At 41.6% G+C, this 67702-nt stretch overlaps 2 pseudogenes; both read right to left on the bottom strand.

Moving 5' to 3' along the window:
• Positions 1 to 37049: 37049 nt before the first annotated feature.
• On the bottom strand, positions 37050 to 66556 carry LOC138091134 (tyrosine-protein phosphatase non-receptor type substrate 1-like; annotated as a pseudogene).
• Positions 58133 to 58200, bottom strand: LOC138091939 (U2 spliceosomal RNA; annotated as a pseudogene).
• Positions 66557 to 67702: the final 1146 nt, after the last annotated feature.

Raw genomic sequence — 67702 nt, 5'->3', positions numbered from 1 at the left:
GGGGATGACAGAGGATAAAATGGATGGCATCACCAACTCAATGGATATGAGTTTGTGCAAGCTCTGGGAGTTGGTGATGGCCAGGGAAGCCTCGCATGCTGCAATCCATAGGGTTGGAGAGTTGGACATGACTTAGTGACTGAACTGACTGACTGACCCAAAGTAATCTATAGCGTTAACGCAATGTATTGCATTGTATATATGCAAGTGTATAGCGCAAGGAACTCTGGTCAATGTTATGTAGCAGTCTGGATGGGAGGAGAATTAGGGTGAAAGTGGATACAAATGTACATATGGTTAAGTCCCTATACTGTTACCTGAAACTATCATAGTATTGTTAATTGAGAATATTCCAATACAAAACAAAACATTTTAAAAAAAGAATCTGGGTGATTGATTATGATTGGACAGCAAGTTATGAGTTGAATAGCCAGGAGTCACCATTGGGCCAATTATTTCACTACAGGTTCAAGCTATCCACTTGATTTCACTGCCTCATTGACAATTCAGTTTCTGAAGATACAGAGAAACACAAACACAATCCCTCTTATCTGAAATGTTCTATTAAACAAGCATGGGTTTCATTCCAGGGATGTAAATAAGAGGAGCAGGCTGCTTGGCCCCCAAACAAACCCTGGGTTCTTTTCTGTTTCTTCCCTACTCCTTTGTAGTTCAACTTTGCCGAGTGTGAGCCGATAAGCCCCTGCACTCAGCACTACTTGTAACCAGTCACACCTCCCAAGGAGGGGACATACTATTACAGGGCAGGCCTTATGATATGCCAACAGCTTCAGAAGATTTAGACTGTTAAGTCTGGAGAGAAAAAGCGAGGTTGGGGAAGTTGAACTGCTTGGACAAAAATGGGAAGAAATGTGAGAGAACTTTGGAGGAAGAAATGGAGGGACAGGAAGAGGGAGAAGAGACTAGGGATCAGAGGGGTGAGAGCAGCCAGGAGATGGCAAAAATTCTGCCAACCGTATATCAGTAACTCTCCAATTACCTCTCTGGTCCAGGCATTTTCCCAGAACTCTTGTTCTGGAAAACAAGAGTCATACTTTTTGGACAGAAATAAACATCTCACAGTTAACACATCTAACACTGAGGTGAATTTCCCCCACACCCTTTATATTTCAGCTGAGCCACAGTTCTTCTTTCAGATGCCCAGTTATCAAAACCTTGAAGTTTTTCTCTCCCATCCCAAGTCCCATGCATCAGAAAATCCTGTTGCCTCCTCATTAGTGTGCATGCAGTATCTGACCTCTTTCTCTTATCTCTACTAGCTACTGTTCAGTGCAAGCCGTTTTTACTTTTTTTGAATGAGTGTTATGACTTCATATGTTTCACTTGCTTCTATGAAGATCCTGCGTAGTCTTTGCCGTGCTGTGCTGTGCTTCATCAGTGAGTTGTGTCCAGTTCTTTGCGACCCTATCGACTGTAGCCCGCCAAGTTCCTCTGTCCATGGGGATTCTCCAGGAAAGAATACTGGAGTGGGTTGCCATGCCATTCCAGGGGATCTCCCCAACCCAGGGCTCCCTCATTTCAGGTGGATTCTTTACCGTCTGAGCCAGCAGGGAAGCCTAAGAATACTGGAGTGGGTAGCTTATCCCTTCTCCAGGGGATCTTCTGTCCCAGGAATTGAACCAGAGTCTCTTGCATTGCAGGTGGATTCTTTACCAGCTGAGCTACTAGGGAAGCTCCCTGTGTCTATTCTCAATCAAATGCTCAAATAAATTCACACTCATGTCAGATCAAGTCTCTTCGAAACCGCAATGGCAATAAGTTCACTCAGAGCAAAAGCCCAAATCCTTCAACACAGGAGGATGATTCTACTCTCAGGGCCTCTGCACATGCTGCTCCCTGTCAGGAAGGCTCCTCCCCGAGACAACCACAATGCTCATCCCAGAACTTTCTTTCAAACTTCCCCATCTCTGTGATGCCCATGCAAGACTACCAGGTTTAAAATACATCCCACTCAACAAATTCTCCCAATTGAGTTATCCAATTGTTCTTTGTTTTGTTTTCTTTTTGATTTTGTATTTTGTATTGGGGTAAGCCAATTAAAAAACAATGCTGTAATACTTTCAGGTGAACAGCGAAGGGACTCAGCCGTACATATGCATATATCCATTCCCCTCCAACCTCCCTTCTCATACAGGCTGCCTCATAACATTGAGCAGAGTTCCATGTACTATACAGTTGATTTTATGTTTTAAGTACAGCAGACCGTACGTGTCCATCCCCAACTGTACAACTATCCCTTCCCCCCATTCTTCCCACAACCATAAGCTCATTCTTGAAGTCTGTGAGTATGTTTCTGTTTTGTAGTTCATTTGTATCATGTCTTTATAGAGTCCACATATAAGGGATGTCATGATATTTCTCCTTCTCTGACTTACTTCCTTCAGTATGATACTCTCTAGGTCCATCCATGTTGTTCCAAATGGCATTATTTCATTCTTTTTATGGCTGAGGACTATTTGACCATATATACATACCACATCTTTATCCATTCCTCTGCTGATGGATGTTTAGTTTGCTTCCATGTCTTGGCTATTATAAACAGTGCTGCAATGAACACTGGGGTGCATGTATCTTTTCAGATCATGCCCAGGACAGGGATGGCAGGGTCATATGGTAGCTCATACCCAGATATATGCCCAGGACTGGGATTGCAGGGTGGTAGCTCTATTTTTAGTTTTCTAAGGAACCTCCATACTGTTCTCTGGGGCTTCCCAGGTGGCGCAGCGGTAAAGGCCAATGCAAGAGACTCAAGAGACATGGGTTCAATCTCTGGGTCTGGAAGATCCCTTGAGTAGGGAATGGCAGCCAACTCCAGTATTCTTGCCTGAAAAATTCTGTGGACAGATGAGCCTGGTGGCTACAGTCCAAGAGTCACAAAGAGCCAGACATCACTGAGCAACTGAATGAATACTGTTCTCTATAGTAGCGGTACCAATTTATATTCCTACCAACAGTGTAGGAGGGTTCTCATCTCTCCACACTGGCTCCAGAATTTATAGTTTGTGGGTTTTTGATGAAAGCCATTCACCGGTATGAAGTGATATCTTACTTTAGTTTTGATTTGCATCTCTCTAATGATTAGATTGACATCTTTCCAGGTACCTATTGGCCAACTGTATATCTTCTCTGGAAAGATGTCTTCTTTGGAGAGATGTCTATTTAGGTCTTCTGCTAATTTTCTGAGTGGTTTTTTTGCTTTGATTCTATTAAGTGTCATGAGCTGCTTGTAAATTTTGGAGACTAGCCCATTTTCAGTCACATCATTTGCAAATACTTTCTCTCAGTCTGTGGGTTGTCCTTCATTTTGTTTGTTGTTTATTTATCATGCAAAAACGATTGCATTTAAATAGGTCTCATTCGTTTATTTTTGTTTTTATTTCCATTCTGGGAGATAGATCAAAAAAGGCATTGTTCTGATTTATGTCAAAGAGTGTTCCGTTTATATTTTTCTCTAGGAGCTTTAGAGTTTCAAGTCTCAAATTTAGGTCTTTAATGCATTTTGAGCTTATTTTTGTGTATGAAGTTAAAGAACAAACTAATTTCATTTTTTACAGGTCAGCTATTCTTTTCTAACATGTAGCATTTTCTAATATTCTGTATTATTTGCTGAATTATAAGTCTATTGTTTATTGTCATTTCTTTCACTAAGATAAACATCAATGAGGGCAATTAGTTTGTCTCTTTTATTCAACAATTCACTCCAATTTCCTTTCTGCCATATACTAAATATCAAAGTAATATATGTATGATATGTGAACTGCCCAGTGTGACATCTCCCCAAGACAATGAGCTCTATTTTAAGCAGTTAATCTCTGTAGAAATTATGTCAGATGTTGAGTTTCCCATGTAAATAACTTGGTGAAAAAAGGGAACTTGCTTGTATGAGGAAGCAGAAAGGAACTTGCTCGTATGAGGAAGCAAAAAAAAAGGGCCCAGGAGAAGAAAACCACAGACCCTCTACCCCACCCTTCCCTTTCATCAGACCCACTGGCTGAAGCCACAGAAATATCTTGGGATGGAAGGAGGGCCGTAGTATCGAGAAGAGCAGTGGTTAAACCCATGAGCTCTACTACCAGATGTCTTGAGTTCAAACCATATCAGGTAACACTGAGTGTTCTTGAACTCCTCCTTGCTCAGTTTTATTATCTGTAAGGTAGGGATGACAAGAGGATCTACTTTGGATATAATGATCACATGAGTTAGCAACCATGGGAATTTCCAACTCTGGCCCATGATGAATGTTTAAGAAAATGAATTGTTATTACTCATTCGATGTCCTGAGGAATGGAAGCTTCAACTAGCATTCAGTGATATAGATAAAGTTATAGACAGGGATGTGGTTATAATTACAGATATAGATATGGATATACAGATCATATAGGCAAGAGTCTCTGAGTCCTTTTTAGCCTCCGTTCCTCCTCACCCTTAACCAGCATGGAAGAGGGGATGCTAAGATAGCAATGCATAAAATTCTACTCATTTACCAAGAGAGAAGTTTTCTTACTTAAGTAACAGTTTGGGTGAGAGAGGTTTATAGAGAAGGAGAAAGCAGGTATATTGTTGAAAGACAGCAAAAACTTAACATTTTTTATATCGTTTCATATAGACAAAAATTAAAGAAGTCTTTTTGAAATCCCATGTATCTGGAAAGACTTCCTCATATTCACACACACACAAACACACACACACACACACACACAAATACATGCATCCACAAACATGTATTAGAGAATAGCCTAGCATTGTAGTATACAGATTGTTTTGAGGATCAAATGAAATTACAATACCTGTTAAAGATTTAGTGCAAACTTCAACACATGGGAACCATTCAACACATCATTGACCAAAACTTGGGAGTACACAGGGCAAGATTTGAATGAGTCTGTTCTCTGAGTAGCATGGTGGGTGAAGACTAATCTATTTATTTCTTAGTATCTTCTGATTTTACTGCCATTAGGATTCTCTGAGAAGCTGAGTTGCATGATATGATTAAAAGAATCAACTTGAGCTGGACAATCTAGATTTGAATCTCATGCTGCACTGCCTTAGGTCAGTTAATATTAGGCAAGTTACTCTCTGCCTTAATCTCCCCATCTGCAAATCAGGAGTAATGGTCATTTATCATATGGGATGTTGTGAGGATTATACAAGTTAATGCACATAAATTTGTCATTGCTGGTATTTGAAGCATCATCCATTTGGATACCTCTGCTAAGCAGCTGGAGGTGATGGATCCACAGAGGAAACACTCAAATCCCTGATTTCATGCTTTCAGATAATGCCCAGTCTTTGGCCTTCTGTGGCTGCCCTTGGTGGCTCACCCATGTTTACATAGAGACTCTAAAAGTGCAGGGCAGTGGGGAGGTCCACAGGGCAGGGAGAGGGGATTCTATCCCAAGAAATGCTCACCTATGAATCCCAGCAGTAGAATCATTAGCAGGCAAGGAGGAGGAGTGTATAATGAGGAGGCAAGGATGGGCATCGTGAAGGCCTGAGGAATCTGCTCTGTCCAAAGGTGTGAGCTGGGAGAACATGAACTCCTGTGCTCTGTGGAACGGAAAGAAGCCCCACCCACCATGATATAAGAGGAAGTGCCTATGATAGGGTCAAATGGCTATGAGATTACAATATATTTCTAGGTTCAAGACAGTTCCTGTTTCAGATGTGAAATAGAGATCAGGCAGAAAATGTAGCTAGTTAGTCATCTTACATTTTCAGAGACTGAACAGGCCTAGCAGAAATAAAACTCTCACCCCACCCAGGGCCTCTCTTTCCTCCACTGGGTTCCTCTCCACATTTATGGTTATCCCCAGATGGGAGCCCCAGGCAAACTCACAGACCCCAAGAAGGATCTGTGGCTGGGGGCTGAGTTCCAAAGTCCCAATTCTAGGACCCTAGGTTGTAGCTGGATTTCAGTCTCATTCTGTACCTGCCTCAGTGAAGACCTACTGACTGACCTGGATAAAGGAAGGGGGCTCACCAGGGCCTTCTCAACTTTGGGATGGAACCACATGTGTTCTTGAAATGATTGCTTATTCCAACATTTTATCAATGTAACTGGCAAAACTTAGCCCAAATGAACAGTGCAATGTGGACCTCACAACTATTCAGGCTATGGTCTGAATCCAAAAAAAAGGAATCATTTTCCACTTTACAGAGAGGAAGTAGATTGCATGACCCAGAAATTACACTCTAAGGCATTTATTCCAGAGAAATGAAAACAGTGTTCATACAAAACCTGTGTACAAATGTTGTAAAAGATTTACTTTGAAGCAGAAAAGTGGAAGAAATCAAAATATCTAAAAATAAGTGAACAACCTTTCTGTATGAGGATATACTACTCAGCAATCCAAAGGAATGAGCTATGTATGGTGTGGCAGTTATAAATCTCTTCAAGGCATTATGTTGAGTGAGCAAAACCAGTCTCAAAATATTAACTCTACTCATATAACATTCTCAAAATTATATATATAGAGAAAACAGAAAGGCATTCACAAGAGTTTTGGTTTGGTGGGGATATTTGTTATTTTAAGGGGCTAGCACATAGGAGACTTGGTGCTTATGGAATATTTTGCATCTGATCATGCTAATAGTTACACAAATATACACAAGACAGGATCAACATAAGCTAAAACTTGGAATGTAACAAACTCAGCTATAATATAAAAAACAATTTCATAGTCATAGCATACTCCTGCTGCTGCTGCTAAGTCACTTCAGTCATGTCCGACTCTGTGCGACCCCATAGACAGCAGCCCACCAGGCTGCCCCATCCCTGGGATTCTCCAGGCAAGAACACTGGAATGGGTTTCCATTTCCTTCTCCAATGTATGAAAGTGAAAAGTGAAAGTGAAGTCTCTCAGTCATGTCCAACTCTTCATGACTCCACGGACTGCAGCCTACCAGGCTCCTCCGTCCATGGGATTTCCCAGGCAAATGTACTGGAGTGGGGTGCCATTGCATAAACACGGTCTATTGACATATTCAAGATTATAATTATATTAGAGTGATAAAGAGTAAGATGTGCATGTGTGACATGAGGTCAGGAGTAACAGAATATTACCTCCCTGGCTTCCATACTGAGAGGTCTATGAATAATGCCTAACAGTGAGATTTCAAGACATAGCAATAAGCATGTTTTATGACAGGTGGCTAAAATAATTAGTTGAAAGAGTTGAAGTTGGCTTCCTCTCAGAAGTGGAAATGGCAGGAATTTAGAGACTCCAGTTTTCATATGTATAACTTCATAGGTAGAACTATTGTACTTGTAAACTGTTTGCATATGAGTCTTTGATAAAGATAAAACTATTTGGAAGTTTGGAGATTTAATTTTAAGAGAGTTACACATAAAAAGAATGCCCTTACTGTTAGCCAAGGTAAAAGTTCTGTAACATGGCTTGATCTAACATTCATGATCTACTTCAATTATAATCCTATACAGTAGTCAAAACTATTAAAAACAGTAATAATAATTTTTTAAAATTCTATGAATAAGAAAGTGTTAATAATAGCTGTAACTAGAGATGCATAAGATCATTCAGGGAAAAAGCAATTGCAAAATGGTGAATTTAAAATAATTTTAAAACAAATTAATAGAGATATATCAGATCATGAATGAGAAAACTGAATATTAGAAAAGATTTCAATTTCCTCAAATTTATATGTAAATTCAATATGATCAAAAAAATAATTCTAAAGCAATTTTTCATGAAATTTGAAAGCGTGATTCTAAAGCACATTTGGAGACTGAAACTGAGGGGATGACAATTACATTTTATACATATGGAATGCCAAGAAAAAAGGGATATCAATACTCATAAAAGACAAAGTAGACTTTAAAGCAAAGGCTAAAACAAAAGACCAAAAAGCATTATATAAGGATAAATCAGTCAATACAAGAAGAGGATATTAAACTCATTAACATATATTCACCTAATACAGAAGCACCTCTTTAGAAAGAGTAAGCATTTTGATAACCAAAAGGATATGGAAGTAGCAATCAATTACCGGGAAAAAAGTGGGAAAAGCACAAACATCTGGAGACAATGAAAATCAGAGGAAACCAGAAAATATCATGAGCAAAGGAAAACAAAAATGCAACTTTCCAAAATCTATGCGATGCAGCTAAAGTAGTTTGATACGGGAAGTTTATAGTAATACAGGCCCAGCTCAAGATATATGGAAAATATCACATAAACTACCTCATCTACCACTTGAAAGAACTGGAAAAGAGAAAAGAGACAAAGCCAAAGGTCAGCAGAAGGAAGGAAACAATAAAGATCAGGGAAGATATAACTAAAATAGAGACCAAAAAACAACAGAAAAGATAAATGAAATCTAAGACTCTGATGCTGGGAGGGATTGGGGGCAGGAGGAGAAGGGGATGACAGAGGATGAGATGGCTGGATGGCATCACCAACTCGATGGACGTGAGTCTGAGTGAACTCTGGGAGTTGGTGATGGACAGGGAGGCCTAGCGTGCTGCGATTCATAGGGTCGCAAAGAGCCGGACACAACTGAGCGACTGAACTGAACTGAACTGAGAACAGGTTTTTGGGCTTTCCAGGTGACATTAGTGGTAAAGAACCCAACAATGCAGGAGACATAAGAGATTCAGTTTTGATCCTTAGGACAGGAAGATCCCCTGGAGGAGGATGTGGCAGCCTACTCCAGTGTCCTTGCCTGGAGAATCCTGTGGTAAGAGGAGCCTGGTGAGCTATAGTCCATGGGGCCACAAATAGTCAGACACAACTGAAATGACTTAGCATGAATGACAGCATGAATGAACACACAGAGCTGGATTTTGGAAAAGGTAAACAAAATTGATAAACCTTTAGACAGGCTCATCAAGAAGACAAGGGAGTGGACTGAAACAAAATAAGAAACGACAAGGAGAAATAACAATTGATATCAGAGAAATGCAAAAAAGTCATGAGAGTATGATGACCAGTTATAGCAACAAGTTTGACAACCTAGAAGAAATGAACAAGTTTCTAAAAATATACTACCTTTCAAGACTGAATCAGGAAGAAATAGATAATCTGAACACTAGTCATGGATAGTGAAATTGGATTTTAAATTACCAGCACACCTAAAAGCTAGAACTTGATGGTTTCATAGGAAAATATTACCAGAAGTATATAGAAGAGATAATGCTATCCTTCTTAAACTATTTCAGAGATTGAAGAGGACAGAATATTTACAGATTCATTCTATGAGTTCACCATTACTGTGACATAAAAACTAGATACCACATGATAAAAAAAAGATCATAACAGCCCAACATCCCTGATGAGTATGAAAAATTCAATAGAATATCAACAAACTGATTCAACAATATATGAAAAAAATCATATACCACATGCAGGTGGAATTGATCCCAGGGAAGCAAGGATGGTTCAGTATTCACAGATCAATCAATGCAATACACCACATTAACAAAATTGAGGATAAAAATTACATGATCATCTCAACAAAACAGAAAAAAACTTTTTTTTTTGTTGAAACCAAATTCAACCTCCATTCATGATAAAAATTCTCATCAAAGTTCGTATAAAGGGAATATGTCTCAACAAAATAAAGGCCGTTTATGACAAACCCAGAGTTAGCATCATACTAAATGATGAAAAGCTGAAAGCCGTCCCACTGCATTCAGGAAAAGCCTTCCCACTACATTCAGGAACAAGACCAGGATGCCCACCCTTACCAATTCTAATAATATTAAGCATAGTATTGGAAGACTATCCAGAGCAATCAGACGAGAAAAGTATAAAAGGCATCAAAATTGGAAAGGGAAAAAGCACAACTGTCACTATTTTCAGATGATATGATGTTATCTAGACAAAATTCTGATGTTGAAGCTGAAACTCCAATACTCTGGCCACCCCATGTGAAGAGCTGACTCATTTGAAAAGACCCTGATGCTGGGAAAGATTGAAGGAGGGAGAAGAAGGGAATGACAGAGGATGAGATGGTTGGATGGCATTACTGACTCAATGGACATGAGTTTGAGTAAACTCTTGGAGTTGGTGATGGATAGGGAGGCCTGGCATGCTGTAGTCCATGGGGTCGCAAACAGTCAGACATGACTGAGCGACTGAACTGAACTGAGCTGAAGACAAAATCCTAATGTTGCCATAAAAAAATGCTATTAGAATTAAAATATGAACTCGGTAAAGTTTTAGAATAGAAGTTTAATGTACAGAAATCTGTTTACTTTCTAAACACAAAAATAACTGTAATGGATTAAAAAACTAAATGCAACATGGAAGCCATATAAATCCTAGATGTGAACATAAGCAGAACACTTTGACATAAATTGTAGCAATATTTTTGAGATCTGTCTTCTAACACAAAGCAAATATAAACAAGTGGGACCTAACTAAATATGAAAGCTTTTGCACATCAAAGGAATTCATTGACAAAGTGAAAACACAACCTAATGAATGGAGGAAAATATTTTGCATATAGTATGGCCAATATACAAAACATATATCCAAAATATATAAATATGTCTAAAATATAGAAATAGATCATAAAACTGAATATAAATAAAACCTGATAAAAGACCTGAGTAGACATTTTCCAAAGAAGACATATACATGGCCGATACTCACATGAGAAAATGCTCAGTATCGTTAATCATTAGAGAAATGCAAATTAAGGTGAGACATCACCTGACACCCGTCAAAATGACTATCATCAAAAATTCTACAAATAACAATACAGGTAAAAGTGTGGGGAAAGTCAAACACTCATACACTGTTGGTAGAATTGTAAGTTGGTGCAGCCATTGTGGAAAATGACACGGAGGTACCTCAAAAAGCTGAAAAGAGAGCGACCATATTTTCCAGCAATTCCACTCGATCCAAAGAAATCAGAAACATTAATCCAGAAAATTTACGCACTTCAATATTAATAACAGCTTTAGTTACAATAGCTGAGGAATGGAAGCAATCTATCAACAGATAAAGAAAATGTGGTCTACAATGGAATATTACTCAGGCATTAAAAAAAAAGAATGAAATTCTACCATTTGCAACAATGTGGATGATTCTGCAGGGTATTATACTCAGTGAAATAAGTCAGAAAGAGAAGGACAGATAATCTATGTTATCACTTATGCTATCAAAAAATAATGTAAATGCATATACGTAACAAAACAGAAACAGACTCAAATATAGAGAACAAACTAATAGTTTCCAGTGGGGAGAGAGAAGGGGGTAGGGTTATGGGAGGGTAGGGTTATGCAACTAAGAGATACAACTTGCTCTGTATAAACTAGCAACAAGGACATATTGTACAGCACAAGGAAATATAGCCATTATTTTGTAATAACTTTATTATTTTTTGATGTAGAACATAACACATTTAATAAACAATGTATGCCAATATAAAGGACAAAATGTTTAACCATGCAAAAATGCAAATATTTTTGCACCAACCTAATATTACAATTACAAACAAATAATAACCTATTCCTCTTTCATATTACTGAGCCTACCCTGTGTTATAACCAGAATAATAATACAGAAAAAGCATTTGACAGCACTAGTTTTCTTCCTAGAAAGAAACGACAAATGAGTTTCTGCTGGAACCTTCTCAACAGAGATTTCAATAAGGTATAAACAAAGTTTCTTAACTAGAAGGGGCTATATAACAAAATACATTTCACATATGAAGTTTCATATCATACTTCAGAGATTCCAGCATAGAAAGACAGAAGGTTTTTCCTTCAGCAACCCAGGGGATAAACAAGATCACCTCAAAAATCCTTCCTAGCTCTAGAGTTTGTGAAGATATCAGGCTATTTTGATAGATTTAAAAGGCTTCAGGTTACTAAGTAACCCTGCCTTTGCTCATTAATAGCATTAATAATGCATTTCCATGGCACCAGTATAAATTCATTTAAAACAATTAGAGTCTACAAGCAATAAATGCTGAAAAGGGTGTGGAGAAAAGGGAACCCTCTTACACTGTTGGTGGGAATGCAAACTAGTACAGCCACTATGGAGAGCAGTGTGGAGATTCCTTAAAAAACTGGAACTAGAACTGCTCTATGACCCAGGAATTCCACTGCTGGGCATACACACCGAGGAAACCAGAACTGAAAGAGACATGTGTACCCCAGTGTTTATTGCAGCACTGTTTATAATAGCCAGGACATCGAAGCAACCTAGATGTCCATCAGCAGATGAATGGATAAGAAAGCTGTGGTACATATACACAATGGAGTATTACTCAGCCATTAAAAAGAATACATTTGAATCAGTTCTAATGAGGTGGATGAAACTGGAGCATCTTATACAGAGTGAAGTAAGCCAGAAAGAAAAACACCAATACAGTATACTAATGCATATATATGGAATTTAGAAAGATGGTAACGATAACCCTGTATGTGAGACAGCAAAAGAGACACAGATCTATAGAACAGTCTTTTGGACTCTGTGGGAGAGGGAGAGGGTAGGATGATTTGGGACAATGGCACTGAAACATGTATAATATCATATGTGAAACGAATCACCAGACCAGGCTTAATGCATGATACTGGATGCTTGGGGCTGGTGCACTGGGATGATCCAGAGGAATGGTACAGGGAGGGAGGTGGGAGGGGGGTTCAGGATGGGGAACACATGTACACCGTGGTGGATTCATGTTGATGTATGGCAAAACCAATACTATATTGTAAAGTAATTAGCCTCCAATTAAAATAAATTTATATTAAAAAATAAAACACTTAGGAGACTCATCTTTATAAAAGGCAAAGGAGTGAAACACAAAGTACACATGGGAGTTCTGTTGCACCCCTAGCAGATGTGTGAAATCAGATCCAGTAAACTAATGGCCTTTCTGGGCTCAAGTTTTAAACTGAGTTCAGGGGTGTTGGAACTTACAAGTAGATTGATATGTGAATCGCACAGGCAGAACTCTTCTCATCACTACGATGAACAACTACAGTAACTAAGTATACCTGGAAGATTGAAAGCAGGCAGAAAAGGGGACCACAGAGGATGAGATGGTAGGATGGCCTCACCCACGCAATGGACATGAGTTTGAGCAAGCTCCAGGACTTGCTGATGGCCAGGGAAGCCTGGCGTGCTGCCTGCCGTCGGTGGGGCTGTGCTCTGTGCTTGCACTCTGGGTCCACACCAAGAAGCAGACATGACTGACCTACTATCAAAAGTCTGAAGTCAGTGTCTGTTCTTCGTCTGTGCTTGCACTCTGGATCCACACCGAGGCAATGTATGAGCTGTTGATCACGACCTCTGACTTTCTTATCCAACTGTGAACCATCAGAAGTGTGAAGTCAGTGCCTGCTCTTCATGTCTGTTTGTACTCTGGGACCACACCAAGGCTAAATGAGCTGTTGATCACACCTTTTGATTTTCTGACTGCACCTATCAGAAGTGTGAGGTCAGTGTCTGCTCTTCCTCTGTGCTTGCTCTCTGGGTCCACACCAAGATAATGTACGAGCTGTAGATCACATGCTTTGATTTTATTACCAAACTGGTTCCCAACAGCAACGCCCAGAGATGGCCAACGTCCCAGTTTCCCTCCTCATCCTCTCCTTCACTCTGCCTTCTCCATCAGAAGTGTGAAGTCAGTGTCTGCTCTTCCTCTGTGCTTGCACTCTGGGTCCACACCAAGGCAATGCATGAGCTATTGATCACGCCCGTTTATTATTTTAGCAAACCGTGACCTGTCAGAAGTGTGAAGTCAGTGTCTGCTCTTCCTCTGTGCTTGCACTCTGGGTCCACATGAAGGCAATGTTGATGATGCGCTTTATTATTTCTGCAACCTGTGACCTTGCACACAGGGTAGAGGCTGCTCAGATGTTAGAGGATGGGGAGGGTCCCTCTGGCCAGAAAGGCTGCTGGTCCCAGCCCCCGTCCCCACGTCGCCCCACGTTGCCCCAGGGAAAAGACACGAAGGAGGCTGAGGGGGCCAACATGGCTGAGGCCATGCTCCGGCGGGAAAGACCCGGTCCCCTCCTGTAGTAACTTTAAAATGGAATAAAACCTATAAAACTCTTGAATTGCTATGTATACCTGATTTTAACATAATACTGTAAATCAACTATACTTCATTTTTTAAAAAGCAGAAAACAAAGCAAAATGCATTTGGGGCAGAAATAGCCATGGCTGTTTTAAACAACAAGCAAAGGTGGGAAATTTTGCCCCACTGTGATATCAAAAATTATTATAATGTTAATCTAACTAAGATAGAGTAGTTTGGTCAGAGAGAGCCAACCAAGTAGCTTAAAAGAACAAAATCCTCATTAAAAGAACCAGAAATCTATGGAAATGATGTATGGCAAAGTGGCAGTGCCCATCCGTGAGTGCTGGATAATTAATCATTGTGGAAGAAAAAAAATAAGATCCCAACCTATATACTAGCACACACACACACACACACACACACACACACAAATAATGATATCAAAGACATAAATGGAAAGAATAAAACTCGATCAAGGTCAAAACCTTTTTTTTAATAACAGCTCTGCAAATGATACCAACAGTCCACTCTGTGGATCACACCAAAGGAAGAGGGACTCTCCCTTACGGGCCAAGGAAGAAAAGAGAAGAATATTTGTGTAAAATTTTACTAGCAAAACATTAGATAAAGCGTTTCAACCCATCACAAGAAGAATCAATACATTGTAGCATATTCTTAAAATAGAAACTATAGAGCAGTGGAATTTGAACATCAACATGAACAAAACCCACAAACTTTGTTAAGTATAAAAAATAAATGCTGTATACAGTGTAATAGAATTTATATGACATTTAAGAGATGCAAGTAGTATAAATTGCTTGAGGATTTATACAAATATTACAGAAGAATAAAATCAGGTTTGAAATTATAGACACCAAACGCAGGACAGTAGTTTTAAAAGGAACAGCAGGTTATAACAGAAAAATGTTAGCAGTTTGCAAAGATGGTATGGCAGATAGTTCCATGGAGATTTTTTACATTTTTTAATATTTCAGGATAGAAAATGCTTATTCAAACTTAGTGATTTTAAATATTTACATGTCAAAATGAAATCACATTTGCAAATGCTCTGGATGAAAGTAAATGTGCTCTGAAAAATTAAGGGTGTTCATGATCAGAGGCTCAGTGGAAACTTGTTTTTCTTGATCTATATGATTCTCTATGAGGTGGAGGAAAGGCCAGTTTCAAGCTCAGTGCCTCAGGGTCAGCGACATACCATGTGATAACTGACACACAACAGTTTATGGTGAGGTTCTTTGAAGTTTGAGTCTCAAAACTTTGACCTTTATCCCATCTCCATACCTTGAACCCTCACCTCTAGGGTCCTAAAAAACTTACTTGGAAAAACTTCAAATAATACTAAATAAGCCATGAGAATTAGAAACCTCTGAGAATTCCAAGACACATTTGGGATAAAAAAGGTGGTTCCCAACTCTCCCTTGAGGCTGGAGCATCATGTGACTTGTTTTTGTCCTGTATTCCTCTTGCCAGTCCAGGAAGGCTCCCATCTTCTTCATCTCTAAGACTAAGGCTCCCATCAACTCACCTGTTACAGCATCTGTGGAAGTAGATAACTATGAAAGTGATTATCAGCAGCACATTCAAGCCCCGGAGGAAAGCCTAAGTGACAATGGGCGGAGGAGATAGCAAATGGAACTCTGTGAGTTAATACCTCACTCCAGGTGAGCTTACCCGGGCTCCCAATGCGTTCTATGTGCTGTGGGCTGCTGTGGGCTGCTGTGGACAGTGTGAGGCTCTGTCTCATCCTGTGTCTTACAGGGGAGCACATGCTCAGACCCCCGGCCCTGAGGCATTCATAACTGCAAGCTTTCTAGGGTGCAGTTGTAATCGGTATTCTGCTTGGATGTGGGTTGCTCCGCTCCCTTGAATATATAGCAGTTCTCCAGCCAACTGAGATGCACAGCCTGTGGATAGAATCTCTGCCTGTGGTTGTTAACAGCCCCCAAAGAGGGTTAAAATTGTGACACAGTCACTGTAGGGGGTACTGACACAGCCAAGAGTAATAAGACAATTACTGTAGGAAGTTCACTGTGGGAACCTGCAGGCTTCTTAACGATGGAGTCAACTACCCAGGTCCTACCACAGAGGAGGAGTTAGACACTGGTTAACAGATGCATGCATAAGTAAAGGTGTGACCGAATGGGAATGCATGATGAATGCATGCTTGGATGGAAGCATGGAAAGATGAAATCATCTTAATCTTTATTTTCTTTTCTCTTGTGGAAATTCAATAGGAAAAGGTGAACCTGAATTCCATTTCAATTCAGTTCAGTTGCTCAGTCATGTCTGACTCTTTTCAACCCCATGGACTGCAGCATGCCATGCTTCCCTGTCCATCACCAGCTCCCAAAGATTGCTCAAATTCTTGTCCATTGAGTCAGTGATATCATCCAACTATCTCAACCTCTGTCATCCCCTTCTCCTACCTTCAATTTTTCCCAGCATCAGGGTCTTTTTCAAAGAGTTAGTTCTTTGCATCAGATGGCCAAATTATTGGAGCTCCAGCTTCCTTTAGGATTGACTGGTTTGATCTCCTTGCAATCCAAGGGACTCTCAAGAGTCTTCTCAAACACCACAGTTCAAAAGCATCAGTTCTCTGGTGCTCAGCTTTTTGTATAGTCCAACTCTCACATCCATACATGACTACTGGAAAAACCATAGCTTTGACTATATGGACCTTTGTTGGTAAGATAATGTCTCTGCTTTTTAATATGCTGTCTATTGGTTATACCTTTTCTTCCAAGGAGCAAGCGTCTTTTAATTTCATGGCTGCAGTCACCATCTGCAGTGATTTTTGGAGCCCAAGAAAATTAAGTCTCTTACTGTTTCCATTGTTTCCCCATCTATTTGCCATGAAGTGATTGGACCAGATACCATGATCTTAGTTTTTTGAATGTTGAGTTTTAAGCCAACTTTTGCACTCTTCTCTTTCACTTTCATCAAGAGGCTCTTTAGTTCCTCTTCACTTCCTGCCATGAGGGTGGTGTCATCTGCATATCTGAGTTTACTGATTTTTCTCCTGGCAATCTTCATTCCAGCTTGTGCGTCATCCAGTCTGGCATTTCAAATGATGTTAAATAAGCAAGGTGACAATATATAGCCATGATGTACCCCTTTCTCAATTTGGAACCAGTCTATTGTTCCATGTCCAGTACTAACTGTTGCTTCTTGACCTGCATACAAATTTCTCAGGAGGCAGGTCAGGTGGTCTGGTATTTCCATCTCTTTAAGCATTTTTCAGGTTGTTATGATCCACATAGTCGAAGGCTTTAGCATAGTCAATGAAGCAGAAGTAGATGTTTTTCTGGAATTCTCTTGCTTTTCCTATGATCCAATGGATGTTCCTTTCCTTTTCCAAATCCAACCTGAACATCTGGAAGTTCTCAGTTCACATACCGTTGAACCCTCTCTTAGATAATTTTGAGCATTGCTTTGCTAACATATGAGATGAGTGCAATTGTGCGGTAGTTTGAACATTCTTTGGCGTGGCCATTCTTTGGGATTGGGATGAAAAGAGACCTTTTCCAGTTTGTGGCCACTGCTGGGTTTGCTGGAGTCAAATTTGCTGGCATATTAAGTGCAACACTTTAACACTATCATCTTTTAGGATTTGTAATAGCCTCACTGGAATTTCATCACCTCCACTAGCTTTCTTCCTAGTGATGCTTCCTAAGGCCCACTTGACTTTGCACTCCAGGATGTCTGGCTCCAGGCGAGTGGTCACACCATCATGGTTATGTGGGTCATTAAGATCTTTTTTGTATAGTACTTCTATGTGTTTTTGCCACCTCTTCTTAATATCTTCTGCTTCTGTTAGGTCCATATGATTTCTGTCTTTTATTGTGCCCATCTTTGCATGAAATGTTCCCTTGGTATCTCTAATTTTGAAGAGATCCCTAGTCTTTCCCATTCTATTGTTTTCCTCTATTTCTTTGCATTGTTCTCTTAAGAAAACTTTCTTATCTCTCCTTGCTATTATTCTCAAGAACTCTGCATTCAATTGGGTACATATTTCCCTTTCTCCTTTGCCTTTCACTTCTCTTCTTTTCTCAGCGATTTGTAAGGCTTTCTCAGGCAACCATTTTGTCTTTTTGCATTTTTTTTTGTTTGGGAAGTTTTGATCACTGCCTCCTGTTCAATGTTATGAACCTCTGTCCATAGTTCTTCAGACGCTCTATCTATCAGATCTCTCCCTTGAATCTATTTGTTACTTCCACCAGACAATTGTATGGGGTTTGATTTAGGTCATACCTGAATGGTCTAGTGGTTTTCCCTACTTTCTTCAGTTTAAGTATGAATTTTGCAATAAGGAGTTCATGATCTGAGCCACTGTCAGCTCCTGGTCTTATTTTTATTGACTGTATAGAGCTTCTCCATCTTTGGCTGCAAAGAATATAATCAGTCTGATTTTGTTATTGACCATCTGGTAATGTCTATGTGTAGAGTCATATCTTGCATTGTTGGAAGTGAGTATTTGCTATGACCAGTGTGTTCTCTTGGTGAAACTCTGTTAGCCTTTGCCCTACTTCATTTTGTATTCTAAGGACAAACTTGCCTGTTACTCCAGGTACCTCAACTACCTTTTGCATTCCAGTCTCCTGTGATGAAAGGATATCTTTTTTGGTCTGCTGCAGCCAGGTCTGCTCCAGCCAGAGCCGCTGTCCCTGCAGTAGGCCACTGCTAACTGGTGCCTCTTCAGGAGACACTCAAACACTCAGAGACAGGTCTGGCTCAGTCTCTTCTGGGGTCCCTGGGTCCTGGTGCACAGAAGGTTTTGTTTGAGCCCTCCAAGTGTCTCTGGCAGGTATCAGGTTTGATTAAAACTTGATTTCACTCCTCCCTGTCTTGCTGGGGCTTCTCCTTTGCCCTTGGACATGGGGTACCTTTTTTTGGTGCAATCCAGCATTCTCTTGTTGATGGTGTTCAATGGTGAGTTACAATTTTTCAAATTCCATTTCGAACTTATGAATCAGTTGACTCACTCTAGGACTTGATGAAGACTCCTAGCCTCTAATCTTCATGACTGCAGGATACTAACACTAGACATATGAAGGAACTTAGGTTTGGAGAAGTATTTACCTAAGGAAACAAGTGGCAAAGCAGGGGTTATCCAGGTTAAGTATTTACCTAAATCCACAAGTGGCAAAACAGGGGTTATCTGAAGACCATATGTATTATCATTCGCTATTCTGACAGGCAAAATTTAAGACTACAAGAATATTTGATTGCAGGCTTCTGGAATTATGACCTAGCAACTTCTAGAATTTTTTCAACCATATTTTGCAGCTATGAAGTAGAATATGTGCATCCTCAAAATTTTGGGGGAAATTTTAAAATACAAAAATAATTAAGAGTTTCAGTACAATTCATAGGAACACACAGCATGGTGCAGTTCACACAGTAAACTAGGGGATGGAAGAACCAGATTCTGGTCCCTGTACTGACACAAAAGCCAAATACAAGACCTTGTGCAGATCACCTCCCCTCTGTTCCAAGTCTCTTACTACGAAATCGTCCAAGGTCAGATCAGCTCTTTCGGTTCTGGTTAAGACAGACTTCAGCTCTTGGTCTGAGGTAGAAGAAGTAACTCCTTTTATGTACTGCATTTTGAAAAAACTAACAGTATTTTTTCTCCAAATATAGTTTCTTTATTCTCAAGTCACCTTGATCTATATGGTTACATCAATGATGCTGCTCATGCGTAGGACCACGAAGCAAGACACCATCTCCAGAAGGTAACTATCTGTGCTCAGTCCTTCCTCTTCGGCACACAGGCAGGGATTCCTACCAAGTGAAGAGCAGCACCTGAGAAGGGATTGTGAAACCCTAGTAACTAGGTGGTACCCATAGAGAACAGACCAGGTTAAGGTACCACCAAACAAGTGCCAAGGGTTCCAGGAAGTGAAAAGGATCACTAAAAGGATGGAGGGTCTGAGATAGACCATTCCAGCCACCAGTGAGTTGTCTGGGCTGTAAGATATCCAGGAGAGTGTTGCGGGACAGAGACCAAGACACAGTCGATGATAATAACTACTCCCATACACCAAGAGCAATATTTGAGTTACTGTGCATGTGTTTTCTGAATTATTCTTCACAACCAAATGATAAAAACACAAAGAGCTACTCGGTGTCAGAAAAGACATCAAACAGTCTATAGAAGGGCCCCACACACTATGAGGCTCCAGTTTCAAAGAAACTCTCAAAGCAGAATTGCTTCAAATTTGAACTTGAAAAGTATTTCAATTATTAAAAAGTTTTATTTAATTTACATTTTAATTAGGCATAGTCTCTTATGACAACTATGCATCAACTCTTAGAAAGAACAATTTGGAGTGTAAGGACATTGGCATAATATATTTCCTAAAAATTTGTGCCAAATACCATCAAACCTTTCACTTCAAATTTCAATTCACAGTGCAAAAGATAATTTAAAAATTTATTTGACTTCCCGATGCTCTGCCTTGGGATTTCTCCACATCCATGAAATGCCACCCAGCCCTTGTGGACACATCCCAGCCTCCCCTCTGCATGGACGATCTTAAGGAACAGTCTACAGAGTTTCTCAGAGGGTCCTCAGCAGCATTTAGTCTCAGTCGTCCACAGGGGCACCCAATTCAGTAACTCACCCTTTTGGGCCATCCCTCATTCCGTCTCTCACTTTCCCTATGTTTATTCCCAAGTCCTCTGGATCCTCTTCCATCCACCTACAAGGTTAACGCAAGACCTTGTTTTAGGCTCTGCTTTCAGAAGAACCCCAATAAAGTCAACCACAGTATTATTTCTGTGACAGGAAATCCAACCTGAGATGCAGACAGTGTTGAGCAGGGGCTAACTTTATAAGTAATCAATTCATTTGTAAATATCTGTATTTTCTACAATATTTGCCTCTCCACACAATTCTCTAACACCATGGCATTTATTTAATAAATATTCATATAAAGCTGCTGCTGGTGCTGCTAAGTCACTTCAGTCGTGTGTGACTCTGCTACCCCATAGACAGCAGCCCACCAAGCTCCCCCATCCCTGGGATTCTCCAAGGAAGAACACTGGAGTGGGTTGCCATTTCTTTCTCCAATGCATGAAAGGGAAAAGTGAAAGTGAAGTCGCTCAGTTGTGTCCAACTCTTAGTGACCCCTTGGACTGCAGCCCACCAGGCTCCTCTGTTCATGGGATTCTCCAGGCAAGAGTACTGGAGTGGGTTGCCATTGCCTTCTCTTAAATTATAATTCTTCAACTTAACAATCAAATATACCAAGGCTGAGAGAACTTAAGTAAGAAGCAGACGGTCTCCTAGCTGGTCCCATATCTGAAGCCTGAATCCATGTCAGTGGTCTCTCATTCACTCACTTTACAATCTCAGGCAGCCTTCACTTCTTGAAATAAAATTCCTTCTGTAATTGACTGAGACAAATAGGCTAGGGCAGTTACACACACTGAATAAGTCAATCCATTCCAATGTGCTTTGCTGACACTGTGCTGTCCTCTTTTGCGATAAGGATACCATTATTTTTAACCAGGCATAATGATGTGATAATAACACACAAAGCAAAGGGGAAAATATTTTATAAACTTTAAAGTCTGATATGTGAAAGTGTGACAGTATTAGTTGCTCAGTCATGTCTCTCTGCGACTTCGTGCACTGCAGCCTTCCAGAATCCTCTGTCCATGGAACTGTTCATGCAAAAATACAGGAGTGGGTTGCCATTCCCTTCTCCAGGGGATCTTCTCAACCCAGAGATCAAATCCAGGTCTCCCACATTGCAGGTAGATTCTTTACTGTGTGAGCCATCGGTGAAGCCTAAAAGTCTGATATATATAGGTAATTAATTTTACTGCTGTGCAACTTTGGACCACTCTATTGCTTTCTCAGGACTTTCCAGTCGTAAACAAGGGATGATCAATAAGATTCTCTTTAGTCTTGATATTTATAACCACAAAGAATTTACATACCTGCTAACCCCTGACACAGGCCAAATTCAACAGAAAGCCAGAATAAAAATAAGGTCTTTAAGCAGGTATGATTAATTATCTAAAGACATCTTAGTCCTCAAAATTTAAAGTTCACAAGGACCTTTATCCCCTCTTCATACACATTAATTTAAAAATATTAATGATAATACTAAATTAGTGCAATGTTTTGTCTCCATTTTACAAATAAGGAAGGAAACTGAATTCTAAGAGATAAGGTAAATAGTTAACAAGAATGAATAATTACAATTGCAATGAGTAATAACAGGCTGCAATCTGCGTGGTTAACATGAGTACTTTATGTGTTGAGTACTGTATCCTTACCACAACCAAGTGAGGGATGTCCCATTTTTCAGATGAGGAAACTGAGGTCCAGAGACATTACAGCCTAACTCTGCACTAACTGTTCTAAGAAAATCTAGGCTAATAGTTTCTTGGGAAAGCAATCTGGACCTGTGCTTGACATAGCAAAGGACAAGGGAGCGCATACCATCAGCCTCCAGAACAAGCACACTGCTGGTTACACTGTAGGTGTCTCTAGTAGAGTGGATGCTGATCTTTAACACCCCTGGTCTTTTTTAATCCTGGTCACAGTAATGTGGTCTGTGAGGTATCTATGGGATATGAAGGTCAGTTGGATGTTTGCACCTAGCTCAGATCGCTGAAGGGGGCCCTTGCAAGGCTTAAAAGTAGCTGCCCCTGTCTATAGGGGAGACACTGCCTATAAGATGATGCAGAGGAGCCCAAATCCAATGTGAGCAAATCGTCAGCATCTCCATCGACAAGGCACATCGCCTCCTCTTCCACAGAGTTTGAAGATTACCTTCCGAAGTAAGCTTGATTATGAAGCTGATTTCAGAAGGAAGACAAGGAAGTTACAGGGTCCATGGGAGTTTGTAAGGAGGACTGACTCCCACCCACACCTCACGACCCTGCTTACTGACTATGAAACCTAAGCCATCGAGTTCTCATTGAACTCTAGCAGGGAGCTGCTCCTATTCTCATTTCATAGATGAGGATCCTGAGTCCAGAGCCTAAGTACCTTGTTCAAGCTCCACAGCTGGTCAGTAGAGTCAGGGTTCTTAGCCAGGAATTAAGGACCTAGGATCTGTGCTCGCTGACTAAGATCAGCTCTGTCTTCAGTCCCGGGACAGGGAAGGGTGTATTACTGCTCGAGGACAGGTCAGATGAAGGCAGGCAGTACAGAGAAGGGGTAGGAGCACAGGCTTTGGGGTCACACTCAGCCAAAGTTTGTACTTTCAGACCCTCCACTGCATGAGTTTGGATAACTCAGCTCTCTAAGCCTTAGTCTCCTCATCTGTAAAGTGGGAATGATCCTTAATTCTCAGAGTTATTTAGGAAATTCAGTAAAGTAACCCACCTAAAATACAGTACTCACTCTACAAGTTATAGCTATCATCATCATATATCCACTACAACCATCTGAGAAACCGTTTAAATCATATTTCTAAAGTTGACAGAAGAGAGGGATGACTTACCCAAAGGCCTCACAGCAAAAAGAACTCACATTCCAGCTCAGGAATTATGACTGTTACATCACAGCTGTCTCTATTTCTCCATAGTTGTCACCATTATAATCAATGACCTTCAGTATTTTCCTACTTTCACTTCAATTTTGGACTGGGAAGCATGGAAACTATATAGAGTCATCTAAGAGCACCCACCGTGGGCCCCACTGTCTGGATGCCAAGCAGGGGTCAAGGGAAGGGGTCCCCAGCTGATCCCCCTGAGGTGGACATAACACTGTTATTGCACAGTTGAGGAAACTAAGCTCAGGAGTACAGTTCTTTTTCTGGTGTCACAGATGGCTCAGGGCAGCCATGAGAGGTGGCACCGATCCATTCCACTCCAAAGACTGGCCACCTCCAAACGTAAGAGGCAGTGTCTGCTTGTCAGTTGTGAGGGTCTCAACAGAGAGGAGAGGCAGAAATGCATCAAATTCCCAGTCGGAAACTCTCGGGAGACCTGAAGTCTCGGTGCCAACTGTGAGAACTGAATGTGTACAGACACGACAATTCAGGATATTAAATATAGAGAACTGAAATGGAGATTTGAAATAAGGCTTCTATAACTTTAGGATTCGTATTCTTATGGAGAATGGAAGAAAAAAAAGTATAGAAAGCACACTGAATGTGTAAACAGACAACCCTGCCTCTAACCCCAGCTCTGTCGTTTGAGACCCTTAAGACCTGGTCTCTCTGATCCCTCTGCTGCCTGTCCCATCTCATACATCAGACAACATACATGGGGACACCTGGTACACAAAAAGTGCTGTACAGGGGTCAGCGAACATGACCAGAGGCGTAGAGGTGGGAGTGTGTAAGGGATGGGAGCTGAAGAAGGGGCTTAGGGTTAACCTGAGGAGGTGTTACTGCAAAGGCACAGTAAGTCCAAGCAGAAGGGGGCCTGATGCCAGAAAAGGAAGTTTCCCTTCCCCACTGCAGACCACAGCGCCCTCAATCAGCTGCACAGGGAGGTGGCAGAATCAAAGTGATGCTCTCAGGGGGCTAACCTTGCAGCAGCTGGACAGATACACTTGTGCAGGCAAAGAAGAAAAACAAGACAAAGAGGAAATATTCAGAGTGAAGAAGAAAGAAATATTATAACTTGATTCTGATCAGAAAGGACCAGTTTGGAGTTTTTCACACCGATCTGGAATCCTACTGGGTGAAAATTTTTCTTATTTTCTGCTGGATAAAAAAGAAGGCACACAGAAGTTGAAAGGTAGTGGGGTCATTCATTCTTTCTGACTATTCTTGGAGCAGGCAGAAAAGGCCAGTTCTTCCAGGGAGAGAATGAATGCAGGGTCAGTGCCCTTGTGGTAAATATGTGTGGTTTTCCAGCCCAGCATCCCTTCTACCTTTTATGCAGGTGGTTACTTGGGCTGTAATACAGGTTGCAGTCACAGAAGTTCCCATTGCTCATATGGAGCTTTTCCCGACTCTGGTTCATTCTTGCTTGGCCCAGAACTGGCTAATGCTAAACTTGACCTGAAATTTTTTCCACCTCTTCTCTCTCCACATTTCTGCCCTTCCGCTCAGTAGTTCTTTTGCCAAGCTGACTCATTCAGCAATGTTGGAGCACAAAAAAACCCCTCCCTTTGGGCTGAACTGCTTGCTGGCAGCTCCCTCTTGTGGAAAAAGACCTCTGAAGCTACGCAGGGTGAGATAAGGAGGGGGAGAAAAGATTAAGATGGAGCGGAAAGAGGGAGAAAGAACAAGAGTCTGTGAAGAGTCAGGGTGGGGAGGGGGAGTGGAGGATAAAGAATGATCAAAATTAATAGTAGGGAGAATGAGAATCTTGAACCCACATCCACCTGTTTCCCAGCTAAGCCAGTCAGGAAAGAATTCCGGCCTGTCTTTAAAGTTGACTTTGAATAACTTTCTGCTGAGCCAGTGTTGATTGAAGCCTTCCTGGAAGGGACTTCGGTGCATAGCTGAGCATAATGTCTACTGTTTCCTCCAGTCTAATTATTAATACAGAGAACATTCAACCTGAAGAGTACATGGAGTTGGGGACAGGAGTTTGACTCCTTCTTCTTTAGGAGGATGTAGAGGGTGGAGCGGAGAAGGCGATGGCACCCTACTCCAGCACTCTTGCCTGGAAAATCCCATGGACGGAGGAGCCTGGTAGGCTGCAGTTCATGGGGTCGCTAAGAGTCGGACACGACTGAGTGACTTCACTTTCACTTTTCACTTTCATGCATTGGAGAAGGAAATGGCAACCCACTCCAGTGTTCTTGCCTGGAGAATCCCAGGGACGGGGAGCCTGGTGGGCTGCCGTCTCTGGGGTCGCACAGAGTCAGACACGACTGAAGCGACTTAGCAGCAGCAGCAGCAGCAGCAGCAGGGGGTGGAGAAATGGAATGTGGGGATGGGTACTTGAGAGTTTTATCACCAGTCCAAGGTATCCTCCCTTTCTTCACCTTCATCCCTTTTTACCCTGAGTCCTTAGCTTACGACTGTCTGCACCCAAGGCAAATAGCGGGTGTTTTCGCATATGACCTTCCTGCCAGGCTGCCCAGAGGGGCTGGCAAGAGGCTTCATCCACCTTTTTCCAGCCTGGATTCCTGAGAAAGTCTCTTTTTCAGTATTTTATTTCAGTCCAGTTCTCCCTTCCGTCATTTCAATGTTTGCTTCTTATACTTAGAACTCTGACATTTGATGTACAAATATCAGTTATATTTTCCTGGTTGAATTGATACATAGTGACCTTTTGATCACTATGTAATCCTTTTGGTTTCTAGTATCAGGTTTTTACTTAAATACTATTTTATCTACTCTCAGTATAGTGACCCTTGCTGTTTGGTTACCATTTTAATGAACATGATTTCCTTTCTTTCAGTCTCAGTTTAAGTATGTTCATAGATCTAAAATGAGTCTCTTATAGATAGAATGTGCTTGGGTCCTAGTTGCCTTTTCTTATTTAGTCAATCTGTGTCTATTTATTGAGCAGTTGAATCCATTTACATTTAAAATAATTACTATTGGAGAAGTGCTTACTATTGCCATTTTGTGCATTGTTTTCTGTATATCGTATCTTTCCCTCCTTTCCTCTCATAATGCCTTCTTTTGATTTTGCATTGTTTTTATCTCTGCTCTAATCTGCCCTAATCTTCTCATTTTCTCCCTTCGGCTGGTTTTGTGTTCAAGAAGAACACAGTCATCTAAATGTATTTCACGATATTAATTCAGAGGATGGCAAGGGGGAGGAAACACACATTCCCAGAGAATAAGAGAAGGGCAGACCTTGGAGGAGAATTCTCAGGGCAGACCAAGGAAAGGTCAGGGGGCAGGAGAGTGAATCGACCCCTCCTGGAGAGCGTTTATAAACGTGACCTGTAAGTGGGTGACACTCGAGACCTCTCCTTCCAGTCTCATGATTCCCCAGAGCTACTCCTGGCCTTAGTAGGAGGACACATAGAATTCTCAGGGCAGACCAAGGAAAGGTCAGGGGGCAGGACAGTGAATCAACCCCTCCTGGAGAGCGTTTATAAACATGACCTGTAAGTGGGTGACACTCGAGACCTCTCCTTCCAGTCTCACATTTCCCCAGAGCTACTCCTGGCCTTAGTAGGAGGACACACTCATTCACTGACTTCCTATGTGGGGAATGAATGAAGTCCCTGACTAAACGGTGGTGATGCCTCAGGTACCTGCCACAGGCCCCATTCATATTCCAGTTGGAAATTGTTGCATGGAATTGTGAAGATGGGAAGAGATTCTGCTTGCTTAAGGAGTTCCTTGTTTTGGCTCAGTTGATATTGGGAATCTGGGGGCAAGTTTCACCGATGCTGAGATTTCATCCTGAGTCCAGAAGCTAGAAGGCAGCTACAAGTATCTGTTTCTGATATTCAAGGTCAAGAAATAGGTCATAAGAGACAAAACATACATTTTGGAGCCCAGATTTGTTCAAAAAGTTCAGAATGACTAATCAGCCTTCCAGGTCTCAGTTTCCAACTTTTTGGAAGTTGCTTTGCTCCTACCTCAAATATTTTTACTTTGGAATGTCCAGTGCCTTACGTTTGGGATATACCATATTTGGCCACCACAGAAGGGCTTGATTCAATATTGGACAAAGGACCCTAGTGTGAATAACCAGAAGGGCCATCAGCAGGATGCCAGTCTACAGGGTTGTTTGTGAATGAAGGGGAACAGAACCTAGTATGTGACAATGATCTACAGCATATTGCAGATTTTTAAAAATTTTACTTTTCCCAAGCAAGGGTATAGAATTATCAGATTATTAGCACCATTCATGGACACATAAGTGCCTGAACCAGATATAAGGCATGTCAGGATGTCCTTTCATTAACTTCACACAATAGAAAGTGAAAGTGAAAGTTGCTCGGTTGTGTCTGACTCTTTGCGACCCTATGGACCATACAGTCTGTGGAATTCTCCAGGCAAGAATACTGGAGTGGGTAGCCTATCCCTTCTCCAGTGGATCTTCCCAACCCAGGGACTGAACCTGGGTCTCCTGCATTGCAGGCAGATTCTTTACCATCTGAGCGACTAGGGAAGCCCTGCCTCACACAGCTAGGGTCCCACAGTTCCTGAGACACATCACTGATGAAGATGGGATCAACCTGTTTTGTTCCTTACTGTGTTTTCTACTTGGAATACTTGTGGGAAATGTCTTCTATTGAAACCATAGATTAGTTATCATTCTTTCCCAGTTGCAATTGAGCTGCTAGAAAGGACTTCCTGGGGACAAAGAAGACATGTTGTAGTCCTGGTTAAAGCATCTCCAGCCTTGACCGTCACAACTCTCAGGTTAGTTAACCCAGAACTCTTCACCTGAAGTTCCTGTAGGGAATGCCACTTCATTGCTCATGTTCCTTGTCTTGGCCCGAGATATTCTGACGTTCTCTTAAGATCGGGGTGAGATCTCATTACACATCCTTTTAGCCACATGTACTGGCACCAACTTATAAATGTGGTTGCCACATGAGTCAATAGGAGGGGGGCAATGCCCGGGAAGGAGGCTGGCATCTTCCTTCTGCATCAGGACATGAGGATGGCCCAGAGCATAGCAGACACAATTTAACACACTTACGATGAGGACAAATACATTTTAATTAAACAAATAGAATTTATGTTAGATGTTTCTTTATGTTCTAGGATCGGAGACAAGGCCCCAATCTAAGAATGTTTTGATAACCAGCATACAATGTTATAAGAGTTACCTGGAGAAAGAGGCATCTCCCATTTTCTGAAAGTTCACTTTCATGAAAATGAATGTTAAGACTTGCTTTCTCAATGAAACTGATATCTTTCCAAATGGATGAGAATTATCATGTGAAAAAATCTTAACTATCACTATGTTTCATAGTAATCAGTGCTCTACCTTACCCAACAGAATCTTATTCTTCAGTATTTGATATTCTTGCTATGTGTTCTTAGGTATCACACAACCATCGTTGTCACTGAGTTCATGGAAGATACACACAGAATGTATTTCAGATGAGTTCTACAAAACTATGGAGGACTTTTTCTAGACAGATTTCTCAAATTTATTGCATTTGTTTTCTATTGCTGAATAACATATTACTACAAATATAGTGGCTTAAAAGACACAAGTCCATTATTTCATAGTTTATGTGAATCAGGAATTCAGACACAACTTATCTTAGTGATCATTCACAAAAAGAAGATGGTGTTGTTGCCAAAACTTGGCCTCTGTTCACTGGTGCCAAATAGAAACACAGAGACAGAGTTTTGGGTGAATTAGAAGAGAGTAGATTTTATCGCTTTGCCAGGCATAAGGATCCACAATGGGCTAATGCTCTGAAGACCATGTGATCCACCCTGGAGAAGTTAGGGAGGAGTTTTATAGTGTTCATGGAGCAGAGCGTGATCAGCTCATGGACATTTCTTAGACTGGTTGGCATCACGGTGATGTTTCAAGCAGCATCAACCTTCTGATTTCAATCAGTCGAGGGTCTATGTTCTTGTGGCCAACAGTTTTCATCTGGATGGGGGTCTGCTTCCTGTAAAAACAACTTGGAATGTGTATCAGGCCTTTATCTATGTCTTTCAGGGAACTGGGAGTTCAGTGACTCTGTTCTGTGGCAGAATCCTAGTCTACATTTTTGCCAGTCCCCCAGCTCAACAACTATTCTTTGTTTCTACATCTTCACATTTCCCAGTCATTAACTCTCGAGTCAACATTTTACTTCAAGAGACAAGGACACAGGGGCTTGTACCTGGTTTCAGTGTGAAGACACAGGGGAATGCCATCTACAACCCAAGGAATATTTGAGGTACCAACTGGGAAGAGACCTGGAAAAGACTCTCCCTGAAGTTCATAGCAGCTTTATTTATACTTGCAAAAACTTGAAAACAACCCTGATGACCTTCAGTAGATGAATTGATAAAGAAATTGATAAACCCAAATAATCAAATATTATTCAGAACTAAAATAAAATGAGCTCTCAAGCCTTGACATAATGTGGAGGAATCTTAAACGCTATTAATAATTGAAAGCAAAAACCTACATGCTTCATGATTCCAACAATGTGACATTCTGGGAAAGGGCTCTACCTTCATGATCTAATTCTTTCCCAAAGACACACTGCTGAGCACCATCACCTCAGGGATCATATCTGAATATGTGAACTTTGAAGGGACACAAACATTCAGCCTATACCTGACTTCCTTAAGTTTTCCAGAAGTCCTTGTCCTTTCCAACATCCCATGCTGGAGACTGTACGCATTTACTTGTCATGTCTCCTTAGGTTATTCTCAGTTGTGACACCTCTGACTTTCCTTGTTTTTGAATGAATATTATTCAGATGTATTATCAGAAATTTCTCTAGTATTAGTACAATTTGTCCCATGCATTCCTCATAATTAAACTAGGGTTAAGGGCTTTAGGGAAGAAGATCCCAGAGGAACAGTGCCATTTTTTTAAATCAAATCTATATGATTTATGCCTATTGATATTGATTTTTGATTGGTGATGAACTCTTGATGACCTGGCTAACTTATTTTTGTTAGATTCCCTACCTGGAAGTTACCTTTTTACTCTTTTCTTTCTGTCCTCTTTGAAAGGGAGTTACCAAGTATAGCCCATACTTTTGGAGTGGTGAACTTGATTTTCCCTTATTTAGACTGAAGTATCTATTTGTACATAAATTTCTTGGGACTTTCCTGCACAGAAAACTTTTGGAGAGGGAGGTGGGGGGGGGGGTTCAGGATGATGGGGACACATGTATACTTGTGGCCGATTCATGTTGATGGGTGACAAAAAACATCACAACATTGTAATTAAATTTACAATTTAATTTTACAATTAAAATTCATTAATAAAATTTCTTCCATTTATTAATATATTAAATTATTTATTTATACCAACATGGGCTCATATATATTTCTTTTATAATTTGGGCTATAATCTGTCTTAGTCTATTTGAGCTGTTATTACAAAATGTCTCAAGGCTTCCCAGGTGATTCAGTGGTAAAGAATCCACCTACCAATGCAGGAGATGCAAAGGACTCAGGTTCGATCCCTGGTTCAGGAAGATCCCCTGGAGCGGGAAATGGCCACCTACTCCAGTATTCTTGCCTGTAAAATTCAATGGACAGAGGAGCCTTCTGAGCTATAAACCATGGGGTCAAAAAGAGTCAGACCTGACCGAGCACACACGCACAGAACGAAACATCTCAGACTGAACAGCTCACAGCGGAAATTTATTGCTCATAGTTATGGGGGCTCGAAGTACACGATCAGGGTGGCAGCATGATTGGGTGAGGGTCTTCCTGGATGTCAGATTTCTCATTGTATCTTCACATGGCAGAAGATGCTAAGATACTGGATGTCTTTTTCAGTGCCGGGAGCCAGCGTGAGGAATCCCACCGTGACAAGGTCATGAGGAAGGAAGCCTGGCAAAACGCAAGGACGTGATCAGGCTTCAGGGGTTCCCCCTGGAATTTCCTGAGCATCCATCCCCCAAGACCAGTCTGCTTTACTGTGTTATGTTTTCCATCTACTCTTCTGATATTAACAGGGGACTGTTCCCCCACCACCTTTTTCTGGAAAAGAAAAAAAAAATAATTTAGAGCTCTTAGATAATAAATCTCCTGGGCATAATGGGAGTGTTTCAATCCAAAAACCCCTCTGATGGCTTTCTAGCCTGCCTGTAGGACTCGTACAGCTGCGCATGTGATTGTTTGAGGCCTCCTGACTGCGGGAGGCATAGGAAGCTTAAAACATCCTAGGAATGTAGGGGCTTCCAAGGAGTAAAAATCATTAGAATAAGACTGATTAAAGGTTTCATTTGTTGAGCCAATGCTTGCTGCCAAATTTTCATATCCTTTATTTTTAGATATAGTTGGTATATAGAAAAACAGGTAGTAGACCTGGTATTAGCAACATTAGATCTTTGAGTTAAAGTACTTTCTTTGTTATAACCCACTACACCTTTGTTCTACAGGAATGAAACTTTATTTAGTACTTTGAGGGTGATGCAGAGTAAAGAAAAAACACTTCTAGGGAAAAGGAATTTTCTGGTTGATAGACAGTTATCCAGGAAGAGAGCCATAAAAACGTTATCAGGCCTCTTGGCCAGAAGATCATGGGAGGGTATGCAAAAAGAAAGCCTTGTCTAAATGAGGGTCAGGACTGCTGCCCCTGCATAACTCTGCATATTCCATTATTTCTTTATGTACAACTTGGGGTATATAAGCTGATTTTGAAAGTGGAGTCTTCGGAGTCTTGCACCCATGCTGGGCTTCCCCATGTCGTTCTTTTCTTCCCTTTTTTGGCTGAATTCCCATCTGGAGCGGGGAGGCTCGCCATGTCTACTTACTTGTCCCGGCTTCTAAGATCCGTAAGAGGGAGAGCCCAAGGTGGGGCAGTCTCCGATATTCAAACGGACGCCGGTGGCCTAACGTAGATGGTGCAAGTTCCTTGTCTGGAACTTTATTGGCTTTCCATGTAAACCAAGTTATTCAGCCTCCTTTTCTCCGCCTAAATTTCCTACTATACCATTTCTTCCTAATCTAGTCTAATATTTCTATATTAATAAATAAAAAAGTTTTTCCTCGCCAATGCCGTCCCCGCTTCGAATTCCCTGGATCCACCAGGGCTGGACCCCGGCATTTCAGTTCAATCGCTCAGTCGTGTCCGACTCTTTGTGACCCCATGAATCGCAGCACATCAGGCCTCCCTGTCCATCACCAACTCCCGGAGTTCACTCAAACTCACGTCCATCAAGTCAGTGATGCCATCCAGCCATCTCATCCTCTGTCGTCCCCTTCTCTTCCTGCCCCCAATCCCTCCCAGCATCAGAGTCTTTTCCAATGAGTCAACTCTTCGCATGAGGTGGCCAAAGTACTGGAGTTTCAGCTTTAGCATCATTACTTCCAAAGAAATCTGATCTTCAGAATGGATTGGTTGGATCTCCTTGCAGTCCAAGAGACTCTCAAGAGTCTTCTCCAACACCACAGTTCAGAAGCATCAATTCTTCAGCGCTCAGCTTTCTTCACAGTCCGACTCTCACACCCATACATGACTACTGGAAAAACCATAGCCTTGACTAGACGGACCTTTGTTGCTTTTGAATATGCTATCTAAGTTGGTCATAACTTTCCTTCCAAGGAGTAAGTGTCTTTTAATTTCATGGCTGCAATCAAGGGTACTAATTCCATGCATGAATGGAGAGCCCTCATAAAGTAATCACATTCCAAATGTGCCAATTTGTAACAGGATCACCTTGGACAATAGTATTCTAAAATGTGAGGTTTGAGGGGACAAAAACATTCAGAATATGCATATATATATACACACACACATACATATGTATCTCCAATGCTTTATATATTTGTTGCTCAAATTGTTCCATTGTTGACCATTAGCACCTCTTTTCATTGGTTCTGAGCCCCTTTGACAAACTCCAATCAATGACAATTTTGCTTTTTCTGTATTGTTTTGGTTTTTAAATTCCTTGCTTTCTGAAGAATATTGAATTGATGATAGGATTTCTGAACACAAGAAGAGAGATTAGCCTTTGATGAAAGGACTTTAAAACACAAGATCCAGGTGACTGACTTGGGTAATTTTTATTTTGAAATCAGTATATAGTAAAAACTAATTCAATCATTTATTAAATTAAACATTAACAGCCTAGTATGTTGCAGTCACTGTTTTGGCAACTGAAGATTCAGAATCACTTCTCATTAGAACTGACTTTCTGTTTGAGGAAGAAACATTACATTTTGCATGGTGCATGAATTTCAGTTTAGTTGAATAGCACCAATCCCCCAACACACAGTTCAGTTCAGTTCAGTTCAGTCACTCAGTCATGTCCGACTCTTTGCGACCCCATGAACTGCAGCACACCAGGCCTCCCTGTCCATCACCATCTCCCGGAGTTCACTCAGACTCACGTCTATCGAGTCCGTGATGCCATCCAGCCATCTCATCCTCGGTCGTCCCCTTCTCCTCCTGCCCCTAATCCCTCCCAGCATCAGAGTCTTTTCCAATGAGTCAACTCTTCGCATGAGGTGGCCAAAGTACTGGAGCTTCAGCTTTAGCATCATTCCTTCCAAAGAAATCCTAGGGTTGATCTCCCTTAGGATGGACTGGTTGGATCTCCTTGCAGTCCAAGGGACTCTCAAGAGTCTTCTCCAACACCACAGTTCAAAAGCATCAATTCTTTGGCACTCAGCCTTGTTCACAGTCCAACTCTCAGGTCCATACATGACAGTTCAGATGTCATTTACCACAAGAAATTTGCTGTGAGCAATTGCATAAAGTACAACTTTGCTGCTAACTGTCCTGCAGACCACAAATCACTATGTGCTAACAGATGCTCATTGTGATCTGTATCGATCATGTCCTTTCTTCAAGTTACTGGCCACTGTTACTCTGTTAGTTTAGGCAGAAACATTAAAATATGTACTTGTGTTGTCTCCCCTCATCTGATGATAAATCTACATGACATTTACAAAAAAAAAATCGTAGAAAGGAATTGGCAGCAAAAATGAAAAGTGCAATGAAGAGATGACAAATGATGCTGAAACTTATGTTCAAACTGAAGATTAATGGATTACAGAAGAAATAGCTGACCATGGGAGTAGTAACTTTATACTGTTAGAAAAATTTCAGATGTGCAGCAAGAAGAACTTAGCAAAGGCCCGCTGACCACATAAATGAGGAAGCTGGTGGTGAGGGGCCAAGAGTGAAAAGATCCCAGAGAGAGTGAGAGCAGCAAGTTAAAGAAAGTCTCGTAAAGATTTCACAACACTGAGAGTACAAGGCATATCATGTCTGAAACTGATCCAAACATAGCAAGGAGCTTGATAATTCATCACATCATAAAAAAGATACTCTTTTAAAAAAATTTAATTAATTAACTTTACTTTACATATTGTATTGGTTTTGCCATACGTTGACTTGAATCATTGTAAACTATACAAAAAGGAGAAGTCAAGCACTGTTGAAACACTTTGGATAAGTTTTTATAAAGAAATAAGTTGTATTAATGCTCAGTGTTTCTAATTTGTCAAACTATATATTATTGGATTTACTTTAAAAAAATGTCTCCATATATTTAAAGATGACAGTAAGGTAGTTTTTAAGGTTTTGAAAGTAAATTTTAAAGATCATAGAATAATCATTATTTTTTCCATTGATTTCTGAGATCACTGTCCAGGATTAAGCGTACATAGTCATTTTTATGGTTCTTCTCTATGATGCACAGTTAGCACTTCCTACATCAGATGGTAAAAAGTTCTCAGGAAAAAATCAATCAGGTGAAGAGGCATGGAATGCCAGGGTGAAATGGAGTTGATATTTTGTACAGGGTTGTGTATGAAAGGTGCCTTTGATAAAGTGGCATTTGGGCAGAGGCTTATAGGAAGAGAGAATGAACCAGGCAGGTATGTGAGGGAAGGGAGCAGAGGAGCAACAAGATTTGACTGACATTTCCAGAGAATCACTGTGCCTGAAATGGGCAAACCAGTTAGAGGCCATAGCAATGGTGAGGAAGAGATAATGATGTCTGGGATCACAGAGCAGAGATGGGCATAAGAATGGGCAGATTCTTACCCACTGGAAAGAGCTCTGTGGTGTGCTAGAGGAGGCTTGGACTGATGAAAGCTGATATTTACACTTTGAGGAATTTTGCAAGCTAATTATTGATTTTGCTAACTTGAAATTAACCACATTGGGAGTATTTACACCAAAAAATTGTACTATCAATCAAGCTTTTTTTTTTTTCTTTAAAAAGTCAATTATTAAAGATTTACCATCTCACCACTGGACATAACCATTTTGAATATTGTCTATAAAAGAAAGATATGACTCCAGGTTTCTGGACATGGTATATTTTATGAGCAACAGGGTTGAGAAGGATGCACAGTAATAGAAAAACTCCTCTTCCCATCGCAGAGAGAAGAGGGGACACTACTTTCCAGAATTGACAAGTAGGCCATTTAGACAATGGACAAGGAGAGTAATTTCTCTTAAACAAAGAGGAGGAATATTTGTACTGAAGAGGAAGTAGAGAACCTCTGAGGATCAGGAGTTAGGTGAAAGCAGGAATCCAGAACAGAGTAACTCCTCAGTACAGGGTCCATTAATGTGTAGTCATGCAAGTCAGAGGTGATGGATGAGAGATAACCTGTCTGCGTAGATCTATTTCTCACATTTCTGGGAGATGTCCTGAGTCAGTGCCCAGAGCTACTTTCCATGATCCCTGCTCAAGATCACGTATGACGACCCAGCTCAAGGGACACCAAGGACTGTGGGAAGGAGCTCAGGAGCAGGTATGCAGGTCTCCATGGAGGGGAGGCATATGGAACATACCAGCTGGGTCATTCTCTTAGGCTGGGCCCCTCAAGGAGGGAAGGAAGCAGTAGAGGCTGCGGTGGCACCTAGTAGGGAGGAAGGAGGGAGGTAGAAAACATGTTGATCCTTAATTATCTGCTCATCAATAAAAAAATCTTCCCTGCATGCTTCCCACATGCCCAGGTGTTCTCCTCCTGGATGCCTGTCCTAGGAGGATGGGTAGCCCCTGAGATAGGACTGTGTCCCCTTGGACTCCTCCCCTCTTCCCCAGGTCCTGCTACCCACTCTCCAGCCCTTCCATCCCATCACACACAGAATCAGAGCAAGACACCCCTCAGAACAGCTGATCAAGGACTTCTCAACTTTACCCTAAAACATGGATTCCTTTTGCCCCCAAATGCCTTAGAGTTCAAGGGATCTAGAAATGTGCTCCACTCAGCTTCCCCTCATATAGCACGTTCTCGCTACTTCCTCCACAGAACTGCTAAGACTACGAAAACCCCAAGTCCAGCTCACATCCTCCAGGACTCCACACACCCTCTGGGAGTTGGGAATCTCTTAGAGGGAAACAGGATACTCCTGAGGGTATTGAGAGAGGTGTGCCACCTCTTAACTCCATGTGGGCTCTGACCCTGTGTGACCTGCAGGTGGCTCCCTTGATGACCTTGTGTCTTCGAGGACAGATCTTGTCCTGCCATCCCTCCCACCCCAACTTACAGTCAGGCTCAGCGCTTCCTGTGGACAAAGATGACAGACACACTGACCAGCAGCAGCAGCTTGGGGCTGAGGAGGAGAACTGCCAGGAGAATCTCTGGGCCTGGCAATCAGGGGACAAGAGGAATGATTAGAGGGATCACACAGGAGCCATTCTCAGGGGTCTTCACTTACTCTATCTGAGGCCATGTAGGCCCATTCCCACTCTGAGCCTTTGACTGCGTCCTGTTCTGGGCTCAGCTCAAGGCAGAAATCAGAGTACAAAGGTCATTCATTCATTCTCACTCACTGTCTACCAGACTGCAAGTGTCCTCTTTCTTATAGAGAAAATGCCAGAAGTAAAAATAACTGTGAGACAAGGAAAAATTCAACAGATCCTAGGGCACAATATCTCACTAGGTTGCAATCCCATCCTCAGCCAGCCACCTGGAAAACTGCAGGAGAAAGAGACAAGACAGATACAAGAGGAACCCAGAGTTACTTCAACATACCACAAGTGATATTAAATTTGCCTAAATTTGAAAATACTGGAAAAGTGTCCTACAGAGCAGTGCACAGATCATAGGAAGGGGATTCAATTTATGCCTGATTTAAAACGGTCGACACAGAATCTCCAGAATGTGTGCATATATTACTACATATGTCACAAGGGATGATCTGTAGTGATCAAGTCAAGAACCTTGAGATGGCACATTATCTTGGGTTTTCCAAGTAGAGCCCATGTGATCACAAAGATTCTTATAAGTAAAAGACGGAGGCAGGACAATTGGAAAAGGAGGTGTGATGTCAGAAGCAGAGGTCAGAGTGATGTGGGGCCATTTGCCAAGGAGTGTGGGCACCTCTGGGAGCTGAAAATGGCAAGGAAATGGACTCTCCCCTACAGCCTTCAGAAGGGACTTCAGAAGGAGTTCTCTGTAGGAGAACTCTAGTCTACAATAGCTGGCCTGTTGTAGATTTCTGCGTGCTGCAACTGTATGAGGGCTTCCCAGGCGGCACTAATGGCAAAGAACCTGCCTGTCAATGCAGGAGATGTAAAAGATCTCCTTGGTCAGGAAGATCCCCTGGAGGAGGGCATGGCAATCCACTCTAGTATTCTTGCCTGGAGAATCCCATGGACAGAGGAGCCTGGAGGGCCACACTCCATAGGGTTGCAAAGAATCAGCACAACTGAAGTGACTTAACACACACACAACACACATTAAATCACTAAACATGGTAGTTACTTACAGTGACTATTGGAACTTAATTCAAGGAGAGATGTGAATAAATGGGCAAGAAAGAAAGAAAGTGAAGTCGCCCAGTTGTGTCCGACTCTTTGCAACCCCATGGACTGTAGCCTACCACGCTCCTCAGTCCATTTTCCAGACAAGAGTACTGGAGATTTTCCAGGCAAGAGTACTGGAGTGGGTTGCCATTTCCTTCTCCAGAGGATCTTCTCAACCCTGGGATTGAACCTGGATCTCCCACATTGTAGGCAGACGCTTTACCATCTGAGCCACCAGGGAAGTCAATTAAAAAAAAAAAAAAGGACAGGAATAAGTTAAAATGTATAACATCTGGGGAGAAGAGATGAAAAGGAATAAAAAGTGTCATTTGGCAATTGAGTGGTGAAGGGAAAAAGAAAAAAGTAGGGGGAAGTATTTAGGTTCCTGAAAGACAAAATAGAACCAAGAAATTAGAGGACTCAGAACTTTTCTCCCTCTATCAAAACCAACCAACCAACCCAAAACTCCATTAACCTATTGGATTATTATGTACTGAGAGACGAGAGGTCCATCAGGCTGGAAATATTCTAAAAACACCCCAATTTCAAGGAAGCGAGCAATAAGATGTGCATGTTCACAGGAGACCAACTCGAGCAGCAGCAGGATCACACGGGCATCTTACACTTGGCTCAAGCCTCACACCTGGATGTCCCTGGAAACATTTCCAGACTTGAGACCCAGCAGGCACGCTGGGTTAGGCACACTGCAGGACCGAGAAATGCCAGCCCTGGCCTGAGCCCCAGCAGGAGACGGAAGTATTTTCAAGGTGCTCCAGGCAAGATGGAGTGGATGCTTCTCTCCTGCTCACCCAGGTCAGTATAACTTGAACCCTAGAAATAACACAAGGGAAAAGCATAGGAGAACTCTGAGGTGGAAGAGGAGACAGACTGGCTAGAGACCCAGGTACTGGAGAAGTAACCTAGTGATCAGGCACCCAGGCCCACTCTCCTAACGCCCCAGCGAAAGAGGAGACCCTGGTGTGGCACCAGAAAAATATGTCTAAACCAATAATCCTAGTTCCTTACTCAAGAAACAAGAAAAGAAGGACCAAAGTAAACCCAGAGCAAGCAGAGGGAAGGAAATCATAAAGAAGAAAAATCAGTGAAATTGAAAACAGAGAAACAATAAAGAAAATAACTGAAAGTTTCTTTTTAAAGACCAATAAAGTTGAAAAACTTGCAGTAAACAGAGAAAGAAAAAGGAAGAATGACACATTTCTACTATCAGAAATGAAACAGAGGACATCACTACAGACTCTGCAGATATCAAAAGTATAATAAGGGAATACTATGAAGATTGCTGGGAGAAATATCAATAACCTCAGATATGCAGATGACAACACCCTTATGGCAGAAAGTGAAGAGGAACTAAAAAGCCCCTTGATGAAAGTGAAAGTGGAGAGTGAAAAAGTTGGCTTAAAGCTCAACATTCAGAAAATGAAGATCACGACATCTGGTCCCATCACTTCATGGGAAATAGATGGGGAAACAGTGGAAACAGTGCCAGACTTTATTTTTTGGGGCTCCAAAATCACTGCAGATGAAAGACGCTTACTCCTTGGAAGGAAAGTTATGACCAACCTAGATAGCCTATATAAAAGCAGAGACATTACTTTGCCAAAAAAGATCCATCTAGTCAAGGCTATGGTTTTTCCAGTGGTCATGTATGGCTGTGAGAGTTGGACTGTGAAGAAGGCTGAGTGCTGAAGAATTGATGCTTTTGAACTGTGGTGTTGGAGAAGACTCTTGAGAGTCCCTTGGACTGCAAGGAGATCCAACCAGTCCGTTCTGAAGGAGATCAGCCCTGGGATTTCTTTGGAGGGAATGATGCTAATGCTGAAACTCCAGTACTTTGGCCACCTCATGCGAAGAGTTGACTCATTGGAGAAGACTCTGATGCTGGGAGGGATTGGGGGCAGGAGGAGAAGGGGACGACAGAGGATGAGATGGCTGGATGGCATCACTGACTCAATGGATGTGAGTCTGAGTGAACTCCGGGAGTTGATGATGGACAGGGAGGCCTGGTGTGCTGCGATTCATGGGGTCGCAAAGAGTCGGACATGACTGAGCGACTGAACTGAACTGAACTGATGAACAGCTATAAGGAGAAACTTGACAGCATAGACAACATGGACCAAATACTTCAAAAAGCAAAAGCTATCACAGTTCACATAATATGAAATGAACACTTTAAATAGCCCTTAACAATTCTGATACATTTTCAAATTAAAAAAAGAAATAAAGATTCTCAAGGGCCAGATGGTGTCACAGGAAAATTTGACCATGCATTTACAGATGAATTAAAAGGCATTTTTGATGAACAAAAAACAATGATAAAAGATATACTTAGAAAATTTGAAAGTATACTGCACTCTAAATGATATTAGGGGATTATTTGGAGAAGGCAATGGCACCCCACTCCAGCACTCTTGCCTGGAAAATCCCATGGATGGAGGAGCCTGGTGGGCAGCAGTCCATGGTGTCACTAGGAGTCGGACACGACTGAGTGACTTCACTTTCACTTTTCACTTTCATGCATTGGAGAAAGAAATGGCAACCCACTCCCGTGTTCTTCCCTGGAGAATCCCAGGGACAGGGGAGCCTGGAGGGCTGCCGTCTCTGGGGTTGCACAGAGTCGGACACGACCGAAGCGACTTATCAGCAGCAGCAGCAAGGGATTATTATTGATCATATTAAGTGTGTAATGGTATTCATTTTGTAGAAAATCAGTCTCCTTAACCATATGACCACACAATCATGGGCTCCACTGACAACTATATGTACACACAAGACTAAGTTATGAGGGGACACAATTTTACAACTTTTCTACATCTCTACTTATTCTTCCAGCAGGCAGGGACATGAGGCTTTCCTGGTGGTCAGTGGTAAAGAATCTGCCTGCAATGCAGGAGACATGGTTTTGATCCCTGAGTTGGGAAGATCCCCTGGAGGAGGAAACGGGAACCCAGGCAGTTATTCTTGCTGGGACAGTCTCATGGACAGAGGAGCCTTGGGGCCTAGAGTTGGTGGGATCGCAAAGAGTTGGACATGACTGAGTGACTAAGCATGCGTGACATGATGCATGACGCAGGGACGTGGACACTGGGTGACCCATCAAGGACCCTGCAGATGAGGGCAACACCACAGAGAATGCTGGAAGGGACATGGGCTTTTAAAGTTCTTCTGGAACAAAGACTCTTGGAAACCTGACTTGACTCTCTCCTCAAGTTATATTGAGCATATAAGACAAGTTTTATATAGAGAAAAAGGAACCTCACATGTCATTAGGACAATGCCTTGCTGAAGGGGAACTTGTCTCTACTTCACATAAGTCTGCTGTACAGGTTGGTGGTTCTTGTTCTCAGGAACTCATTCATCTTGATTACTTTAGCCCACTCACCTGGATTAAAGACAACGAATCTTCAACAACCTCCCACCACTCCTTCCCGGGTCTCTTCTGTAAACTCAAAGCCCTCTGGGTGGCTGAAGCAGGAAAGGAGCTCACAGCTGAACTGGTAGCCGCATTTAGTAAATGTGCAGTGAGCGACTGTGATCGTTGCTGGTCTATTGTCACAAATCAGGAGACAAAGGAGCCCTTTTCAGTGCCCACTCAGAGTCACCTGTGTGCCTGGTGCAATCCTAACTTCATGTCCTTGGGGTTCCTCTTTCAGAATTTCGCAGAGTAGTATTGGCAGAAGATGATGAGGTGGTAATACTGATGCAGATGGAACCATCAGGGATGACAGGGAGACTAGGCAGAGGTTAGAAAGAGCAAACAGGGAGGAGGGGGGCGGACAGGAATGATGGATGCAATTACTGATAGTTGATGAAAGCAACAGGCAGGACACTATGAATAGAATGATCCCTCTCCTTTCCTACTCTCTTTTTGCATATTTACATCAAAAGACCTATGAAGAATGTAACAAAACCTCAGCAGTGGTGGCTCTTTGAGTATGAGATTTGGGAGATGGGAGCTAACTTCAAAATTCTACTTTATATATCTGTAGACATCTAGATTATTCTATTATTACTGCTCTGAACATTTAAGAAAGATAATGTTTAAAAGCCATGCCATTGGAGTGGAGGCTTCATCAGTGGTTCCACCTGTATCCTTGTCCTCCTGGGGAGCAGATGTCTCCATGGAGTTTTTGGTGACTGCTGGCTGCCCATCATGCTCCACCTGGCAGGTGAGCACTGCAGCTTCCCTGTGGGCCAATGAGCTCACCAGGAGCCAGCTCGTGTAGTTAAAGGTCCCATCTTTGTTCTCTATGAGGGTCGAGGCCACTTCTGTTCAGGACATATTTCTGTTCTCCAGCCAGGTCAGCTGTAGTTGCTGGGGTAGAACTTGTTCACCAGGCAGGTGATGATGTTCACCTGATTTCCCGCCATGGGTTGTTGGGTAACCTCCAAGGTGGGTGGTGTTGAAACAGATCAGGCAGAAGGTCTGACCTTATAAAACAGACAGGTCACAGGGGAGGGGCTGGATATCAGCTCCCAGCACAGCAAGGGAGTCACCCAGGACAGAACATGGCAGGCAGCAGGTACTCACACTGAGGGCTCCTCGTTCATGAATGAAATCAGTAAACACAGTGCAGGGCACACAATAAGTGCTAAAGAACTGGTAGCCCCTATTAGGGTTATAATGGGTGAAATCAACAAGCTCAGCCCTAATAATTGCAGCAAAATAAATAAAATCAGCACTTAGGAGCCTGATTTGTAGGAGGTGCTGAGTAATTGGAGATACTATTGGTAAAGTAACGGAAACTATTTAGCACAGTGCTTGGCACATGGCAGGTATACATCTGGCAGCTGCCATTAAACCAGCAGTGAGTGGTCAGCTCATCTAGGAGCCTGGTGATCAGGCAGGGCTGTAAGGAAGTAAATTCCAGGCAATTCAAGGCCTGGAGCAAAAATCAGGCAGGAGGAGGAGGCTGGGGTCTTGGGGGCAGGTGTGATCTTGGACTCATATGAGGGGCGCCTACCTCGGATGGTCTCAGACAAATTGGCAGTCCCACGGAGAGGAGGGCTCCCCTGCAGGGTGACATGGGCTACGTCGCAGATGACCTGGGAGTGAACATCCTCTGGGGCCAATAGCAATTTAATTGTGCTGGTGATGCTGTAGGAAACGCCATCTTCCTCTGGATCCACACTGGTCTGGGAGGCTGAGAGCTCATTGCCATTTTTGAACCATTTCAGGGAGATGTTTCTGGGGGAGAAGCCGTGGGATGTGCAGGTGAAGCTCACTGTCTGCTCAGGTGTAGCCCTCACTGCAGGGCCGGATACCATGGGAGGAGAGGGCTTGGCTACAAAAGGGACATTTATAAACAATGAACATGATTGTAATTATCATCACTAATGATAAGTGTGCAACAATGGTAAGAACTTATATATATATATTATATTTTAATTCTTCAGCTAGTTCTGGGAGGGCAGTGTCATTGTCCTCATCTCATCGAGGAGACACTGAGATTCCCAAGATGAGCTCTGTGTGTGGGCAAGGGTTACATGGAATCCCAAGTCGGAGTTCAGAGTCTACCTTCTCACAACTGCCAGGCGATTTCCCACCAATCTGGGCCCGGGAACAAAAGCACTGATAGGACTCACTCTCCAAATAACTGTTCCCAACTAGGCTCCCCTGGAAAACTTAACTACCTTCAGAGAAGTGTTTATAGAAGTAAATGCAGGGGAAATGGGGCAGGGCGGGGATAGCAGGACCATGTGGAAGCTGAACCAGACTGCCCAGTTAATGAGAGGTGTGGTCATGGCATCTTCTAGCTCCCCATTTGCCAAAGGGGACAGCAGGCATTTCCCTTTCTGAGACTGCAGTGAGGTTTAAATCAGGCATTTCTTCTGTGCGTATAACACAAGATAGTTTACAAAACTAAACACAGGTCTATCTTGAACCCAAACTTTGTATTCAGAGCTGTCCCTTCAGGTGTCTGTGAATTTACTCCATAATTTTCATTCTTTCCATTAATATTCCAGTAGGAATAATGTGCTGATTCCAGAGTTTCAAAGTAAGAGGGCAATGAGATGTTTTTCTGAATATGGGTTTTTCTCTTGGGTTAGTTTTGGGTTGAAAACAAAGATCACTGAGTGCTGAGCAGCCAAAGGTGGTTAATTTCCTAATGGTTCTTAAATCAGAAGAAACATAGACACAGGCCTCAGAAGCAGGCAGAAGTATCTCCTGTGTCCTGAAAAAGTACACAAATCAGCCAATAAAAGTGAGGGTGATTTCTCCCTGTGTAGGGTGCTGGAGGGTGTCTCCAAATTGCTCATTATTACCCAACATCTCCTGTAAAAGTTCGCAGACAGCAAATGTTACAGATATTTTTATTTTTAAGCATTTAACTTTCTTCCTGAATTTCATCAAACATTTGAGGACACAGTGAGGAGATGTTACTTGAATATGTTGAGTCATAAAAACAACAGCATCCTGGATGCCTCCAAAGGGAGAAGATGTTGTGAAACTTATTGAAAGTTTCTTCAGAGCATAAAGATGGGCTGATTTCTCTAGGACCCTCAGCTATTTAACCCTTGCATTAGTACTGAGGGGGAGGGCTGAGAGCGGCTCCACTGACGGGACAAGGCTCAGGGAGGTAGCAGCTGACCAAGGACACTTGTCAAGGAATGTTCAGAGATCATCACAGCAGGACTGATTGATTTTAACGGCTTTGTTTTCTATCTTTGAGCTTCAGTGTCTGATTCCATACAACGTGGACAATAGCTCCCCCTGGTAAGATAAGTGAGGATGTTTGTAAACCACAGAGCCTGCATGTAATAGGTGCTTAATCAATAGCACCTATGATTGTTATCATAACATCTGCGTGTATGTGTGCGTGCTTAGTCGCTCCAGTCATGACCAACTCTAACCCACACCATTCAGGACTTCCTAGACCGTTTCCAGTCATCATGGACCCCTGAAATGTAGTGTGATCATCACCATTTCGCAGACGGGGAAACTGAGGACTAGAGGGAACTGTGAGACGCGCCCAGGACTGCACAGGTGGGAGGCCAGCACCATCGCTCCCTGAGGAGCTGTCCTTTCACCAGGTCATTCTGCCCTCAGGACACCCTGCAAAGGTTGTGTGATTATCCTTTCTACAGGTGAAGGAGAGGATGCCCAGCATAGGGAACTGGGTCTCAGCCTTGAAATAAGACCTCAATCGGGGAATTCCCTATGCTGTGCTGATTTAGACAGAGCATCTCAAATCCTTCCAACTCTCCTAAAAGGAGACCATGAGGATGACCATTTTATAGATGATAAAACTGAAGCTGAGAGGAATGAAGGGACTGTTTCCTCAGTACCACTCCACTCTGTCCCAGGAGTATTTCCTGCCACCTCCGAAGTTTCATATCCATCAGCAGAGCAAGTGCCCACCTTCAGGAGCCTCCACACTGACCACCACCCTTCCCTTTTCCCTCAGATTCCTGACTTCCAACGACTACAGGGAGGAGAGACCTCTAAGGGCCAAGAGCTGGGGGCCCTGTAGCAACAAGGAAAGACATGGGCTCCTGACACCTGAGTCTAGACTAGGAACTCTTGCTCATGCAGGGCCCTCATTACCCTCTAGGGAACACCTCCCCCTCCTCATCCTCAGTCTGCAGAGCCAGGAATGGGCGTGTCTGGTGCTGCTGGGTTTGCAGTGGCCCCTCTGGACTCTGTCCACACTCGCCTTCCGGACCTGCTCCACAGGAGCCTGGTGAAGGGGCAACATCACAACAATGGGCAGAATAAGATTCCTGATGCTGCTACGTGTGCTGAGCCCTGACTTTTAGGAATATTTCAGCACATCATGAGACACTGCAGCGTTTATCTAATCTGGTTTGTAAAGCTAGCTGTGCTTCCCACATGAGACTTTTCAAAAATGCTTATTGCTGAAGAAGAGAAAAATACAAGAGTTAACAGGAGAGTTTTCTCCACACTGACAGGTACAGCAGGGGGTGCAGAAAGCAGAGCTGTGAGTCAAGGTGCTTGGGCTTCAACCCTGGCTCCCCTACCTGCCCACCAGCCAGGTCCCCTCTCTGAGCCCCAGTGTCCTCATCTGTAAAGGGAAAACAGATGAGCCCCTCCCCCAGACACTGCTTATAAGAAGTAAACACCATGAAGAAGATTCGGCACCTGACCGGCTGCTGCTCCCCTCCCCTCCCTCCTTTCTCATCTAGGGGACTATCTGGGCAGGTGGCCTGGGGAACAGGATGAGCAGTCCTGGAAGCCAGCAGATCTGAGAGGTAGGGGAGCCACTTACTAGCTGTATTCAGACTTAGCAGGAGACCCACCGTCTGGGAAGTTTAGTAATACCTTCAAAATCAGGATAAAGCCACCTGCCCTGCTGATGTCTGGAGGTTTGGGGAGATTCATCTGCTACCATGACTAGGAGGGAAATTAGGCAATATCATCACACAAATTAAAATCCACATACTCTCTGATCTAGCAGTGCCACTTCCAGTGGGTATTCCTCCTCTGAGGAGAGGGACACATGAAAAGGTTATCTCTTCAGCACTGTTTCAGTAGCCCAAGGTTAGGAACAACTTAGTGTCCATCAGCAGTATGGTAAATGATGCTGTCTCCATATGCTGAGTATTAAGTGACTGTTGAAGCATAGGCCAGCTCTGGGTGCTGATATGGAATGAGGGATTTGAGATCATGTGGCTGGAAGTAGGGAGAGTTTTCCAGTTACCTCAGGCTCAGGGTCTGAATGTGAGGGGCTTTCCGAACCTTTGGCAAACAATGCCTGTTCCATGATTAATTCAAGGAGCTTTTATTCTGCAGCTTCTCTGTGCCAGATTCTTCCATGAAATGAGTTCCAGTGCTGGCACAGGAAGGAGACTGACCTTGAATCGTACTGGGCTCTTGATGGATTCCCCTCGCTGACCATGTGGTTGTGGTCTGGGCCCCTGTCACCTCTTTGCCTCAGGCCCCCATCTATACATGTGGGCTTGGGAGGATGGTAGAATCTAAAGGTACTTCCTCCGCTGACAGTCCAGGATTCAGGAGTTAGAAAGAGGATCCAGGATCTTTGTCAGAACACTCTAAATGAGCACCTTTGCTACCTCATTGGGGCTCCTCCTAAGTCACCCACAAGGGGAACCTATTCCCTGGGGAGGGACATTCTGAGATGACCCAGCTCTGCTGGGAGCCTTCAGTGACTGTGTGTCAGTCCCCGAATCACAGGAGGGTTTTCTCAACAGATTCCCAGGAAACACCCAACCTCTAGGCCTCTCCTCCAAGCAGGGCCATCAGAGTAAACACTGAGCTGGTGCCCTCGGAATTTCTTCTCAGTGTAGCATTCTGAAGAGAAAATAAGGAAACACGCCTTCCCCTCCCTGCCTTGGATGGATTTCTCCTCTTTAGGAGGGGAGAGGACACAAGCTTCATGGGAGAAGAGCCCCCGTCTGTTTTGTTCACTGCTTATTCCACAGGATCCAGAGCAGGGTCTGGCGCACAGTAGGTGCTCAGTAGCTGCTGAATGAGGAGCAGACTCTGCGACACTGAGGGGAGCACTCTCTGGAAGTGGGAGGTGATACCTGGCCTGCGGCAGGGCGAGTCACTCAGACTCTCAGTTCCCTCAGCCCTGGAACCAAAGCCTGGACAAGATGGAGGAGACTATGGGCTGTAGGGCCAGGCAGACTGGCCTCCTGCCTTTCCCGGCCTTTGCCAGCCACAGGGCCTTGAGCAAATAGCACGACCCCAACAGGCTTCAACTTCCCTGATCTGTAGAAGAGAGTGAAGTTATACTATGTCCAGATCATGAATAAGCACCCACTGTTGCACCTGATTTTTCTTTTTTCCCCAAAAGAGTGGAGGGCATTCCTATTGACATATTATCATAGTCCAGGGGACAAAGGCCGTACTCACCACTCACAGTGAGATGAGTGCCTGGTCCAGACTTACACTCCACGTCGCCCTGTTCTCTTTTCCGGAACTTCACACAGTGGTAGACACCAGTATCTGCTGGGGTGATGTTCCTGATAGGGATGGAAAAGTCCATGTTGTTTCTCTTTGTGGCATCTGCAACATTTCTTACTCTGGGGAGAGGGGCTTCTTTTGGACTGTAGATTAACTCCTGACCTGGCCCAGTTCCTCTGAACCACATGATGGGCCCCACAGGGCTCAGGGAGGTCACGGTGCAGTGCAGAGTGCTGCAACTGACACTGACCTCTCAGGCTGAATCTCCTGCAGCTCTTCCGTAACCTGCTGCTCCTGGAAGAAAACACAAAGTAGTTATTTGTCCATCCTTATGTGATTCTATGTGTTTTCTTCAGTATGTATCAACAACAGGTTTTATTGACTCAGTGCACCATGAGCCAGCCTTGAACTCAGCTCGTTGCATGTACATTGCATGTGACCTATACCATGAGCCTGTAATGTGAGACACTAACACAAGAGAGTAACTGAGGCACAGAGGGGTCAAATGATGTGGCAGAGAATGGGATTGAGTACTTGAGCCCTCTTTGGATGTGTCTGCTGCTGCTGCTAAGTCGCTTCAGTCGTGTCCGACTCTGTGTGACCCCAAATATGGCAGCCCACCAGGCTCCCCCGTCCCTGGGATTCTCCAGGCAAGAATGCTGGAGTGGGTTGCCATTTCCTTATCCAATGCATGAAAGTGAAAAGTGAAAGAGAAGTCGCTCAGTTGTGCTACACCAAATATTTCTGGCTCTTCTTCTTGTGGCCTCATGTCACACTTCTGACATTTGCATTAACTGGAACCACATGTCTTTTTTAGACCACTGAGTTGTGAGAAGTGATGGATGTATTTTGTAGGCTATTTATTTAATGAGAAAAGTTTTATGAAACAACTTCTTTCTTCCCCAGAGATCCACATTCTCATGCTGGGGTTGGCTCCAACAACCTGGTTACATAAGTGACAGTGATGAGCAGAGCTCCCAATACAAAATGCACATTTAGTTCAAGAAGAAAGTAAAACATTGTTTGAAGTCCCTGGGATTTTATCCCAATGACATGAACGAGTGAGTGGAAGTTGCTCAGTCATGTCTGACTCTTTGCAACCCCATGGAATAGTTCATGGAATTCTCCAGGCCATAATACTGGAGTGGGTAGCTGTTCCCTTCTCCAGGCATCTTCCCAACCCAGGGATTGAACGCAAGCCTCCCACATTGCAGGCAGATTCTTTACCAGCCGAGCCACCAGGGAAGCGCTCCAATGACATAGTCTTGTTAAATTAGTTACCTTAGGCTACTGTAATAAACTGACAAAAATTTAGTGTCTTAAAATGATAATTCTGGATGTCAAAGGACCAAAAATGGTATTACTGGACTAAAATCAAGGAGTCAGCTGGGTTACATTTCTGGAGGCTGTGATCATTGCCTCTCCAAATTCTTGAGATTGTCTACACTCCTTTCTTCATGGTTTCCATCTTCTTATGACTCTAGAAGCGCTTCCATTGTCATTTGTCCTTCTCTAACTTTGGATTTCCTGTCTCCTTCTTACCAGATTATATTAGGCTCACACTGATGATCTAGGATATTCTCCCCATAGCAAGAGTCTTAACTTAATTCACTTTTACAAACTCTCTTTTGCCACATAAAATAGTCATAGATGAGTATTAGGACCTGGATCACTTTGGGGAACACTATTCTTGTTTGTTTACTTGATTTATAACTTTTAAAAACTGATGTGGGTTAGGGTTAGCTTCCTTGATGCATCAGTGGTAAAGAATCCGCTGGCCAAGCAGAAGATGCAGGATTGATCCCTGGTTGGGAAAGATACCCTGGAGAAGGAAATGGCAACTCACTTCAGTATTCTTATCTGGGAAACCCGATGGACATAGGAGCCTGGCAGGCTACAGTCCATGGGGTTGCAAAGGAGTCAGACGTGACTTAGTAACTAAACAACAACTGTTGATTTACAATGTTGTGTTGATTTCTGCTGTACAGAAAATGACTCAGTTATACACATATATAGATTGTTTTTTTAAATACATTCTTTTCCATTTTGGTGTATCACAGGATGCTGAATACAGCTCTCCATGCTATATAGAAGGACCTTGTTGTTTATCCATACCATACCTAATATCTTATAATCCCCTATGCTCTCCCCCTGGCAACCACACGTCTGTTTTCTACATCAGCAAGTCAGTTGCTGTTTCACAGGTAGGTTCTCATTCGTGTCATTTTCTTTTTCTGGCATGGCTTTTTGGATACTAGTTCCCCGACAGGGGTCAAACCTGGGCCGTCTACAGTGAAAACCCAAGAGTCCTTGCCACTGGACCACCAGGGAATTCCCCGTATCATCTTTTAGATTCCACATATAAGTTATAAGGTATTTGTCTCTCTCTTTCTAATTTAGTTCATTTATTATGATAATCTCCATTCCCTTTTTCAAGGGATCTTCCTGACCCAGGGATTGAACCTGGATCTCCTGCATTGCCGGCAGATTCTTGATCATCTGAACCACCAGGGAAGCCCATGATAATCTCTAGTTGGTCCATGTTGCTTCAAATGGCATTATTTCATTTTTTTGTGTGGGTTTGAGTAGCATTTCATTGTATACACGTGTCACACTTCTTTATCCATTCAACTGTTGATGGATTTCAGTGTTGTGGCTGTATCTTAGATATTGTGGATAGTGCTGCTTTGAGCATATGGATGCATGTATCTTTATGGATTAGAGTTTTGTCTGGATATATGCCTAGGAGTGGGATCACTGAATAATATGGTAATTCTATTTTTATTTTACTGAAGAAACTTCATATGTTTTCCTTAGTGACTGTACCAACTTCCATTTCCACCAGCAGAGTAGGAGGATCCCTCTTCTCCACATCCTCTCCAGTATTTATTATTTGTAGAACTTTTAATGATGACCATTCTGACTAGTGTGAGGCGGAACCTCATTGTAGTTTTGATTTGCGTTTCTCTAATAATTAGTGAATGTCTTTTCATATACCTATTAGCCATCTTTGTTTCTTTGGAGAAATGTTTACTTATATTTTCTGCTCATTTTTCAATTAGGTGTTTTGTTATTTTGTTGTTGAGTTACATGAATTGTTATGTATTTTGGAAATTAAGCCCTTGTCAGTCACATCATTTGCAAATATTTTCTCCCATTCGTATGTTGTCTTTTTGTTTTGTTTATAATTTCTTTTGCTGTGCAAAAGTTTATAGTTTGATCAGGTCCCACTTCTTTATTTTTGTTTTCACTTGTATTGCCTTGGGGGACTGACATAAGAAAACATTGCTACAATTTATGTCAATGGATGCTTTGCCTATGATCTGTTCTAGGACTTTTGTGATGCCATGTATAATACTTGAGGCTTTAAGACATTTGGGTTTATTTTTGTGCATGGTGAGAGGGTGTGTTCTAATTTTATTGACTTACATGCAACTGTCCAACTTTCTCAATGCCATTTTCTGAAGAAACTGTCTTTTTCCCATTGTATATTGCCTCCTTTGTCAAAGTTTAATTGAATGTAGACTCATAGGTTTATTTCTGGGCTCTCTATTCTGCTCCATTTATCCATGTGTCTATTTTTGTGCTAATACCATACTGTTTTGATTACTGTAGCTTTGTATCATAGTGTCTGATGTCTGGGAGGGTTATACTTCCTGCTTAGTTCATCCTGTTTGGCTGCTGAATTCTGTCAAATGCTTTTTTTGCACCTATTGAGATGATCATGTGGCTTTTGTGTTTTCTTTTATGATGTGGTGTATCACATTGGTTTATTTGCATATGTTGAATCATTCTTGTGAACTTGGGATGTATCTCATTTGGTTTTAGTATATGATCTCTTTTATGTGTTGTTGGATTTGGTTTTCGAATATTTTGTTGAGAATTTTTTCATCGATATCTATCAAAAATATTGGCTTATAATTTTCTTTTTTGATGGTGTCTTTATCTGGTTTTTGTATCAGAGTGATGTTGGCTTCATAGAACGTCTTTGGAAGTGTTCCCTTCTCTTAACATTTTGGAAGAGTTTGAGAATTATTAGTAAAAGTTCATCTTTGTATGCTTGGTGGGCTTTACCTGAGAAGCCATCTTGTCCTATACTTTTATTTGTAAGGAGTTTTTTTCTTTCCTTAGATTAAAAAATATATATTTATTTTTTATGTATTTTTTTTGGCTGCAGTGGGTCTTTGTTGTTGCATGCTGGCTTTCTCTAGCTGTGGCAAGTGGGTTACTCTTCCTTGTAGTATGTGGGCTCCTCATTGTGCTGGCTTCTCTTGCTGCGGAGCGCAGGCTCTAGGCATGTGGGCTGCCATAGCTGCAACACATGGCCTCAGCATTACAGCTTACAAGTTCTAGAGTCCTGATTTAGTAGTTGTGATATGCAGGCTTACTTGCTCTTAGAAGTGGGATCTTCCCGGACTAGGGATGGAACCAGTGTCCCTTGCATTGCAAGGAGGATTCTTAACCACTGGAGCACCAGGGAAATCCCCAGGAGTTTTAAAATTACAGATTCTATTTCACTTCTAGTGATTGGTCCATTCAAATTATCTATTTCTTCTTGGTTCAAATTTGGTGGACTGTATGTCCATATCTTCTAGGTTGTCAAATTTGTTGGCATATAATTCATAGGATTATGAATTCATAGGATTCTCTTATGTTCTACACATATACACGTAAGATATATAAATATGTGTGTGTGTGTGTATATATATATATATATATATATATATATAACTGATACTGCAGTATCAGTTGTTATGTTTCCTTTTCCATTGTTTATTTTGTTTATTTGGGTTCTCCTTTTTCTCTTGGTGAGTCTGGCCAGAGGTCTGTCAATCTTATTTACTCTTTCAAAGAATTGGCTCTTGGTTTTATAGATTTCTTCCATAGTTTCTTTAATTTCTATTTTATTTATGTCCTCTCTGGTCTTTATTATTCTTTTGCTTCTGCTGACTTTAGATTTTGTTTGTTCCTTTTTTTCTAATTCTATTAAGTTAGGTAGGTTAGATTTCTACCTTGAGATTTTTCTTGCTTTTTTTTTTTTTTAAATGAAGGCCTGTGATACTTTTCTCTTAAGAACTGCTTTTGCAACATCCCATAGAGTTTGTGTGGTTGTGTTTTCATTATTATTTGTCTTAAGGTATTTCTAACAGAAGCAGAAGATATTAAGAAGAGGTGGCAAGAATACACAGAAGAACTGTTCCAAAAAGATCTTCATGACCCAGATAATCATGATGGTGTGATCACTCACCTAGAGCCAGACATCCTGGAATGTGAAGTCAAGTGGGCCTTAGGAAGCATCACTACGAACAAAGCTAGTGGAGGTGATGGAATTCCAGTTGAGCTATTTCAAATCCTGAAAGATAATGCTGTCAAAGTGCTCCACTCTATATGCCAGCAAATTTGGAAAACTCAGCAGCGGCCACAAGACTGGAAAAGGTCACTTTTCATTCCAATCCCAAAGAAGGGCAATGCCAAAGAATGCTCTAACTACTGCACAATTGCACTCATCTCACATGCTAGTAAAGTAATGCTCAAAATTCTCCAAGCCAGGCTTCAGCAATACGTGAACCGTGAACTTCCAGATGTTCAAGCTGGTTTTAGAAAAGGCAGAGGAACCAGAGATCAAATTGCCAACATCTGCTGGATCATGGGAAAAGCAAGAGAGTTCCAGAAAAACATCTATTTCTGCATTACTGACTATGCCAAAGCCTTTAACTGTGTGGATCACAATAAATTGTGGAAAATCCTGAAAGAGATGGGAATACCAGACCACCTGACCTGCCTCTTAAGAAACCTATATGCAGGTCAGGAAGCAACAGTTAGAATTGGACATGGAACAACAGATTGGTTCCAAATAGGAAAAGGAGTACATCAAGGCTGTATATTGTCACCCTGCTTATTTAACTTATTTGCAGAGTACATCATGAGAAACGCTGGGCTGGAAGGAGCACAAGCTAGAATCAAGATTGCCGGGAGAAATCTCAATAACCTCAGATATGCAGATGACACCACCCTTATGGCAGAAAGTGAAGAACTAAAGAGCCTCTTGATGAAAGAGAAAGAGAGTGGAAAAGTTGGCTTAAAACTCAACATTCAGAAAACTAAGATCATGGTATATGGTCCCATCACTTTATGGGAAATAGATGGGGAAACAGTTGGAAACAGTGGCTGACTTCATTTTTCTGGGCTCAAAATCACTGCAGATGGTGATTGCAGCCATGAAATTAAAAGACGCTTACTCCTTGGAAGGAAAGTTATGACCAACCTAGACAGTATATTAAAAAGCAGAGACATTACTTTGCCAACAAAGTTCTGTCTAGTCAAGGCTATGGTTTTTCCAGTGGTCATGTATGGATGTGAGAGTTGGACTATAAAGAAAGCTGACTGACTGCTGAAGAATTAATGCTTTTGAACTGTGGTGTTGGAGAAGACTCTTGAGAGTCCCTTGGACTGCAAGGAGATCCAACCAGTCCATTCTAAAGGAGATCAGTCCTATGTGTTCATCGGAAGGACTGATGCTGAAGCTGAAACTCCAGTATTTTGGCCACCTGATGCAAAGAGCTGACTCACTTGAAAAGACCCTGATGCTGGGAAAGATTGAGGGCAGAAGGAGAAGGGGATAACAGAGGATGAGATGGTTGGATGGCATCACCGACATGGGTGATGGACATGAGTTTGGGTAGACTCCGGGAGTTGGTGATGGACAGGGAGGCCTGGTGTGCTGCGGTTCATGGGGTCGCAAACAGTTGGACAGGACTGAGTGACTGAACTGAACTAAAGTGAAAGTGAAAGTGAAGTCACTCTGTCGTGTCCGACTCTTTGCGACCCCATGGACTGTAGCCTACCAGGCTCCTCCCTCCATGGGATTTTCCAGGCAAGAGTGCTGGAGGAGATTGCCATTTCCTTCTCCAGGGGATTTTCCCGACCCAGGAATCGAACCAGGTCTCCCGCATTGCAGGCAGACGCTTTACCGTCTGAGTCACCAGGGAAGCCCGAACTGAACAAGGTATTTTTAAATTTTCTGTTTGATTTCATCATTGATCCATTGGTTTTTTAGTAGCATGTCACTTGCTCTCCATGTAATTGTTTTTTCTCATTTCTTTTTTTGTGGTTGATTTCTAGATTCATGCCATGTAGTCAGAAAAATTACTTGAGATAGTTTCTATACTCTTAAATTTGTTAGGTCTTGTTTTGTGCCCCAATATGTGGTCAATCTGAGAAAATGCTCCATGAATACTTACAAAGAATGTGTGCTCTGCTTTTGGAAGGATATAATGTCCTGAAAATGTCAATTAAGTCTAACTGTTCTTTTATATAATTTAGGATCTCTGTTGCCTTATTGCTTTTCTCTCTAGAAAATCTGCCCATTGATGTGAGTGGGGTGGAAAGTCTCCTACTATTCATGTCAATTTCTACCCTTGTATCTGGTACTATTTGTTTTATATATTTGGGTGCTCCTATATTTAGGTGCATATATGTTGATAAAATCCTCTTCTTATATTGATTCTTTTATCATTTTATAGTGTCCTTTTTACCTTTGTGGCCTTTGTTAAAATCCAGTTTGTCTGATATGTGTATTGCAACCCCCACTTTCTTCTCATTTCTATTTACACGAAATATTTTTTTCCATCCATTCACTTTCAATTTATGTGAGCCCTTTGCCCTAAATTGGTTCTCTTGTATGCAGCATATTGTATGCTCTTATTTTTTTAATCTAATCTGTCACTCTGTGTCTTTTGATTGGACCATTTAGTCCACTGACATATAAGGTAAGTATTGATAGATGAGTATATATTTGTTGCCATTTTAAGTTTTTCTTTCCAATTGATTTTATATTTCTTATTTCTTTTTCTTTTACTTTTTTCTTTTGTGGTTTTATGATTTTCTTTTGTATTATACTTACGTTCTCTTCTTTTTGTTTTGTGTGAATCTATTGTGTGTTTTAAATTTGTGGTTACCCTGTTTTATAAGTATGTCAATCTCTCCTATAACTATTTGTCTTAGGAAGAAAATGAAAGAAAGAAAGAAGGGAGGGAGGGAGGGAAGGAGGGAGGGAGGGAGGGAGGAAGGAAGAACTCATGTCCATTGAGTTGGTGATGCTATCCAATCATCTCGTCCTCTGTTACTCCCTTCTCCTCATGCCCTCAATCTTTTCCAGCATCAGGGGCTTTTTCAGAGAATCAGCTCTTCAGATCAGGTGGCCAAATATTGGAGCTTCAGCATCAGTCCTTCCCGTGAATATTCAGGGTTGATTTCCTTTAGGATTGATGGCTTTGATTTCCTTGCTGTCCAAGGGACTCTCAAGAGTCTTCCCCAGAACCAAAGTTCAAAAATATCAATTCTTCAGTGCTCAGCCTTCTTTATGGTCCAACTCTCACATCTGTACATGACTATTGGAAAAACCATAGCTTTGACTATGTGGATCTTTATCAGCAAAGTGATATCTCTGCTTTTTAACACTCTGTTGAGGTTTGTCATAGCTTTTCTTCCAAAGAGCAGGTGCCTTTTAATTTCATGGCTGCAGTCACAGTCTGTGGTGATTTTGGAGCCCAAGAAAATAAAGCCTGTCAGTGTTTCCATTTTTTCCCCCCATCTATTTGCCATGAACTGACGGGACCAGATGCCATGATCTTAGTTTTTTGAATTCTGAATTTTAAGCCAGTTTTTTCATTCTCCTCTTTCGCCTTTATCAAGAGGTTCTTTAGTTCATCTTAACTTTCTGAGGTTATTGACGTGTTTTGATTCCAGAAATCTCTATTCCAGCTTGTGATTTATCCAACCTGGCATTTCACATGATGTCGCAAAGACTTGGACACGACTGAGTGATTTTCACTTTCACTTTTCACTCTGCATATAAGTTCAATAAGCCGTGTGATGATATATAGTCTTGATGTACTCCTTTCCCAATTTTGAACCATTCTGTTGTTCCATGTCTTGTTCTAACTGCTGCTTCTGAACCTGCAAACAGGTTTCCATTTATAATGTATTATTGCCCATCCATAAAAATGAAATTTTGCCATTTGCAGCAAAATAGATGGACTTGGAAGGCATTATGCTAAATGAAATAAATAAGACAGAGAAAGACAAATAGTGTATGATACAACTTATATGTGGAAAATAAAAAATACAACAAACTAGTTAATATAACAATAAAGAGACAGACTCAAAGATATAGAGGACAAACTCGTGGGAACAAAGAAAGGAAGAGGAAAATATAAGCTAAGGGGTAAAGAGGTGCAAATTATTACATATGAAATAAGCTACAAGGATATATTGTACTACACCAGGAATACAATCAATATTTTATAATAACAATAAATGGAGTATAACCTTAAAAATTGTGAATTACTATATTTTACACTTGTAGTTTACAAATTATTTTATAGCAACTATACTTCAATATAAAGGAAATAGCCCAAAATTCCATCAATAGATGAATAGATAAATTAAATGTGAGATATATATATATATATATATATATATATATTTGTATATAATATTTCAGTCCTAAAAAGCAAAACATTTTGACATCTACATCATGGCATGGATGAACCTTAAAAATACACTCAGTGAAATAAGCCAGATAAAAAAGGACAAATAGATGATTCCACTTATGGTACACAGAATAGGCAAATTCACAGAATAGATGTTTCCAGTGGTTGCAGGGAAAAAGAAATGGGGAGTTACAGTTTAATGAATAGATTTTCTGCTACAGATGTTGAAAAAGTTCTGGCAATATGTACTGGTAATGCTTCACAACACTGTGAAGGTCCTTAGTGCCACTTTGTATCCTTAAAAGTAGTTAAAATGGTAAATTTTATGTTTTTTATATTTCACTGCAAAAAAAAAAAAAAAAAAGAGAGAGAGAGAGAGATCTGAAACATTGGTCATTGCCCCAAATAAAGCTTTTCAACTGAACTAAATGGTTCAAGGAAAAATTAAATGTGTGATTCTACACTTGATCTTAGCCAAAAGGCCAAGAAGTGATAAATGTGTGATTCTAAATGTTGATACATTTGAGGAAACTACAAGTGAATAGGAAGGTAGAACCATGGGGACAAGCAAACAAGGAAACAGCAAACTCCAAAATCATGTTTTGAAAAGAACTGCAGGTGGCTGACTACATTTGGACAATGAGTTACAAGTTAAAGGGACACGAGTTACCATGGGGTCAATTATTTTTATTACATGTGCAAGTTTACCAGATTGATTTCGCTGCCTCCTTAACTACACAGTTTCTGGAGATACAGAGAAATACAAACATATTCCTTATCTGGAATGTTCTATTAAACAGGCAAGGGTCTAATTACAGGGGTATAAATCAGAGGAGCAGGCTGTTGTGCCACAAACAAATTCTGTGTTCTTTTCTGTTTCTTCCCTATTCCTTAAGCAGAAAATGTGTGGTTCATCTTTGCGGAGTGTGAGCTGGTAACCCACTCACTTCAGTTCAATTCAGTCATTCAGTCATGTCCTACTCTTTGTGATTCCATGGACTGCAGCATGCCAAGCTTCCCTGTCCATCACAAACTCCAGGAGCTTGCTCAAACTCATGTTCATCGACTCAGTGATGCCATCTAACCATCTCATCCTCTGTCATCCCCCTCTCCTCCTGCCTTCAATCTTTCCCAGCATCAGGGTCTTTTCCAGTGAGTCAGTTCTTTGCATCAGGTGGCCAAAGTATTTGAGTTTTAGCTTCAGCATCCATCCTTCCAATGAATATTCAGGACTGATTTCCTTTAGGATGGACTGGTTTGTCTCCTTGCTGCAAGGGACTCTCAAGAGTTTTCTCCAACACCACTGTTCAAGAGCTTCAGTTCTTCTGTGCTCAACTTTCATTATGGTCCAACTCTCACATCCATATATGACTACTGGAGCTTTGACTATACGGACCTATGCACTATTTGTAACCAATCACGCCTCTTAATGAGGGTGCATGCTATTACAGGGTAAGTACTGTGATGTACCAACATCATCAAATGGTTTAGGTTTTTAAGTCTAGACAAGATTGAGGTTAAGGAAGTTGAACTGTTAAGACAAAAATTGGAAGAAATAGGAAAGAACATTGGAGGGAGGAATGGAAGGAGAGGAGGAGGGGGAAGAGAATAAGGGTCAGGAGCCAAAGAATTAAAAAAAAATACAATCTGTGAATCAATAATTATCCTATTTATATTTCTGCTCCAGACCTTTCCTCTAAACTCTGAATTGAATGTCCAACTATATACTCTTCATGTTCTTTGTATAGATATAACCATCTCACAGTTAAAACATCTAAAACTGGACTGAATTTCCCCCACATTCTCTGTATCTCAGCTGAGCCACTCTTCTTCTTCCAGATTGTTAGGGAAATTAAATAAATAGTCTTGTTTAAGCTTCAGAGACAAAGCAGAGCAGGCCTGTGACCTTGCTTCTAGCCTGCCTGGACACTGACCTGACTGTGAGTGCCCTGACTTGCCTGCTGTGAGTGCGAATCTTGTAGCACCATGGATAAGAATCTTAAAATTGTTGAGCCGCTGGAGGGGCCCTGGCTAACCAAGTCACAGGCTCAACATTCCAAGTTTTACACGACAAAACAAACAGCATTAACGTGAAACCAGAACTGCAGTTTGCTCACAGATTGATGATGCTATCAGTTTGCATTCTGTGATTATAACTGGGAATCCTGAACTGCAGTTTTTGAATTCTCACCTACAGAACAGGCATACTGCCTGAGACCTTTTCCCAATTGGGACTCCAGATGTGCTGTGTCACGGGGACTTCCCAGTGCTGTTTGAGTCTGGATGTTGGTCAAAACCCAATTTGATTATATAGCCTCTGCTGTTTCTATTTCTCTCTTTAAAAAAAATAAAGTTAGTATATTGAAAGTAAGCTAGATAATTCTCTAATCAGTTCAGTTCAGTTCAGTCACTCAGTCAGGTCTGACTCTTAGCAACCCCATAGACTGCAGCACGCCAGGCTTCCCTGTCCATCACCAACTCCCGGAGTTTGCTAAAAACTCATGTCCCTCGCATTAGTGATGCCGTCCAACAATCTCATCCTCTGTTGTGTCTTTCTCCTCCTGCCTTCAATCTTTCCCAACATCAGAGTCTTTTCCAGAGTCAGTTCTTCGCATCAGGTGAGCAAAGTATTGGAGTTTCAGCTTCAGCATCTGTCCTTCCAATGAATATTCAGAACTGATTTCCTTTAGGAATGACTGGTTTGATCTCCTTGCAATCCAAGGGACTCTTAAGAGTCTTCTCCAACACCACAGTTCAAAAGCATAGATTCTCCACTGCTCAGCTTTCTTTATAGTCCAGCTTTCACATTCATACATGACTAATGGATTTGTATACAATGAGTAGCTTATTTTGTTAACAAATCCTTTGAACCTGGGACAAAAGTGAAAACCTTCACCAAAACACAGATGCAGAAGTCTCAAAACATTGGAGTCTTTTTCTTCCACCTCAAATCCTATGCATCAGAAAATTCTGTTGCCTCCTCATCAGCATGCATCTGGAATCTGACTTTCTTCTCTTATCTCTATTAGCTCCTGCCCAGGTGCAAGTCACTTTTACTTTTTTTTTTTTTGCATGAATGTGATTATCTCAGATGATCTACTTGTTTCTTAGTACTCTTGCCTGGAAAATCCCATGGACAGAGGAGCCTGGTAGACTGCAGTCCATGGGGTTGCTAGGAGTCAGATACGACTGAGTGACTTCACTTTCACTTTTCACTTTCATGCATTGGAGAAGGAAATGGGAACCCACTCCAGTATTATTGCCTGGAGAATCCCAGGGATGGGGGAGCCTGGTGGGCTGCTGTCTATGGGGTCACACAGAGTCTGATACGACTGAAACGACTTAGCAGCAGCAGCAGCTACTTGTTTCTGTTATGTATAGTCTGTTCTCAATCAAATAGTAGAATAAATTAAAACTCATGTCAGATTATGTCTCTTCTCTCTTCAAAACCATGGGCTGAAATAGGAAGAGTAAAATACCTAGGAATAGACCTACCTAAGGAGACATAAAAGTTGTATATAGAAAACTATAAGACACTGCTGAAAGAAATCAAAGACACTATAAATAGATGCTCATATTGTTCTTGGACTGGAAGAACCAATATTGTGAAAATGACTATACTCCCCAAAGCAATCTCAGATTCAATGAAACCCCTATCAAATTACCAACAGCATTTTTTTCATAGAACTAGAAAAAAAATTCACAATTCATATAAAAATGCAAATACCCTGAATAGCCAAAGTAATCTTTAGAAAGAATAATGGAGCTGGAGCAATCAACCTTCCTGACTTCAGACTGTATTACAAACTTCATCATAAAGACAGTATGGTACTGACACAAAAACAGAAATATAGACCAATGGAACAAGATACAAAGTCCAAAGATAAATCCACACACCTATATACATCTTATCTTTGACAAAGGAGGCAAGAATATTCAATGGAGAAAAGATAGTCTCTTCAATAAGTGGTGCTGGAAAAACTGGACAGCTACATTTAAAAGAATGAAATTAGAACACTTCCTAATATCATATACAAAGATAAACTCAAAACAGATTAAAAAGTAAATGTAAGATGAGAAACTATAAAACTCTTAGAGGAAAACATAGGCAGTACAGTCTTTGACATCAGTCACAGCAAGATCCTCTATGACCCACCTCCTAGAGTAATGGAAACAAAACCAAAAATAAGCAAATGGGACCTAAGGGACCTAATTAAACTTAAAAGCTTTTGCACAACAAATGTAACCATAAACAAGATGAAAAGACAATCCTCAGAATGGGAAAAAATAATTGCAAATGAAGCAACTGACAAAGGATTAATCTCCAAAATCTACAAGCAGCTCATGCACCTCAATATCATAAAAAGAGACATTTCTCCACAGAAGACATACAAGATGGTTAATAAACACATAAAAAATACCCAATGTTGCTTATTATTAAATCAATGCAAGTCAAAGCTACAATGCAAGTCAAAACAACCTCATCCCAATCAAGTTGGCCATTATAAAAAAATCCATAAACAACAAATACTGGAGAGAATGTGAGAAAAGGGGAACACTCTTGGTGGAAATATAAAATTTTTAAATAATTTATTTATTTTAATTGGAGGATAATTACCTTACAATATTGTGATGGTGCTTGCCTTATATCAACATGAATTGGCCACAGGTTTACATGTGTCCCCCTCATCCTGAACCCCCCTCCCTACCCTATCCCTCTGGGTTGTCCCAGAACACCAGCTTTGGGTCCCCTATTTCATGCATTGAATTTGCACAGTTCATCTGTTTTACGTATGCCAATGTACATGTTTCAACGCTATTCTCTCAAATCATCCCACCCTCGCTTTCTCCCACTGAATCCAAAAGTCTCTTCTTTACATCTGTGTCTGGGAATATAAATTTACATGGTGACTACAGAGACCAGTATGGAGATCCTTTAAAAACTTGAAATAAAACTACCTTAAAAAAATAAATAAATAAAATAGGGCATACTCCTGGAAAAGTGTGTGTCCAATAAACTAAATGAAATCTTAAAAGAAGAAACTGCAATGGCAACCATTTCACTCACAGCAAAACCAAATCCTTCGACACAGGAGGATGATTCTACTCTCAGGACTTTTGTACATGCTGCTCCCTGCCAGGAAGGCTCCTCCCCCAGATAACCACATGGCTCACTTCGGAATTTTCTTTTCATCTTTGCTCACAAGTCCCCTTCTCAGAGATGCCCACCCAAGATCACCAGGTTTGAAATACATTGCACCCAACATATTCTCCCAATTTGTTATCTAGCTACTCTTTTTAAAAACACTTATCACTTTCTAATATACTATGTTATTTAAGTATAAGTCTACTGTTTATTGTCATTTCTTCCACTAGGCTAAATATCCATGAGGACAGCTTCTTAGTCTCTTTTATTCACCAAAGTACCCCAAGTTCCTTCCTGCAATATAGAAAGTATCCCAAAAATATATGTTGTTTGAATCGCCCACTGTGACATCTCCATGAGACACTGAATTCTATTTTAAGTGGAGATTTCTCCAGAAATTACTAGTATATCAGAAGTTGAGTTGTCCACGTAGGTCAGTTTATGAAAAACAAAAGAAATTTGCACTTATACAGGAAGAGGAAGAGCCCAGGAGAAGAAAACCGTAAACCCTCTTTCCCACACTCCATACTTCTCCACACCCACTGGCAGAAGGTGCAGAAATATTCATGGGATGGAAAAAGGGCACAGTATCAAGAAGAGCCATGGTTAAACTCATGAGCTTAACTACTAGGTTGCTTGAGTTCAAATCATACCTTTATCAGGTACCTTACTGAGTGACCCTGAACTTTCCTTGCTCAGTTTTCTTATCTGTAAGGTAGGGGTTGAGAAGAGGATCTAGCTTGGATATAATGATCACATGAGTAAATGCTGTGGGCATTTCCAACATTGTCTGGCACATGCTGAGTGGTCAATAAAATGAATAGTTATTACTCATTAGATTTCCTAAGGCATGGAAGCTTCAGATGGCATTAGATTATATATATATGTATATGTGTGTATACATATATGTTTTAGGTATGGATGTGGTTATAATTATAGATATAGATATGGATATGAATATATAGGTGATATAGGCAAGATTCTTGTGTCTTTTATCCCTCCTTTCTTCCTCACTTCTACCCAACATGGAAGCAGAGACTAAGATAACAATGCAAGAAATTCTACTCTTTAACCAAGAGAAAAGTTTTCTTAAGAATTTGAGTGAGGGTAAGGGGTAGATTTGGCATAGTCAATAAAGCAGAAATAGATGTTTTTTTGGAACTCTCTTGCTTTTTCAATGATCCAGCAGATGTTGGCAATTTGATCTCTGGTTCCTCTGCCTTTTCTAAAACCAGCTTGAACATCAAGAAGTTCATGGTTCGCACATTGCTGAAGCCTGGCTTGGAGAATTTTGAGCATTACTTTACTAGCATGTGAGATGAGTGCAATTGTGTGGTAGTTTGAGCATTCTTTGGCATTGCCTTTCTTTGGGATTGGAATGAAAACTGACTTTTCCAGTCCTGTGGCCACTGCTGAGTTTTCCAAATTTGGTGGCATATAGAGTGCAGCACTTTCACAGCATCATCTTTCAGGATTTGAAATAGCTCAACTGGAATTCCATCACCCCCACTAGCTTTGTTCGTAGTGATGCTTTCTAAGGCCCACTTGACTTCACATTCCAGGATGTCTGGCTCTAGATGAGTGATCACACCATCATGATTATCTGGGTCCTGAAGATCTTTTTTGTACAGTTCTTCCATGTATTCTTGCCACCTCTTCTTAATATCTTCTCCAAAGCCTTTGACTGTGTGGATCACAATAGACTGTGTGGATCACAGTAAACTGTGGAAAATTCTGAGAGAGATGGGAATACCAGACCACCTGACCTGCCTCTTGAGTAATCTGTAGGCAGGTCAGGAAGCAACAGTTAGAACTGGACATAGAACAATAGACTGGTTCCAAATAGGAAAAGGAGTACGTCAAGGCTGTATATTGTCACCCTGCTTCTTTAACTTATATGCAGAGTACATCATGAGAAATGCTGGACTGGAAGAATCACAAGCTGGAATCAATATTACTAGGAGAAATATCAATAACCTCAGATATGCAGATGACATCACCCTTATGGCAGAAAGGGAAGAAGAGCTAAAAAGCCTTTTGATGAAAGTGAAAGAGGAGAGTGAAAAAGTTGGCTTAAAGCTCAACATTCAGAAAATGAAGATCATGGCATCCGGTCCCATCACTTCATGGGAAATAGATGGGGAAACAGTGGAAACAGTGTCAGACTTTATTTTTGGGGGCTCCAAAATCACTGCAGATGGTGACTGAAGCCATGAAATTTAAAGATGCTTACTCCTTGGAAGAAAAGTTATGACCAACCTAGATAGCATATTCAAAAGCAGAGACATTACTTTGCCGACTAAGGTCCGTCTAGTCAAGGCTATGGTTTTTCCTGTGGTCATGTATGGATGTGAGAGTTGGACTGTGAAGAAGGCTTAGTGCTGAAGAGTTGATGCATTTGAACTGTGGTGTTGGAGAAGACTCTTGAGAGTCCCTTGGATTCCAAGGAGATCCAACCAGTCCATTCTGAAGGAGATCAACCCTGGGATTTCTTTGGAAGGAATGATGCTAAAGCTGAAAGTCCAGTACTTTGGCTACCTCATGCGAAGAGTTGACTCACTGGAAAAGACTTTGATGCTAGGAGGAATTGGGGGCAGGAGGAGAAGGGAACAACAGAGGATGAGATGGCTGGATGGCATCACTGACTCGATGGACGTGAATCTGAGTGAACTCCGGGAGCTGGTGATCGACAGGAAGGCCTGGCGTGCTGCAGTTCATGGGGTCACAAAGAGTCGGACACGACAGAGAGACTGAACTGAACTGAACTGAAGGGGTAGATTTATAGAGAAATAGAAAAGGAGAGATGTTGCTAAAGACCTCAAAAACTGAACCTTGTCCATATCATTTCATGTAGATTGAAAAATGTTTTAAGGGGAAAAACAGAAAAAGTCTTCTTGAAATACCATGTGTCTGGAAACACTTCCTCATACCCACACATACATACATGCACATACACACACATAAACACATTCACCCACAAACATGTATTAAAAAGTACCCTAGCAATCTAATGTACAAGCTGTTTGGAGCATTAAAAGAAATTATAACACATATTAAAATCTCAGTGAAAATGTCATCGCATAGCACCCATGCAATATACTGAAAAATTTGAACTCTTCTCTGAGTGGCATGATGGGTGATGACTAATATATTGTTTGCTTCTTGGTATTTTCTGATATTTCTGCAATTGGGCTCTTCCGAGAAGCTGAGCAGCACAACATTATTCAGAGAATCAACTCTGGAGCTGGACAGCCTGGATTTGAATACTATGCTCCACTGCTTTAGATAGGTGACATTGGACAAGCTACTCTGTGCCTCAATTTCTCCATTTACAATTGGAGTGATAGTTATCACATAGGGATGTTGTGAGGATTAGTCAAGTAAATATGCACAAAGCTGTCAGTGTTTAAAACATCCTCTGTTTGGAAGACTCTGGTAACCAGCTGCAAACGATGGATCTACAGAGAAAACTCAGATCCCTGATTTCATGCTCTCAGATAAGGCCCAGCCCTTGGCCGTATGTGACTGCCTCGGGTAGCATACCCATGTTTACATGGAGACCCTAAAAGCACAAGGATGGGGGAAAGTCCAGGGGACAGGGAGAGGGGATTCTACTCTAAGCAATGCTCACCTATGAGTCCCAGGAGTAGAATAAGCAACAGGCAAGAAGGAGGAGGACGGAAGTAGCAGGCAGAGAATGTCATTGTGGAGGCCTGCGGAGTTGCTCTGTCCAGACATGTCAGTTGAGAGAACTTGAATTTCTGTGCTCTGTGGAGAAGAGAAAAACTCCACCTACCATGATATAAAAGGAAGTGCCTGTGATGGGGTGAAATGTCTGTGAGAAAGTAATCTGCTTCTGAATTCTTGTAGTTCCTGTTTCTAGACAATGAAATAGGACTCGTGCAGAAAACATAGGTACAAGTTATGAATTTTGTGTTTTCAGAGAGATTGGACAAGCCTAGCAGAAATAACGCTTCCTCCCTACCTGGGGTCTCTGCTTTCTCCTCTGGGTCCCTTGCCCCATTCATGGTGACCCCTCTTTCAAAAGCACCAAGCAAACTCACATAAACCAAGAGGATCTGTGGTTATGGTCTATGTCCTAAAGACACAAGCCCAGGACCCTAGGATGTGACTGGTTTGTGGTCTCCTTCTGTACTTGGAAGGAAGAGGGTTCACCAGGGCCTTCTCTATTTTGGAATGGAACCAGATCAGCACCTGAAATGATTTCCTATTCCAAACCTTTATTGATGTCACTAGTAAAATTTAGCCCAGTTGCAAAGTGCAATGTGGACCTAGACTGGTATGGCCAGCGCTCAAAAAAGGAATCATTTTCTACTTCTTTTAGGAGAAGAAGTAGATTATATGACCCAGAAATTATACTTCCAGGCATTTATCTCAGAGAAGTGAAAACTGTCCATACAAAATCTGTGCACAAATGTTTTAAAACGTTTCTTTTTGAGTCAAAACAGTGGAAAAAGCAAAATGTCTGATAAAAGGGAAGAGTTTAACAGCCTTTCTATATGAGGAAATACTATGGAACATACAAAAAAAAAATGAGTTATATATGAGTACAGCTTCGTCTCTTGAAGACATTAAGCTGACTGAACAAAGCCAGTCTCAAAGTATCACTCCACTTGCACAACATTATCAAAATTATATATATAAAACAGAATGGCATTTGCCAGAGGTTTGGTTTGGAGGGGATGTGTGTCAATTTGTCATGCTAGCACATGGGAGACCCTGTGGCTATGGAACGTTCTACAGCCTGCCCAGAGTGGTGGTTATACATATGCACGAAAGGATCAACATAAACCAAAATTTAGAGTGTTACAAACTCAGCTATAAGTAAT

Source organism: Capricornis sumatraensis, chromosome 15 (assembly GCF_032405125.1).
Source record: "Capricornis sumatraensis isolate serow.1 chromosome 15, serow.2, whole genome shotgun sequence".
Taxonomy (NCBI): domain Eukaryota; kingdom Metazoa; phylum Chordata; class Mammalia; order Artiodactyla; family Bovidae; genus Capricornis; species Capricornis sumatraensis.
Note: the sequence above shows the minus strand (reverse complement) of the source record. Positions and strands in the feature narration are given on the sequence as shown.